The sequence below is a fragment of the Fistularia commersonii genome, chromosome 1 (genome assembly GCF_037954325.1).
Source record: "Fistularia commersonii isolate RoL2024-O1a breed Wild chromosome 1, RoL_Fcom_v1.0, whole genome shotgun sequence".
NCBI lineage: Eukaryota > Metazoa > Chordata > Actinopteri > Syngnathiformes > Fistulariidae > Fistularia > Fistularia commersonii.
In genome coordinates, this window is record NC_141284.1 from 23,272,514 (window position 1) to 23,326,122 (window position 53,609).

Consider the following 53,609-nt stretch of genomic DNA (forward strand, 5'->3'; position numbering starts at 1 on the left):
CTTTTCAAAGATGCCTCGTGGTTATTGAAATGTTGCCACGATTTCCATTTGTTGTGATTTCTGCTCTTATTTGTTCAGAATAAATATAATTTCACTTTTCTTTTAAAAATAGCATTTTATTTTAGAGAAAACTGAAATAATATGCCATACCATTACTGCTAATCTACACATGTGTTGCACCATGTTTGTCCATACTTAGATTCCACCAGACACATTATTCATCAAAACAGTTTAACGACGGTGACGATTGATATCTTTGCTGCTCGATGGGGATCTGATAACTCCACATCATCAAGATAACTAGATTTTTTTTCAATTTTACACTTTCCTGATTCCAAGGGTCAGATTATATACAAAAAGATCGAAGCGTAAACTCGTAAAAACGTTATCAGTCTAAGCATATCTCATCTGATCTCCAAAGCTTGACCTGTTAGATTGCCTGTTGTTAACATATAATTTATATAACCAGGTGAAATGTATGAAATGCAAGGATGTTACCTCTCTCATTGCAAGATAAAAACTAAAGCAAGAAGTTGGGTTAAAGAGCAGGAAACAAAAACATTGAATTTCATGTCACACATTTTATCGTATTGATTTGCAATGTTCACACATTCTTAAACAATGCACTACGGAAAAAAGTGCATCGAAAAGCAATAGTTGGTCTTTCCTAGAGAAGCACGGGGAAGATGAACTATCATTCATTTGCACCCTAATGACTTCCATTATGCCCCAAGAAATGTATTAGTTCATTCATCCTTATAAAATCCCTTAGGTTACTATCATTGTGTCCACAAACTCCTACCCATGAATTAAAATGATAAAGCAGCTCTATGGCCAGGCAATATCCTTTTCCCCGCATTATGAGACCAAAACGTCATTACCAAAAAACAAAAAATGAAATCAGACTTTTCTTGTTTTGGATGTGTGGTTGGTTGTGTAAGTGTTCAACTCAATCACACATGACAAATTATGGTTTACAATGTTTTTTAATGTTTGTGCCTTCCTTCCTCTCTTGAAACAAAGCAGCCACTTTTGTGTCAAATGTCATGGGGAAGGCTATAAACATGACTTCACATCTGACCTTCCATAAAATGTCAGGTTGCGAGACAAGGGGATATTTCCCCGACTACCAGAAAAACTGTAGGTGATCTAGCTGAACGCAGTGCAGAGATAAAGGGTAATTTTGCTGATTGTTATCCAGATGATGTGATAACGGAATGATATGACTGAGAATAAAAGCATACATATAAAAGCGCAGGATTTTTTTTTTCTCATCGGAGAAGTGATTTTCTCTGTCTGCTGTGTTAAAGAACTCTGCCTTCCCCACACCCTTCAAGGCTGCATCGCACAACTGCAGTCAGTGAAAGCAGATAGTCTTTTTTTTTTTTTTTCAGATTCTGAGTGCAAAAAAGAGGACAACTCACAGACCCCTCAGTGTGGACGACACTCAGTATCTCAGCCCATCATGACTGGATCTGCACCCCTACTCTTAATGGTTGCTGTTGGATTCCATCTTCTTTTCACAGGTAAAGTATAAACGGCAGTTAAACTGACAATACTGGCTGGATTCATTTAGCAAAGTGAAATCGAGAACCACTAGGTGTATTATTTAGTTGTCAGTCATGTTTTGGTTCTTTGAATAGTTTTCTTTCTACATACCCTGTAAATGGCTTTTGATTTTTGCTTATTGTACTTGGTTAATAATAGCATGGATAAAGTACTGACATTCTTTACTGAGCTGTGGTCCAAAAAGACATTATAAAGAGCCTTGAATTTTAGATCTGATTTAAGCAAAAAGATAGCAATATTACCAGTGCTATTCTTTATGTTTCCTAAACAAGGGGTGCAAAAGTTTAATTATCAAACATAGTGCAATAGCATAGGGCAAAATACACAAGCGAACTCCTACTTTTCATTTTTACAAGTATGTCATCATTTGGGCTTTTTGCATCAACAAATATTGAAGAACTTTTTTTTACTTTGGTAATTTTGTTAACAACTGCCTTACAATGTGTTATTGCATATTATCATGTTTTCCTTGTATGCAAATCTTCATCTTAAAAAGATGAGTAGAGTGTGAAGTGCAATGTTTATCTGAAGGTGAGGAAATTAAGCATACATATATATATATCAAATGAATACATAAATGCATAAAACATAATAGTCTGAGTCAACCACATGTCTATTATATCACATTTAGATGCTGCTTACACTAGTAGCGTGAAGAATGATCCAACACCAGAGAAATCAGACAAGGTACAATATGTCACTTATTACATGCCCCTATGTCACTTATTAAACATCGTCTGTCTGTTTAAAAACAATAACAATTTATGGAACTATTTATCCTGTTACAGTGGAAAAGTGAAATGCCAATGATCTGCCCGCCATTACCTCCTCTCACCTCTTCTTCCTCCTCAGGTTGGTATTTTCATATACATGATCATCCATGCAGTTGTTTGCTGATCTTTATGTGCAGGCCCACGGTATTCAAAAGCACACAAAGCATCAGCTTGTGGGCTAAAGAAAATTTACCATCCAAAATTTCATGATCTGACGAGCTCATCTATGTCACCGCAAACGTTGTACATTCCATTGAGATTATCTCACGCCCAACAAGGGATTCATTCGGTCTTGGTAAAGTTCCCTTCATCTCACAATCCATGAAAAATGGTTCCTGAACAAATGGAAGAGCAACTTCTACCATGAATTCAGGTGTAAAGACATTAGTGCTGGTCTTCAAAATGAACTTAAAAAGGATTTGATGTATGATGCTGCACAAAATGCTGATGTGTGATGCTGCACAAATCAGCTAAACAAATATAATCTGAAAAATATATACGTATTCATATTCATTTTGGGGCAAAATAGAACTGCTACAAGACATTGAAGATGATTTTCAAGAATAGCTTGTGGTGTACTTGCGGTCATTTGTTTAAGACCTTCTCTTGACTTACCGACCATGTTTGAAAGGTCCTTGTTGGGGTTAGAGGCAAATGTGTTAATCCACCACTGGATCCTGACACAATTGACCCTTTTACCCCCAGTTGATGCTCTCACACCTGCGGATATCTCAGCTGTTTATACCCTGGGGATGCCTCTTTCGCACAGGTAGAAAGCTGAGATTGCAATATCATCATTCTGCTGTGTAAATAACAATACCTGCATAATTTATATTTTCCAGGCAAGTTCACAATATGTGACAGAGACGCTGTTAAGTCAATACAGTCAAAGTTTATTTAACTTCTTCTTCTCCTTATTATCAGACATGAAATATCTGGAGTGGTCAGCAGACTGGCTGGTGAGTCTGCAGCCATAAATCTGTAATGACGTTGCATTTTTTTAATCATTCACAATATAGTCAATTTAATATTACCTATATTTTGCTGTATATTGTAGTATAGTGTTAATGAAGATATCTTTCTGAAAATATGTGTTTCATTTTACTGGGTAATCAAGTTCAGACAGACAGGATCACTTCGAGGAAGTACAATGTTTTGTTACCTATTAACTACGTTAGAAACTGTAAAAGAAATGTAGTTTTAAAACAGCTGCAGGTTTTTGCAAAGAGTTCAGTTAAAGGTTAGAGAAACCAATGTCACAGGAAATACTAAAGAAAGGGTTTATGGAACCATATTCGTGTTATATCAATGAATTTATCTTTCACGATAACACAGTGGGCTGTAAAAGCAGGCCATTGACCTTCATTTCAAATAAAATGAGGTAAAATTAGAAATGTGAATCAATTTATTTTCCTTTTCATAACACCAGCTATTACATAGAGGCCATAATCCAGCCTCTGTATTTCATGGGAAATCCACGGGTGGATCATACATTACTCTGGGGTTCAGAAACACAATCAAAATAAGTTACCTGTATATGCATGTGGAACCAGTGTGCAAAAAAAATGCACATTTCCATTTGCATTTGATAGGTTGACTGGTTGAGCACCTGGAGTAGTATTGGTGTATATTGCTTTTTCTGCAAAAGGAATAGTATAATTGACAACATTCATATCCTTTCGTATCTTGCACAGACTTGATTTCTATCTTTAACCCCGAGGTGATCTCCATTAAACAGGTTTCATTGCATCAGAGGTAACACACATTCATGCAAATCTTCACACACACAGACACACTCATCCTCCAAAGCACACCCATAATTGCAGGTGTGCATACAAATACCTGACACGCACATACACACACACACACACACACACACACACACACACACACACACACACACACACACACACACACACACACACACACACTCGAAACTCGAGACTCGAATACCAGATTGCAGTTGTTATGATCGTTGTTTCCCACTTTGTTTCAGGAGTTTGTTTGATGAAGCAGGGGAATTATCCCAGTCTCTTTCACATCAGGTACATGTTCATTCTCAATTTTCCATGTTTGAAGCAAGAAAAACATTTCTATCATGTTTTTGATATCCCATGACAGCCTTACCGTTCTCTCTCTCATTACATTCCTATAAAAAAATCAACTAACTGTTAAGCTTTTTTTACCTCATGCATGTGCCGCCTCATCTTTACATTAGGATTGGCTGCCAAAGCATTTGTGATGTCACATATCATTCATGTTAGTCATGAAATCACATTTTACATCATGACCGGTGATAAAATGTATCACCTTGATTAATAAATGGGAAAAAGACCTGCGAGTGTAAGATTCCTGCAGTTTTGGACTAGAGAGACTCCAAAAAATTGATGCAATGATGCAAGAAAAGAAAGATCAAATGGCAAATAAAAACTTTCTCTTAAACAACTTTAAAATGCAGTATCAGGGACACATTGTTCCAACAAATTTCATCATAAAGAAACGTTTTGCTCATGAGTTGGTTCGAGATCAGCAACATTGGTTTTGAAAAGCTACTGTGATTGTTTGAAGGAACAAAGAGTTATCTGGCATTTGTGTGTGTGTGTGTGTGTGTGTGTGTGTGTGGTGTGTGTGTGTGTGTGTGTGTGTGTGTGGTGTGTGTGTGTGTGTGTGTGTGTGTGTGGTGTGTGTGTGTGTGTGTGTGTGTGTGTGTGTGTGTGTGTGTGTGTGAAGCAGGGTGGCACAGTGATACAATAGTTTGCATAGTCAGCTGACTGCAACAACCAGCTCACAGTTTACATGTGCTCTGTGTGCTGTTGCAGGGCAACATATTGATACCTCAAACCGAGAACATTTACTGTCCATATCAGGGACGCCGGTCACTGTCTGAAAAATGTTTACTTTGTCACTGGAATTTCTGTTGACTAAGGAAGCTTTTCGCTGTAAATCAAGATAGAAATGACGTGAACCCCCCACCCCCAAAAGCCAATTTTTTTTAAATTCCCACAGTCGATACCTGCAAATCAGTACTGTCCTACAAAATCAGTTTAAGAGAATTTTAATTAAAACAATAATGAATAAGAAAATTTGTAAAAATAATAAGCAAACATATAAATAGCTAAATAAATCTAAAGTTATCCTGTGAACACACTCAATGTATCATTGCTGTGTTAGTGGTTTTGTGATCTTGTAACACTATCTGGCAGTCACTGCAGACAGCAAAGAAAGATGTTCAATGTACCGGAAATCATTGTGAATACGACGATAACCGCTGAATCCTCTGGATCACTGAACACAGATATCAAGATGATGGTCCACACCGGAAAAACTCTCCTCTGAAAATTGTGATGAAGATTTCCCACCGTATCAGTCTGTCCTATTTCCATGTCTTTATCCCAGGTGCATTCAAAGTCATGTAGGATGGTGGTGATGCTCCTTCTTGTAACTTTACAGGTTGCAGACTGGAAGTTTTTGCTGATGTTTGTACCAGCAGGTCACATATGTGCCACGTCACCACATGTAAAGCTCTCTCTTTTATCCCCGCAATAAAATGTTGCTTGATTTTTGACTTGCTGTGTGTGTTAGCCTTGTCAAGGATGATCTCTTTGTCCAAAAGGTTGCTTCAGGTATCGACACAGCTGTCAAGGAAGCCGAAGCCGTGTTGGAAATTCTGCATGAACAGGTATAGCTCAATTTTTTAAAATGATTTGTGATGAAAGGGACATATGTAAAAAAAGAAAACTTTTTTTTTTTTATAGTTACATCACACATTAGTTCATGTGGTGGTCTGGGGAGCTAACCATCAGCAGGACAAGTAAGTGTTTTTTTGAACCTTTTTGAAATAACTTCTAAATGAAAAGTAAAAGCAGTGGAAGGATTTACTCATATTCTGGTCTTTATATTTAAAAACACAAAGTGGTGTATTTTTGCAATAAAGCCATGATCCATGGCACCAACCATATTCATGTTGCAGTGTCATATAAAGCAAAAGAACAACAAGAAAACATGACTAGAAAAAGAATAAAGAAAGTTTTGCAAGTTTTACACTTGATTTCTATCCTTTTTCCCATCTTTTTGTAGCTTGTGCAAATGTACGCCAGGTGAATCTACAGATCTGCATCTGCTCGTTGCAAGACTGCAAATGAAACTGCAGGTAATGCACATGCTAATAATCCCGTCCTGTGTGTTCACGCTCCGGCTTATCTGATCTGTCTTTGTCTGTGTTCACCCTCAGGTCTCCCTCAACAGTATCTTGGAAAAGTGGTCAAACAAAAGCGACTTTACCGTCCTGCTGCAGCCTGTTCCTCTTATCTCTGAGCCCATTTCACTTTCAGTAAGTACAAAAAACTATGCTATTACTATGATTGATTAATTGATTAATACATGACATACCTATGAAATTACTCATGTTACAAGAAAAATTATATATTCTTCACAGGAGAACACACTTTCTGACACAAACCGATTAGCTATTCAGTTGTGGAGAAACATGGTAAGCTCTTATCAATCAGATTCCTAAATTTTAATTCAGTGTGTTGTTAGAGTCAAAAAAAAGCACATGCACATGTAAAATATAATTATTAAAGATTTTCTGAACTAGAAGATGACCCCAGTCATAAAATGAGCAAAGAGGTAAGAGCGGCAAAGGAAGTAAGCTGATGACTGTTTGTTGCGCCTAAGAGAGATAAGATAAAATATAGGAAGATTAACCTGATGAGACACGCAGTGGTTTTCTTTATTTTTGCACATTCCATGTATGTAAGCTAAGTATCATGTACTAATCACCATTGGGCTGGATGTTTAATGGCTGCACAGGATGAGCTCACACGACATTACTATCATAACTTATCATGACTGTTTTTGTGGCAGCTTCAGCCATTGACAGGTCAGGAGGAGGTCGGGGACAGAAATGTCAACGCTATTCCTTGCCCCACCCAGGTGAGACGTAAAATGTAACATAAAAAAGCTGAGGAAAAATCATCCCCAGAATGTCATAGCACCACGTTCCACTGCAAAACAATATTAATGCTACACAAAATGACTTATTGCTGCAGAAGTATTCAGTGCCTGCTCAAAGAGTAACTTTCAGGGGAGGCTTTCAACCCAGTGATGTACTTATTTATTTATTTATCATTTTTATTTTCACAAATATATCAATCTAACCTCTTATGGTTAAGATAATAATGATATCACATTCTGGACCTCAATGTCCTGATGACTTACTATAAGTTTTTCATTATTAAGAATAGTTTACAACAGCTTCAGGAGTTCTATCGAGCTTTTCTGGCCTGTCGGGTTCCAGTGGCAACTGACAGGTACTGACAGGCCAAGCATCACGCGGCTGTGGTGGTTGCTGAAGTAAAAACTAGAGTGTGGGAGGGGTATGGTGAGGCCACGGAGAACAACTTTTGGAAAGCGCCAAGGAGATTCTGGTCTGCCATGCAACTGCTAGGGAGGGGGAAGCTGTACGCCGTTAACACTGTCTAAAGTGGAGATGGTGAGCTGCTGATCTCGACCCGGGACATTGCGGGTCGGTGGAAGGAATACTTCCAAGGTGTCCTCAATCCTCAAGACACGCCTTCCAACGAGGAAGCAGAGTCGCGGACTCTGGGGTGGACTCTCCTATCTCCAGGGCTGGGTTTCTTGTGGCTCTGGATGTTTTGGCGCTGTCCTGGTTGACACATCTCTGGAGGATCGCGCGGTAGGCAGGGGCAGTGCCAATGGATTGGCAGACTGGGGTGGTGATCCCTCCTTCCCCCAGAGAGTGTACTATAACTACAGGATGATCACACTCCTCAGCCTCCCTGGAAAAGTATACTCAGGGGTTCTGGAGAGGAGGGTCTAATGGGTCATTGAACCTCGAATCCAGGAGGAGCAATGTGGATTTTGTCCTGGCTTGGAAACAGTGGATCAGCTCCATATCCTCGGCAGGGTCCTTGAGGGCACATGGGTGTTTCCCCATCCACTTCACATGTGTTTAGTGGACCTGGAGAGGCCATTCGACCATGACTCAGGGGGAAATCCTGTGGGGGTGGCTCCGGGAGTATGGGGTACCGAACCCTGTAATTCACACTGTTCGATCCTTGTGTGATTGGTGCGAGAGCACGGTCCATATTGCCAGCTGTAATTCAGACTCGTTTCCGGTTAGAGTTGGACTTTGACACCAATTCTGTTCATAACTGTTATGGACAGAATTTTTAGATGCAGCCAGGTTGTTGAGGGGATCCAGTTTGGTGACCTCAGGATTTGGGTCTTTGCTTTTTGCAAATGATGTGGTTCTGTTCTCATCGGACCATGATTTCCAGCTCTTACTGGAGCGGCCAGCTGAATGTGAAGTGGTCGGGATGACCTCCAAATCCAAGATCATAGTACTCAGCCGGAAACGGGTGGAGGGCCTCGGGGGTCTTGTTTACAAGTGAGGGAAGGAGGGAACAGAAGTTCACCAGGTGGATCGGTACGGCGTCTACAGTGATGCAGACTATGCATCGGTCTATCCTGGTGAAGAAGGAGCTGAGCCAAAAGGCGAAGCTCTCAATTTGCCGGTCAATCTACATTCCTACCCTCACATATGGTCTTGAGCTGTGGATCGTGACCTGAAAGAACAAGGTCATGGATCCAAGTAGTTGAAATGAGCTTTCTCCACAGGGTGTCCGGGCTCTCCCTTGGAGACAGGTTGAGGAGCTTGGCCATCTGGGAGGGGCTCAGAGTAGAGTCACTGCTGCTCCTCGGTGGATAGGAGTCAGACAAGGTGGCTCGGGCACCTGGGGTTCCCCTTGGATGAGCTGGACCAAGTGTCCAGGAAGAAGGAAGTCTGGGCCTCAGGCGGTAGACAGTGGAAGAACAGCTAACATTGACTCCATTGTTTCTGCAGGGTGTTGTTAACTCACTAAATGACAACCTATTTTAAATATTGTTATACATCCTTATATTTGGATATTTGGAGTGTATCAATGATTTTTTTTTACTTTTCTTTTCCGACTAAGCTGTATTTTTCTGTTTGAAATGGAGTCCGACATTATGGTCCTGTTGAGAAAATACATTGAGAACCACAGCAGCAGTTCATTACCCATGATCTGAAAGTCTCGTGCTGAAATTGGCTCCCTTCATTGACATGTACATGCTTTTTAAATAGTAATGAAGTCGGAAATATCAGGATTTAACCATTTCAGTTTCAGAATTTTATGCTCTCGAATATCGGTTAATATTCATATAAAGTTTCAGAAATCCAGAACTGCTCAGCTGCTGGTTTGTGCTATTTCATGGTTTTCTCCAGAAGCGACCTTTCCTCCGGACACACGTGAATTCCCCAATAGACAGAGAGGAGATTTTCAACAGGGAAGCCTTTTCGATGACTGATCCGGTAAGAGCGTTACCATCTATGAAGTAGATTGTACAGAGGACTACAGTAAATGTAATTGGGCTTTGATTCGCATGTTTTTCAGGGAATGGGTACTGAGATACCCTGCACTGAACGTCATCCATCACCTACTACGCCTACTTCGGGTGGGGCAATTTTTTGTGTGCTATTTTCCTTGAATGGATAATGGTGTGAGTTTAAACTTATCCATCTCAACTTGACCTCCATGTGCAGTTCATGAACTCAGACCTGGAGATATCAGGGTGGTGGCTGCAGTTGGTGACTCTCTAACTGTGAGTTTATGGTACTTTTTTATATCCAGTCAAATTCATAAAGTACAAAAATTGCTTTATGGCATGTATTTTGATAGGCATTTAAACACATCCATAATAACACCATGGAAAAAGAGATAGACACATGAAAAATGCTAATTGAAATTGTTAACAGTTTTGCAGTATATTAACACTTACCACGTTAAAAGAGTGTTTTTCCATTTTATCCATGGATGCTCTCCATGTTAACCTTTTTATCCATGGGGTTGCTAAACATAATTAAAGAAAAACTCTGCTGAACAGGGTGAGAGCCCGCACTCTGCATTTGTTTATATAATGTTCTATGTTGCTTTAAAATTCACCTGCCTGAAATAATATCAAACAAAAGGGAAAAGACAAAAGTCACTGTATCAAAGTCTTGCCCCAAAGTAAATAAACTTCACGTGTGCTGATGTGATGTGAGTTTTGTTATTTTCAAAATAACTTTATGTAAAAATGATCATTGCAGCTATCATGTTTCTTTAGGTTAAAGCATGTTTTCACTCTCACAATAATCAGCATATCATCCGTGAATTATTATGTAAAACTGATAGCAATACAATTTGTTCCACCAATTGTAAGGATGGGGATTCAAAGAATATCTCTAGGAGTATGATAAATTACTATGATTACTTTTACTTAAATGTGTGTCACACACAGTTATGAAGAAAACATGCTAATATAAAAAGCACTCTTAGTTTTGCTGATCCTTTTTCAATATGTTATTGATAGCATAAAGATTTTGTGAAACTTCATGCTAAAAGCTCAAAATGCACATACAGGTTTGGGACTATGGATGGTTATTTTTGAAAGGGCCCTGTTTACAATGCCTTGTAAGCCATTTCTTTTCACTAGGTACTTACTGGTTGATCATTACAGGCTGCCAATGGAGTCGGTGCAAGGACAGACAACCTCCTGTTGGTGATTAATGAATACCGTGGACTGTCATGGAGGTAAGACAGCTTCATGCATATTTTGGTACTTTGGTTCTATTTTGAAAGGTCATAGTGATCTTGGGACACTAACAGAGTATTTCTGCCATTTGCAGCATCGGTGGTGATGAAAACATTACCACTGTGACCACTCTGCCGAGTATGTGAATCTTACTCATTCATTCCATTAACGCTAACTGGAGGATATTCATGTGAAAAATGAAGGACTCCACATATTGATTTTTTTCCAGTATTCAAAAACTGGTATGAAAACTGGTAAAACTACCAATCAGCATGTTTCTTCAGTATAATTGGACATAACACTGAGTCTGATAAACAAAGTATCATCCTGGCTCCCAGCGTGATGATTGTGTGAACAGGCATAAAATACAAAGCAAAACAAGACAATTTCAGTGAAATAACAACATATGGTTTCTGCTCAATATTTCATCCCAAAATATTGGTATTATAAGCAAATGAAGATATTTAATTACAAAGCCAGCATCTACCTCTTTCAAGGACGCCAATACTTCTGGGCATTCCTATCAAATACAAGATCATAATGACTTGGCTCTCATATCATTCTGTTTGATAACATCATCAATAACGGCAAGTTCTCACCATCATTCCACACATGACTGTCTATCGTCCATCTAACATTGTAAATCAATTATATAGTTGTAGAATATCGATAGCAGTTATCACTTAGATGTTATCTTGTCTTGTCAGCATATTACAAACTCCAATTCCAATGAAGTTGGGACGCTGTGCAAAACGTAAATAACAACAGAAAACTGTACAATGATTTGCAAAAATTTTTTAAACCAATATTCAGTTTAATATACTACAAAGACTAGATATTTGCTAACTAGATAATGTTTTTTTGCATTTTAAATTTTAAATTTTAAATTTTAAATCATTTTAAATTTGATGCCTGCTTTCCAAAAAAGCTGGGACTGGGGCATTTTTACCACACCTTTGCATCACATTTCCGTTTAACAACACTCGATAAGCATTTTGGAACCGAGGGCACTAATTTTTTAAGATTTGCAAGTGGAATTCTTTCCCATTCTTGCTTTATGTACAACTTCAATTACTCAACAGTCCGGGGTCTCTGTTGTTGTATTTTGGGCTTTGTAAAGTGCCACACATTTTTAATAAGAGACAAGTCTGGACTGCAGGCAGGCAAGTCTAGTACCTGCACTCTTTTACAATGAAGCCTCGCTTTTCTAATTCGTGCAGAATGTGGCCTGGTATTGTCCTGCTGAAATAAGCGGGGGCATCCCTGAAAAAGACGCTTCTTGCATGGCATGGCTTCTTCTGTATGTTTCTTTCAGCATTAATGGTGCCTTCACAGATGTGCAAGTTCCGCATGTTGTGGGCGATAGCACACTGCCATACCATCACAGACGCTGGCTTTTGAACTTTGCACTGATAACAATCTGGAGGGTCCTTTTCCTTTTTGGCCCAGACGACATGATGTCCATTACTTTCCAAAACAATATGAAATGTAGACTCATCAGACCACACTTTTTTTGCACTTTCCCACTTCGCATCAGTCCATTTCAAATGAGCTCGTGGCCAGTGAAACCGGTGGCGTTTCTGGGTGTTGTTGATGTATGGCTTTCGCTTTGCATGGTATAGTTTTATGATCACAGGAATTCAATATTGTTTGTTGACCTTGCTGCTTGTGCACAGAGATTTCTCCAGATTCTCCCAACCTTTTGGTAATATTATAGACCATAGATGATTAAATCCCTAAATTCTTTGAGATTGCACGTTGAGAAATGTTGTTCTTAAACTGTTGAACTATTTGCTCATGCAATTGTTCACAAAGTGGCAAACCTCGCCTTATCCTTGCTTGTGAACAGCTGAGCTTTTGGGGGATGCTCCTTTTATACCCAAATACAACACTCTCTTGTTTCCAAATACCTGGAGAATATTCCAAACAAGTGAGCATTTTTTGAGCATTCCTCAACTTCCCATGTCTCTTTTTGCCTCTGTTCAAGCTTTTTTGAAATGTATTGCCGGCATCATATTCAAAATGAGGGAATTTATGCAAAAAACAATAACTTCTATCAGCTTGAACATTAAATCTATTGTATTTTGAGTGTATTCAACTGAATAAAGGTTGAAAGTGATTTGCAAATCATTGTGTTCTGTTTTTAGTTACATGTTTCACAATATCCCAACTTCATTGGAATTTGGGGTTTGTACAAAATGATAAACAGACTGCACAAATTTCACTGAGGTAGTGAACCGTTTGCTCAGGAAAATATTAGATGAGTATGAGGATGGATGAGAATAACACACTATCAGACATTTCTTGATGACAAACTTTCCTACATCTTAGAATATGGATTGATACATCTTTCATGACTTCAGATTATTGTCAGATATGTAACTTAATTCTTTTAAGCATCATTTAATGTTTTCTGAATCCTGCTGCACAATCCTTGCTGTGGTCTACAGACATCCTAAAGGTGTTTACCCCGTCTTTGACTGGCTACTCTGAGGGAATAGGTAAGGAGGACAGTCCGAAGGCCTTCCTCAACCAGGCTGTGGCAGGAGCCAAGAGTGGGTCAGTTAAACTCTGAACTTCTTATTCTCGATATACATTTCTTACTTTTCAATCTTATTTTTTGATCTGATAATCAGTGCAACCTCGGAGCGCTTAAGTCCGAGAGCAATTAAAGTTCAATGACAGCAGCAAATCAAAATAGTCTTCTGTTTCTAGTGACATGGTAGGCCAAGCTCGCATCCTGGTGGACAAAATGAAAAGCGATACGGTAATGAGCCGTATGATGCAGATGCAACAAGCTTTCGGGTAATCTCAGTTGCAATTTTCTGTTCACAGAACCCAGATTAATGCCATGTTTTCTCCACATGTCTATTGCAGCGCATTGATTTCCACAACGACTGGAAAGTGATCACCGTGTTTGTCGGTGGCAATGATATATGTGACTTCTGTACGGACACTGTGAGCACGCTTTCCAAATACTGACCATTTTTTTATAGCTCATGTTTGTTGTTTTTTTTTTGATTCACAGACAAAAATCTTCATCAGAATCTAATGTATTGTTTTGTCCACATCTGAACTGCTACTTAACCTGATGCTTTGTGGGTTGCAGATTTTATTTTCACCCAGGAACGTGGTCGGTCGTATACGTCAAGCTCTGGACATACTCCATAATGAAGTATATACAATCCTTTTTTTTTTCATTTCATTCAACTCCCTTAATTTACACTGCAAGTTAGCCCTTTCATAATCTCAATGACAAATTTATAACTGATGTTTAACATCCAGGTTCCTCGTGCTTTTGTCAATCTGGTCGAGCTGTTAAATATTGTGCCGTTGCGTGATTTGCACCAAGATGCAAGTTTAGGCTGTCCTTCCTGGTTTGTGAGGTCAGTTAATATTGGATGAGTAAAAAAAAAAGGGGTTCCACGAGAATTAAAAAAGTCTTCATTTAATTGTGTCGTTGTTTACGTCTCAGATTAGTTTGTCCCTGCATCCTGAAGCCCATCGAGGGATCCGCTGAACTCCGAAAGGTCAACCAGTTCAACAGAGCCTATCAGGTATGATGGTTGAGGAAAAGTGGAAGGAATATTCAGCCCACAGAATAATTCATATAATGCCGTGGAAATATTTGTGGGCTATTTGACTTTTAGAGCACAAACATTAATTGAAAAGCTTTATAACTCATTTTTAAAGAAAAAATATAAGTAAGTCTTTGAACACCCATTGCACTGAAATATCCTCCATGTTCTGCAATACGACCGCAAGATCACAGATTGTTCTTCTTTTCCCAGTATGAAATGAGAAAACTGATTGACTCTGGGCGCTACGACTCTCATGACAATTTCACCGTAGTATTACAGCCCTTCTTCAGAGAGATTTTCCTTCCCAGGTTACAGGTAAGAGATGGTGTGCTCATTATATTTTGGCCAAGATTTCAAGGTTACTCATTTAGAGATCAAGGAGAGAATCCAGGGGCACGAATCAGATAATAAGGGGGGCAGAGCGATGAAAACAACAAACGCAACTCAGCTAAAACTCAACAGTGGAACTAACAGCCAGGGCACAAATGAACAAAACGCAAGCCGCCCGGAGACAAATTTGTAAAAAAAATATATATTATTGGTCGAATGAATAAGAAATTGGCCATACAAAATGTAACTTTTCCTTTGTAAAGTTTGTCTGACCTGATTTTAAAGCTCCTTTCAGTCATCAGTTTTCCAAAAATTCAAGTAGTGCTTTGTCTTGTTTGTTTGTTTGTTTTCTGCCTTGCTTTCCCGCCTCTCTGACAGGACGGCCGGCCTGATCGGTCTTACTTTTCACCCGACTGCTTCCATCTCAGCCAGAAGGCTCACACCCTCATGGCTCGTGCACTTTGGAATAACATGGTAGGTCTTTATTGTCCTCCCACAATGTTCTTTGTCAAACACTGCCATATATTTCTGTTCCCAATGACATACTATTAACAATTTTACAGCTGGAACCGGTGGGAAATAAGACTTTCACTCAAGATTTCATGGCTGGGATTGATTTAAAGTGTCCTGCTGAGGTCATTCTTTTTGTACTTCACAGTAAATCATCCAAACCACACACATTCTCAGCTTCTGTAAAAGTCTGTTTTTGTTAATTCTGGTCTTGCCCCTTTCATTATTAGATCAAACCATTTTTCAGGACTGCACTGAACAGCAACTATACCTTCCCAGGCCTTCCCCCCACCCCTGCTCCTGTTACTGTATGTTTTATTCTATGAGTAACATTCATCCTACATCACACCGTTTTGCTATCAGTGCTTAAAACACTTAAAACACTTGATAGCCTTAACTTTAACCTTAACTTTGACACTTTATATTTTATTGTATTTCTTATTCTCCCTCCTTCTTACTATTATCTATTATTGTTATGTTTTGCTTGAAACTCTGGCACAACACTTTCCTTCGGTTGTTCTTATCTTATCTTATCTTATCTTATCTTATCTTATCTTATCTTATCTTATCTTATCTTATCTTATCTTATCTTATCTTATCTTATCTTAAAATATTCTTGCAATCCTCTAGAACTGGGGTAGTGACTTCACCTGCCTTAATACAGCTCCCTCTGTCTCCGTGCCAACATCAGGTAAACATTTAGCCTCAGGGATCTTTTTTTTTTTTTTTTATCAATTTTTTCTTTTTTTGGGGGGGAGGGGGGTGACCATAAAATATGAACATGTGACTCTCTTGTTAGTTCACAAACTACGACCAGCAGACATCCAGGTGGTGGCTGCTTTGGGAGACTCTTTAACAGTAAGATGAGGCAAAAGAAGTCAAAGATAGTTCAAAGTATGTACATATACATATACAATTGTGTGTGTGTGTGTGTGTGTGTGTGTGTGTGTGTGTGTGTGTGTGTGTGTGTGTGTGTGTGTGTGTGTCTGTGTCTGTGTCTGTGTGTGTGTGTGTGTGTGTGTGTGTGTGTGTGTCTGTGTCTGTGTGTGTGTGTGTGTGTGTGTCTGTGTGTGTGTGTGTGTGTTCTTTTTGTAGACTGGTTTCGGTGCCAAGGCAAAGAACCTGCTACAGCTGAGGACTGAGTACAGAGGCGTATCATGGAGGTGGGAGACTGTAAACTTTATATGTAACAAATAGATTCCATTATATTGAGACTACTGTGTTTAATATTACTTTATTTTCCATCAACAAGCATCGGAGGTGATAAAACCCTTGAGACCACCACGACTTTACCCAGTAAGACATAAAATCACGCCTGTGTCCGCACTGCTTTCCTCGCTTGTCTTCTCCTTCCTGCTTTTCCCTTCAGGGGTCACCATAACAAATCAACTTCCATCTAACCCTATTCTCCGTATCCTCCTCTCTCACACCAACAACCTTCATATCCTCACTCACTACGTCCATAAATCTTCTCTTTGGTCTTCCTCGAGACCACCGCTTTCCTGGCTTGTAATACACATTCTTGCCACTAGATGGAATAGTTGGCCTGTAATGAGTGGCTGTAGTGGCAATAGTTTCTGTGTTTTCTGCAGTAATTTCCCCACTTTGTCACAGATATCCTGAAGAAATTTAATCCAAACATCAGAGGAGTGTCCCTGGGTCAAGGGAAAAGAAAGACTGGTTTCAACATGGCTGTATCTGGAGCTAAAATTTCGTGAGTCCTGATTTTTTAATGACGTTTGAATGAGTCTGTATTCCATATCCGTGTTTTTCATATATATGTGTGTTTTGCGTGTGTGTGTGTGTGTGTGTGTGTGTGTGTGTGTGTGTGTGTGTGTGTGTTTGTGTGTGTGTATAGAGGAATCCCAGGACAAGTGAGACGCCTAATTGATGCAATGAAAAATGACTCAGTAAGTTTTCAGTTTCTCATATCAGGCTAAGAAATGCACTGTGATGTGAGAGGAGGCAATGCCTGAATTACATCTTTGTGTGTCCTCTTCCACTCTGATTTTAACTTTTTATTCTAATCGAAATAGTCAGTGGACTTTGAGAAGGACTGGAAGCTGGTGACCCTCTTCATCGGAGGCAATGACCTGTGTCAGTACTGCAATGACCGCGTGAGTCGTCACAGGAAATCTTCCTTTGCTGATCCAATGGATCTTTGAAGCATTTCCCTCAGTAACAGGATAATACGTGTAATAGTCCCTTGCAATCCCTGGGTGTTAGATGAAGCACTGTGTGGAACTGTCTCATGATATCACTCTCCAAATGGGACCATGCACTGGAACAGAATAATCAAGCTTTGTCAACTGGCCTCCCCTAAATGTTTTATTGTGTCAGAGTGAGATGAGAGCAGACATGGCTGCGTTTGAATGAGAACATTCTGTCACTTTACCCCTTCAACACAACACCCCCCCCCTCCTCTATTTCAGCCTCTGTTTGCATCACACAGGGCACACTGACAGACCCTGTTCTCAAAGAGGCATAAACAACACAGAAATCGACCCAGACTCTCTTCACCCTGTTACTCCCGCTTCTCTTCTCTCCTTTTCCCTCCCATTTCTCCATTACTCCTTTCAATATTTACTGAAAGAATGGCCTCCAATTTAATTGGCAAAACATCAAGTGGAAAAAGACACTTCCAGGTAATTTGCCATCTATCCAAAATAAGATACCCTTCACTTCTTCGTGGACAAGTGATGACCTAGACATCCTCCCACTGCTTAACTTACCAGTGAAAGGTCATCAACACAATGGTAAAAACACAATTTGGTCATTTTGTGAGATACGCATCTTGCATGGTGCGAGATAATACTGAAACAAAAATAGATGCCTTTCTGAAAAGGTGCAGGTGATCTGCTGACTTATTTTCTTTTTGGAAAACAGATGTGACAAAGTAGATAGATGCACCATGATATTTTCACCTCTGTCTTTTAATGCAATAGATACTCTGTGGAATTACATTTTACACAAAGGTGAAGGGTGCAATCATTGCACCCGTTGGTTCTGTCAGGAATGTATTCCTAGCTGTGTGTTTGCTTTGAAAATCACGGTGTCTCATGACTTCTTATTATTATTTCAAGACATGGTGAATTAATGAGTATTTCATTGAACGAGTATTTGATGACTTTTGATTAAAGCAGGCTACTGATATCAGAGACTTCCAATTCATTGTGTTGAGGCCAACTAGTTATTACTATAGTCTAAGACAATAGGATCAGCTCTATCCTCTCATCTTACTGAAGAAGTCATTAGCAACAGGCTTTTAAAATGAAAACAGAGACAATCCAGTCAATGAGGAATGTGAGAATTCATCAAAAAACAAAGGATAAGTGAAATAGAAGTGACTTCTGTGTTTTGTTGCCTTTTAGAGTATTAAGTCTTTAAGTGTAACCTGTGTGATGCAGATTAACTCCGAGGCTGTTATCGCAGCAGTTTCAAGATTAGTTATTGCCTGTATTATCCTGTGTCTTACCGTTGCATAGCCCCTGCTGTTGCCCTTAAATGTGCCTCAGTTATTTTGATTTCTATTGGCCAAAGAAAATAGCTCACCTTGAATTAGCTCTTACCCCATTCACTCATTTGTCACAGGCATCTTTATCACCTCAGAACTACAGCGATCATATGATGACAAGCTTGGATATGCTATACAAAGAGGTGAGAGCATGTTATTTATGTAAAACAGCCAATAGCATATTAAAACCAATGGTTTTTTTTTTCTCCTGTTTTATTTTGTTTATTTTCTTTGGCAAAATAAAGTTTTACTTGGTATCCCATCTAAGGTTCCCAGGGCAATCGTCAATGTCTTGGAGATTCTGGAAATTGAAGGCCTTCGCAGGATCAAAAGGGATAGTCTTGGGTGTGGTGTGTTACAAAAGTATGTTCATTAAACCATTAAACCATTAATGCCAAATCAGTTATGCATTAACCATGACCACAGAACCAATGGTAGGAATAAGGCCTTTTGAGATAGCAGCATTTCTCAATAGTGCCTTGTTGTAGTCATTCAAGGTAAAATAAACTGTATCTGGTGGTACCTATAAATAATTGAATTTTTGTCTTCAAAATCTGTGTTAACCTCTCAGTAATCGCGTTAATATTATATTTGGCGATCCAAATATAAAATATAAATTAATATATAACATAAATTTCTCCTCATGCTCAGATATGTCTGCCCTTGCTTCCTGTTACCGGGAGATGATTCTCCAGAATTAGCAGAAGTCAAACGAATCAATCGACAAATGCAGGTAAGTACACTTTATCAATACCCGCAAATGTGTTTTTGACACTTTTCAGCCATTGAGTTATTATGTTACTGGTTATTGGTTATTATGCACCAATGCATGTGGAAATAAGGGAATCTGAGCAGTGAATTAACAGCAAACTGTAATGTCAAACTATAATTTACTAACTATTAACTGAGTACAAGTATAGTTTTGTTCTCTTGGTATAATTTGTTGAAGCTTGACATAAATTATTGAAATAGAAGCTCGTAATGGTGCATCATTAGTCATTAACTAAAACTCCCCTGTTCTGTAATAGTTATTTATGGATCAACTAAGATTAATGTGTCTGTGTGTGTGTGGTTGTGTGTACTGTATATACTGTATATACTGTATGTGTGTATGTATAAAAAGTGTGGTGTTGCTAAGTGTTGTCTCTTTACTTAGGAGTTATCCCAAGGGCAGCCTCAGTAACATGGGCATTTGTGCTCTTTCAGATTGACACGGAAAAGTTGGTGAATGGAGGCCGCTATGATAACAGAGAGGACTTTGCAGTGGTTGTGCAACCTTTTTTCAAGAACACTGTTGTTCCTTTGAATGCTGTAAGTCATCCATGCACCCTCCCACAATTTTATTTACTGCACTAAAATTATATTTAGGTTGTTGTTATTATCCCTTCAGAGCACTTAATTCCTCCAAACACAGCTTTTAATTTACTTTTTTTGCCGCAGGATGGCAGACCTGACACCACCTTTTTCTCTGAAGACTGTTTCCACTTCAGTGAACGGGGACATGCAAACATGGCTGACGCCATATGGAGTAACATGGTGAGTTTGGCAAAGGTGTAAGCTGAAGGATTTTGGATGAAGCATCTCACTGCAGTATGTTCATTCAAGATTCAAAGAGTTTATTGTCATATGTACAGTGTAGAACTGTGTTTCCCTGCACAGTGAAATTCCTACTTTTCAGTCCGCAGTGCATCTGGATATGTGCTGATAGAAGAGTGTAAACATTATTATAAATATGATTACAGATATGAATATGAATATGAATAAGACGTTTGAGTGCAGCTTGGTGTGCAACTCACAAAGAGCAGGTGCAAGGATGAGGGCAATTTAAGAGGCAATAGACTTTACATGTTTATGAACTGAACGCTGTGTTTTTTCCTGTAGCTGGAGCCGGTCGGTAAAAAGCACACATACAATAATTTCAAGAATGGTAGGAAGAGCATCAAGTGCCCCACTGAGGTAAGAAAGATGCAATTCAAGCAATTCTCACAGGGCGCTGCTGACACAGTTGCCAGCCAATTATGAGTGTTCATGGTCCTTGAAAGTGACCTCTTCCTTCTGTGCCCCAGGAGCATCCTTACATCTTCACAAAGGTGAACAGCTTGCCCAGTATGACCACAACCACAGTGTTACCCCTCACCTCCACATCACCCCCAGCACAAAGCACAACCCTGCCTCACACCTTGGAGTGCTCAGAGAACGTGCCAGTGTGGCTCGCTGCTGTGCTCGCTGTGACGGGTCTTCTGATAGGCTGGGGCTCTACCTGGCTCCTCCTCTCCTGCAGAGCTCAGAGAAGCAAGAGAATGATGACAGCTGCAGTGGAGATGAAGGGCACTATGTTTTAAACTGCTATGTACTGCAACTCTGCACTGAACTTCTTAAGAAGGGCTTTGAGACCACAACTACAGAGCCTCATTTCATTATTTAGGAAATAACAAAAAGCATTACTTCCAGTATAAATCTGTATGCTGGCACTCTCATCTTCCACTGTAAAACTTTTGTTTTCACCTTAGCGTGGTGGAAATTGTACATTGGTTCTAATTCAATGCTCAATAGAAGACACGAAACAAATTAAGGATATTTGATTATTCTGAATTTTAAAATATTAACATCATTGCATTGTATTCCCCGTGAACGTGGATTAAATCACATGGTTGTCTTTAAAACTCTAAAGACACATATTCAAAGTTGTAAAGCTGTTGCCGGTCTAAACGGTTAATATACCCTGTCCCACTCTACAATGAACCAGTCACACCAAAAAGAAACACAAATTGTGATTTTGTGTACTAAAACATGTCATCGAGGGAGTTATGTCACATCTTGGAACAACAGTTTGGGGACTTTTTGGATGAATCACAGATACTAAATGAAGCAAAAATGTGCATTTTTGTTGTTTATGAAGGTACAAATGACATGTTTTTGTGTTTGTAAATATGTTTAATTATGAAATTATTAACATTTTGGGAAGATTTCTGGAATAAATGTACATAGAAAAAAGATATCCAAACAAACAGATCAGTCATGTTGTACTCTAGTCTGGTGCCAAGGAACTCATCTCCACGTCATCTGAGATTTATTTAAGATATAACTGAACCACCATACTCTGTCAAAGGCCATCATAAATCATTCAAAACACCTCTGAATGGCTAATCAGACTTTATTATTACCATCCGTGATGATAAAACATTAAATAGTGAATTTATGATCACAGGTTGATAAAGAGAATGGTTGCCTCTTTATTATGACACCAACCAGCAAAAGATCATAAATCCACCTGCAAAAGCACTGAATACAGTACATTTGAGCTGCTTAAGGGGCAAAACATATCAAATTCTTTGATTCCAATTATACAGGAGACGACCCGTGGTGGTTAATCATTTTTAATTCTACATCTATCAATTAAGAATTTGAAATATATTTTTCTCATACGTATCATACACTCACACAGGTGACATATATCACTCACACGTATGTTTAGCATGTATTTTATATATGTTTTGGATTGGATGGAACTAGCTGACATGGTCTAAAGTTGTTGAAAACAATTAGTTGTAGTTTCCGTGTAATTCCCCAGCTACTGTTTAGGTGACAATAGCACCCCCTGGTGTTTGTCGGGAGAATCAGTCCAACCTACCAACACTCCAACATCAGTTTGAAGATGGCGGAGGGTGAATTGAACGTGGATAGCCTCATCTCCCGGCTCTTGGAAGGTGAATATTTTAAACGCAGGCACAAATGTCACGCAACTGCTTTCGCTAGCCTGAATGTTGTGCTTAATCTGTGACCGCCGTGGTTGCCTAACAAAACCCTCGGAAACGCTATCCACCGTTAGCTGTCGGGCTAACGGCAGCCAATCGTAACGATGTACCACCGCTGTTAGCTCTAGCAAACGTAACCGTTAGTCGACCGTGTTTATAAACACTGCCAGCAGTGAACGCCTACATTTTCATTCTTACAGCAATTTCCCTGCACATTACGGGTTATATTCACACATCGCCCAACTTTTCTATCTTGTGCTTGTGCTGGATTTGCTTATTTGCAGAAAATACGGACAGTGGAAATACACCGAGAAGGAGTGGCAGGGACGTTTGGCTCGGGCGACCGACTATCTTTGCAAAGCGCCAATGTGAACGCAGCCGGTATAACTTAATATACCGAAGCAGGGGCGCCATTTGACGTCGTGGTTATGATGTAGCACGGTTCGGTGACATTTTCTATCGGTAACCCCATTCAAACGCCTTAAATCAAGTAACCCCAAGTCCGGAGGCAGTGTGGATTTCAGGACGGAAAACAAAACTGCCGTTTTAACTGACTTTTCTCAACTCACGTGTTATGAGCGTTGGAGTGATTGACTGCCGTAAGCCTGCGCCCTCGTACATCCCAGATGAGCTCATATGTGTTTGAATTTCACAGCTGTATGAGCCACTTAACACAGAGCCTAAGAGACTAATGTCTTTCAAAATTACATCAGGGATTGACTGGCTAAATTGTTTAACGGTAATATATATGCTGGGCGTTTTAAATATCGAAAATGTGTGTCTGTGTCTATAGGATTTCAACTTTTTTCTTCACCTGCGCTCAAAACATGGGAAAATATTGTGATTGAACTGTTTGTTTTTGTTTTGTTTTTAAAATTCGGCTTTAAAAATCATAGTTTTGCCCTGAAATGATCAGAATCAAAAAATGAAAGATTTAATGATAAGACATCGGTGATGAGACACGAGGTTTGTGTCATTAATTTCACTGTACTGTGGTAAACTCAGCATATGTGTGTTGTGTATCTGTCAAGGGTTTTCCATTTTATATAATGAAAAAAGGGGCTTTGTCAAAAAACACTAGTATTTTAGAGGGTGGTAGTGTTTGCTGTTGGGCTTCGTGGCATCGATTACTTTCAGTGATTAATTTCTTTTTGATGTGAGAACAATGTTCTTGTCTTGGCTTGGAGGGGGATGAGCAAAAGGAAAGAAAGTTGACATCTGTTTAAGAGAAGGCAGTTTTCTTTTCCCCTGTGAAATTTCCTTTGCGCAGACCAGGCCACTCAGGCAAATCATCTGTCCTTGGAGCACTTTCCCACAGTATGTGACAGTGTCGGCGGGATGAGCCACTGCCACATGATGAAATGCTCTGATTTTGTAAAGAATTTAAAATCTATGCTGTTTGTCTTTTGAAGATTAAATGCATCGATCAACAGATAATAAATATTTACTCGTTATGTCCTGATAAAATATTGACTGTTGCTGGGATATAGGCAACAAACAAGATTATGTTTTATATATAGAACAAAATAAAATCTGAACTAGGAGCAGTTAATTGACAGCTAGTGCTTGCTTTTATAAGGTTTAAAGTAAGGCTTAATTGTAGTACAGCAAAAAAGTTTCCATTCAAGATCAAATTTGGCACAACAAATCATAAGAATCTTTATGAATCATACCGGTGCTATAGATACACAGACTCCTTTGTCTGTGCAGTTTACTCTCCAGTTTTAAGGGATCATGCTTTTTAGGACAGCGGTTTTTAATTATTTTTAACTGTTAATTATTTGATTAGTATATTCCTTGTCATTAATTGGAAACAGTGCCATTCCACTTGATATTAGATGCCACACCTTCATCTCTGATCAAAATATATATCATGCCTAGTCTGTTCTGTCACAGGCCTGTCAAAAAGTGGTTCAGCCAGTCAGCATTGGCCTTATGTCAAGACAAGTGTCTGTATGACAAGTGTCTGATACTGCCATAGAATTAGTCATTTCAAAACCAGAGGAATTTTGAAGTCAAATCTAAGTGAAGAATGATGCTGAAAAAGTGTCTTGTTTGTAAAAGATGTCTCTGCTTATATTTCATTTCATGTTATTTCCTGCTATTTTGGAAGCTTCCATTCCTCTCCTATTAAGTGTTAACATCTGTCTGGGATGGCTCTGCATAACAAGCCATCAGACATGTCAGGTTACTTGAATTTGCACTTGATACTTTCCTGTTGATAATCAGTGCTACTTTCAGCGCCAACTTGTTGACTGTGTTGCCCAAAGTGTGAATGCAAAGCTCCACTTGGCATGCGTTTGTGTCTCGATCCTCTTCATGCTGATAAAATAAATGACTAATAGATTTGCATGTTGCCGCTCTGTCCTCCCATCAAACAACGCAAGTGTTGCATTGAGAGAGTGAACATTTAAATAAAGTTGATTATTGATGCCAAATTGGTATTCAGTTTCAGCCTTTGGCAGCCTTCACCTACAGAAATTGTTCCCTTGTGACAGATGGTGCCATTTGTTGTTGTAAATGAATCTAAGAGAGGAAAAAAGGCAAGGGAGGAAAAGTTTATGTCTTGCATTTTGTCTGAATATAGCTGAGCTTTTTCCAAAGGGTTCAGCTGAACTTGCAGGAATATAAAATCACATCTTGAAAACAGAGCCGTGTTTTCGATTTGGTTTGTCTCCTTAATTCATTTGAGGAGTTACTCTCTTTGTATTCTGCTTTATATTTGTTGCCTCCCCTAATGAAGACATTCTACTTTTGCTGTTTTTCTGGCTGTTTTTCATTAAATATTACTAGGGGGGCGGGGTTGTGGTCATAAAATAGATGCATTTTTCTGCTGTTGGAGATTGAACATTCTCTATTAAGAAGCTGTTAATTAGACAAAGCCTTTTTAAATTATTAATTTTTAAACCAGATGAGTTTGAAGGGCTGAGCTTTTATGCTGCATTATACATAATAATTTGACTTTGTCTGTGTTTTGCTGACAGAGAACATTTTCTGTCAATAGGAACTCAGTGCCTCTGACTGCTTATTCATTGGGGATTAAGACTTATGGAACATTGCTACTTGCCCCAGATGTTTACATACACACAGACATTTGATTTATGATGGAACTACTTGTCTTTGCCTCATTTTAGCCTTTGCCCCTCAGTGTTCTTAAGAACGTAATCTTTAAAAGTGCCACACTGCATAAGTAGTAATAGTGAAAGGTTCAGTGTTAAAGCTGAGCAGGCCAAGCGTCTGAGCTTAACCTGCTCCACAGGGAGGAATCCTGCCCAGTGAATGAAGAGACCTTTCTCTACAATTTCATGCTCCACACCATTTATATCATGCGATCCATTGCAGTGTGATGATGATAAATATAATTTATTTATCAGACACTGATGGTTTGCGAGGATACACTTTGGTGTAAGAGTAGAAGAGGAGGTCGGTAATCTATTTGATCACTTCTGTCATATTTGGCTGGAGTGCAAGACCTATAATTATATTCACTGAGAGCAGCATGACTATCAAATTTTGCCAGCAACGCTGTCCAAAAAGTGGACGCTCCTCTTCTACATGAAATAGGTGTGTTGCACAAGTGTTATTACCCAAATTTCACAGCTCTTTCCAAACAGTGAAATAGTGTCAACAATGATAATTTTTTGAAGCAGTAAGTATAGCCGTGTTTCATTACAGTCTTATGAGCCATGCTAATAGTCATTGATCCAAAGCCCAATACTTTGTCCTTCAATTTATGAGGCCAAAGGAGGAAAATAAAAATTTGATGCACAGATTAAAATAGACAGAGGATTTATATTCCGAAGCTTGAGCAAAGGAATAGATGTCTTGTAAGATATATTTATGTAAAAGAGCAGCTCAAGTGCCGATTTATAGAGGAGCTAATATAATTGGTAAATTTTCTTTACTTTAGATAAAATTAATTGATTTTGAATAACACATTATATAGACAGTGCTTTATCACAAGCATTATTTACAGTGTGTAGATATAATGATCAGCCATAGCAAAGCCATTGTTTTTAATTTAACTGGTCAGTCTTTCTCTGGCACAGCTCATCATCATAAAGTTGCTTCTACTTGAGCCAATCTGCAATTCACAGAAGTGCTGATCCACGTAGAAATTCATTGACTCTTGTTATTTTGATGCCATCATTGGTTCATTCAACTTCTGCATTGATCATTTCATTTTTCCATGAGACACTTTTCATCTTAATGGGTCCAGTAAAGAATAACAAAATTGCATTGTTGGCTGCTCTATTCACTGGTAGTAATGGACATTTTGAACCATTTTCCTTTGGAAAGTACAGTCGTTTTTTTTTCAAAGTTTTCTTTTTATATTTGATGAGTTCATTTTGAGTTGAATTTTATTTAATTTGTTTTTCAGTTATAAAATCTGTCCAATAACCGCTTTAATCAGACAATGCCCACTCCTCCTTTTTTGATGAGTTTTTAAGAAGCTGTAACCTTTTTTATGTAGGAAAAGTTTGCAACATGAAAACCTAAAATCAGAATTAACACATTAGGAGAATCAAGCTTGATATGCCACAAAGATTGTAATTTGTTTATCTTAAATAAATGTTCAGCCTTTCTATAAAAAGGAGCAATGTGGGAAAGCCTTGAAGAAATCTGGCTCTTTAGTCCCACGCAATTGTTTCTCCCTCTTCAACTGTCCATTATTGGAATCTGAGGGTGTCAAGCTCTAAGGCAAAACCAAAAATGGCTAGTTATTACATAAGTCCTCCGTGAAGGATTTATTCATTCCTGCCTTTCTCTCAAAGGCTGAATTTTGATGTTCATGTATTTGCCTTTTGTGACATTAAATAGGGATTTAATTTGTTATAGAGACAATAATAATACTACAATACACACTATGTGATCACTGTATTGTAATCATAATAATCTTTTCTGTTTGTTTGTTTTGCTTTTATGTACATGTTTTGACAATTATATTATGCTGCCACTGTGCATGCAAAGCTGTCCAAAGGTGAATCACCAACTACATATGTTGCAACTTTTCAAGTTCATATGGAACTCGTCTTTGCAGAAGTAAAACATGCAAATATGTTAAATATATAATTCAACTCTCCATATCTTCTGGCTGGGGACTGTTGCAAACCCTCCAAATTCTCACACTTCTTTTCATTGTTACAAGATAAATGTGCACTCAGGGCTGTGGCAGAATGCCAGCAAGTAGGCTTAAACTAACAGTGCAGCTAAACAGCCAATAAACCCACACGACTGCTGAAAAAGCGAGCTGTTCTCATATTCTAAATACCAGGATTCTGTGTTTTTTTTTTTTATTCTTCTCTGTTAAATGAATATGCCTTCAAAGCCTGGCTCAATAAACACTGGTGTTAAAGCTTTTGCATGTGACTTTGTGTAAAGCACTGTTGATGATTCTGATAGCTGTTGATGTTCATGACACTGTCTTGTTTTGCTCTCCTAGTGCGGGGATGTCGCCCTGGAAAGATCGTCCAGATGACTGAGGCAGAGGTGCGGGGTCTCTGCATCAAATCTAGGGAGATTTTCCTCAGCCAGCCTATCTTGCTGGAGCTGGAGGCCCCACTTAAGATCTGTGGTCAGTATGATAATATATGATATCTGTAATAGATTAAAATAATCACATATCGTAATGCCCAGTCGCGACACTAATTTTTTGTATTTACGCAAGCATTAGCTTCCTCATTCAGGTTTAACATCATGAAGTTGACGCACTACACAATAGATACATAAATAAATAATATGCGAATGCCAATGACAGACTAGCATTTAGATAAAATTGCATTTGCTTGAAGCAATGACTCCAAAGCTTCCACTGAAAACCAAAGCAAATTTTATGGTCCAGTAATTGATTTCCTCACACTACATGGCTTTAGAACTTGCCTGAAGCTACTCACAAATGTTAAAATAACAAAATGTAACTCTTAAACTGTTGCTCAAGCACAGAGCTACATTCTTACTCTGAGGGATGCACTACCTAACTCTCTACACACAGCACAGCAGCAATCTATTTTTCTTTGCTGCAGCTCAGAGTTAACTTATGTAACCAGGCTGGACAGGAGTGCCTCTGCCCGGGTCATATATCAAGTCACTCTTGCTGTGGAGCTTTGCTGCTCCTGCCCAGTGGTTATCATAGGGAAATGTAGGGAAATTGCATACTTTTATAGAGACCGAATGACTCTCAGGCTTATATCCTTGACGATACATCTATCTATATATGGTTAACATAAAGAAACATCAAATATCATCTAACTCAGATTTTTTTTGCTGTTTTTTTTTTGCTTCTTTTTGTTAAAAGTAACATCACTGTCAGCATTCAGACATGCATAATTTTCTGATTAAAAATAATCTAGTTTTTTGTTCCATTTGCAAATTTTTGAAAAAAAATTTCTCTTGTCAAAAATATAATGAAAACATTACCTGACAACAAGCAAGATACCATTTTTTAGAATCATCCAGAAGTTATTTGAAAATGCTCAACAAACTACCTAGAAATCAGCCAGAAATTCCAAGACAATTTACAGGAAAATATGTGACTCTTTTCCTCTCGGCTACAAATAATTTTAATTATCCGTCTTCTGCTGCTTATCCTGCACTCAGGGTCGCGGGTGATGGTGGAGCCTATTCAAAATTTCATCGGGCGAGAGGCGGGGTACACTCTGGATTGTCAATCGAAGGGCCACATATATAGACAGACAACCATTCACTCACTCACTCATACAGGGCAATTTTCCCATTTTTTCCAATTAACCTGCTTCTGTGTGGGAAGAAACCAGACTCCCTGGAGGAAACGCGCATAGAATAAGGTCCCTTTGTCAGAAACAAACCAGGGTCCTTTTTACTGTGAGGCCAAATTTTACTTTAATGTCCAAAAGAAATTACTGTGCACCTTTCCGGGTAAATGAACAAGAAAGTATCACAACATTTGAAAAAAAAACCTTAATTAATGTTTTAAAAATGTTTTCAAACTTCAAACAAGTTTTACACTATTCACGTCTTCAAACAAAACAACTTTTGATGGCAAAATTAAACAGAACTTGTCCTCTCAATGCCGAGGACACAGTCTTTACCTGCCGTCGGTTATTAAATAACGTTTTCCTCACTTAATCAGATAATGATGATGTATATCTATACAAAAAGGAGTCTCGGAATATCAGGCTTTTGTTCTATTTTTCATATCACACATCGTGAATGGGTTAACAATTTGACTTTTTTTCCAGTAATTAAAATTGCAACGGCTATTTTTATCTCCACTTGCTGCTGCACATCTTAGTGTACATGGTTTATCTCTTCACTCCAGGGTGCTTTGTAGCAGATGTAGTATGTGGCCCTCTTTGAAAACAAAGTACACAAGCTTACCTACAGAGTCAGAGCGGTAGAAAATTCATTCGTGGCTCTTTTCAAATGAAATTTATTCCCACCACAAACATACTGTGCACTTTTAAAGGTAGACCGAGGCATAGTGGTAATTTATGATAATACATCTTTTAAATTGCTTGTAATGCCAAGTGCTCTCTTCCATCTGGAACAAACTCTGGTTTGTGACTCTAAAATATGCAAGTAGAAGCGAGTGTTATTGGTGACTGTGTCAGGTGTCATTTTGTCTATGTCTATATCTGAGCCTCTATCTCTTGCCTTTCTCCCCTGACTGCCCCCTGACTGTGAAGGATCACAGAGTATCAGTGCTAACTAAACAAATGCTTTTGATTATTTACTGAAGCCATGTGGATCAGGATCTGTACCCACTCAGTCTCACTTTCAGCATTTAATGTCACTTGCACAATTCAAGCAATCGATTGATCCATTGGCATTGTAATTTTTGGAAAACCTAAGTGATTTCTGAATAATTTTCAAAGCATGATTTGGTAATCCTATTTTTTTTTTTTTTTTGCAGTGAACACTCACTATCAAGATGGATTGTTTTTAAAATAATCCCAACGTATTATGTAATTACACCACCATAATAGCTCTTTGTTGAAGTGAAAAACAGTTAATTATATATGATTATTTTGTTATTCTGTGAAAGTGTACCATGAGTCAGTTTGCCCCGTCTGTGCTTGAACTGACCTGAATAAAGTCTACTTAGTCTGCCTTTATTTTATTATCATATAATAGTGATTACATTTAAAAATAGTTTCAGCACATTTGAGCCGCCAAGATCAACTACATACTGCTCAAACATGTACCGGTATATATATACAGAATAGGGCTAGTAAGGTTTATTCTAATTCATGTATTTATTCATGGTTTTTAGGCTTACATGAGATAAGACTATATGAATTTGCTTTTTGTGTAATTTATGTAGTATATGTGTGAGCTTAAACAAGTTGACTATTTGGCTATGTTATGCGTCCACTAGCAGCGGTTTTACCTTTTTTGTATAGCTCTTCTTTTATTGTATTATTTCATTATTATCCACCTCATTTGTCTTTTATTGTTTCTGTTTTAGTGATATGAAACATAGTTATTGACCATATTTTATTCATAGGTATTCATTGACTGCACATTTTTGTCATAATAGTCACTGTTATCAGTGACTGTTTAGGCCTTTTAGTTTGATATGGGGTTATCCTCTGAAATAAATCCGCCTTAGCGATCAACATCTCCCATTTATGCTTATTTCTAAAGCTCGAATCTCTGTGTTTTGACTCTGCAGAGACAGGCTGAGTAAATAATTCATTGTCATCCTACAACTTGTTATGAGAGTGTTAGCAGGTAAGGGTTTTTCAACAAAAGGACAGTCTGGATGAAGCTCACTCATCACACCGTCAACAGTAAATCTAGATGTGAAATTGAAGGTACATGCTGTAAAAGTAATCCCTAATTTTTGTAAGTAATCTGCATTTCAGTTTGAGACAGTCAAAGAGTGACTAGTAAATCATTACAGTTTTACAGTCCCAGCTTGAATTTTCAATCAAACTCAGGACAGTCAATGTCACAGGTTTGACAAGGAGCAAAAACAATGGACTTAGGGAAAACATCAATAACTCCATAAATATATGATTATTTTATAATCCATTTTATTCAGGCTTGTCACAGAGTAACAGCCAGGACCTGATCTTACAAAGCTTCCTCACCCCTGATAGCCTCAACAGATTACAGCCCTGTATGTCAGGTTTATATCCATATTTCACTGAAATGCAACTTTTTTTGAAATGAGTATTGCTTATAAACTGCCACAAATTAATTTCTGTAGCTCTGTTTAATTAGTTCTTAGTTAGTTCTTAGTTAGTTCTATGTGCTCTGTTGTCCTGTATGCCCCCTTCTCTGACTGCCAAGATGACAACAAAATATCTGTTTGTGAAAGTCAGATTTTTCATGTTTTTGTTTGTTTGCAGTATTCTTTACATCCGCATGATGTAAATGAAATATGATACATCTTATCAGGCCACGTTCCTTATTTATCCAGTGGTCCAGTATCGATACTCAATTTTGGCCGGAGAATGCTTCCCAGACCCATCAACACACCCCCCTGCAGTGTGTGCTCGGACACCGTTGTCTCAAAGCCAGCTGTACCTTTTTCAAAAGCAGTCGTGTATCTATTAAATTGGATCACACAGGCCAACCTTCACTCCCAATTGCATAAAGTGTGCATTGACCACCCACAAACTTCCTAGTAGTTTACAAGTTTTATCTCCTGTGGCCTCTTTTTGTACGCACTGACTATTGACTATTGGAAACTTGGAGAGGACTACAGTCAAGGAGGTGCTCTGACCTCATCATAATTTGTTCCTGGTGAAAGTCATTAACATCCTTAAACTTTCCCCTCTTGCCTGGTTTCAGCACATCCACTTTAAGGACAAATTGTCCAGTTGCTTAACAGCCAAACGGCAAAAATCTCACCCACTGAACTTATTTTGTCTCTCCACCTCTTTTTTTCTTGTTGCATGTTCCTCTTGGTCAAAGCTGAAGGATTTTGTAAGTTCGTGATATATTTTATCCATAACTGTTAATGGATAATGATAAGCATTACACAAATATCTAATATATTACACAAATAACACAAATATCTAAATATCATTACACAAATATCTAAATATCATTTGATGACACTGTATGTCTTAAAGGTTTATGTCATAGTAATTTGTTGTTGGCTTTTCTTCAACAGTGTACCTGGGGACCGAATTTTGCAACATTTTTTACCTGATCACGTGTCTGTCCTTTGGCCTGCAGGGTTAAAGTCTGTTGGAAGAGCCGCATTTGAAGATTCAAAGCACTATAATGGCTAGCTTGCCAAACTGCTCTGAACTGATTGCACTCATAAAATTCTGTCTGTTTAAGATGGCCAAAGTGACCCTATCACTTCCTCCATCCTTAGATGATTTAATTACATTGTAAGATGGTCCTCTTTGGTATTCTGTGAATGTGATGATGTTCTTCATGGTTAGAATCTCAGGGCAATAATTCTAGTTAATCAACGTTTAATTATTGTGGGGGATGTTAGAGCGGTTACCGTTTCTAATTGTTGCATCAAAATATAGAAAGCTGATGCAAATGAAAATGATAGATGGTGAAACACAAATAAAATAGCTAAGTGCAACAAGAGCTTGAAACAGACTTCAAAAACTCTTAAAGTATTCATTAAATTGTTCATGCACCATCCACAAACACAAAAAAGCAAGTAACAGCCTATATCTTTATTGCTTTGTTGCCAGCAGTGCTTTCTGTTCTTGTGTGCAGATCAATGACAAGCATCATGAAAAAAAAAGAGTAGAAACATGCCAGCCACCAGTATTTCAGTTTAAAGTTACAATTAGAGCTGGTCAATTTAAGCTGAATGCCCGACAGTTGCACAGTTCAACAAGGCCTGTTATTGCCTTGATTTGTACTTGATGGCATCTTGTAATGAAACATTGCCATAAAAAGAGTGTGGGACATACATTTGCTTTCTGCTTTGGTCGTAATAGAGCCTGTTATTACTGCCCTCGCCTTCTGCATGAGACTGCAGTCTTCTAGGTCTGCAGCACTTAACCCAAATTAGAGCATCTCTTAAGTTGGTGTAAGAGGATATAAAAGGAAGCAGGTCTTGGCTAGGTGATGGAGTGACACTCCTCTACAGATATCCCATGCTTCGGAAACAGTGCCTCTGGCTCTCAGCTGCCTGCCTGATGTCAAAAGTGTGTGGGGGCGGCTAGGAATCCTGGGAGAGTTCTTATAATTAGTTTTGTGTGTGTATATGCATCTATTTTTGTCATTAACCTTGATTGTTAGTGTTCATTCCCTCTGTAACTCATTTCCCACTGGCCCCAATATTGATCTGGTGGCAGTTATGATGACTCATTTTGTGTATTTAGGGCGCAGGAGTATTAGTGGCGCAGGAGGTAGAGCAATTTGTCTTTGGAACCGATCATTCCTGGTTTGATTCCCGCTCCTCCTAGTGCGTCGAAGTGTTGTTGAGCAGGAACTGCTTCCGTTGCACTGGTGGATGGCAACCTACTGCTCATGGTTCATCTATGATGTGCCAGTTGCAGAGAACGAATTTCCCCACGCGGATTAATAAAGGTTAAATTATTATAGATTATTATTATCATAACCTCTAGACTGCTGCTTTTCCCATAGAACAAAGCCAGTGTCACAAATCTACACAGCTGGTGCTGTTCATAATGTGTAAATTCACTCTGGCCTACCTCTTTAACAGTTCACCCTATGCCTCTTTACATTTTCTGTGCTAATTTGATTCTTAACACTCCATCTGGATGAGTGCTCTTTTTGCAAATAAACAAATGGATACTGTGTCTCCCACCCTCATCTTTCCCCCAGGTGATATTCATGGGCAGTACACAGATCTACTGAGGCTGTTTGAATATGGTGGCTTCCCTCCAGAGGCAAACTACCTTTTCCTCGGTGACTACGTGGACAGAGGAAAACAGTCCCTGGAAACCATCTGCCTTCTGTTGGCATACAAGATCAAATACCCAGAGAATTTTTTCCTGCTCAGGGGCAACCATGAGTGTGCATCCATCAACCGCATCTACGGGTTCTATGATGAGTGTATGTAAAAATGAAACCCTCCTGCACAAAGCATACTGTAAGTTCATATTAACTGGAGGTATAATCATGTGCTAATGTGCTGTTATCAGGTAAGCGCAGGTTTAACATTAAGTTGTGGAAGACCTTTACGGACTGCTTTAACTGCCTCCCCATTGCTGCTATTATTGATGAGAAGATCTTCTGCTGCCATGGAGGTCAGACGCCTCTTCAACTTTACCCTACTGCCCTCGCCTCCATCAAACTTTTATGTACACTCAGGTTGGTGATTGTTCAGTGACATGTAAACTTCATTTGCCGTTTCAGGGCTATCGCCTGATTTGCAGTCAATGGAGCAGATCCGCAGGATCATGAGGCCGACGGATGTCCCTGATACAGGTAGTGTTTGTGTGTGTAATTATTTGGAGGCCCACAGTTTATTCCGAATTGTTTTTCTTCCTCTCGATTTGTCTTGAGTGAATCAGTATCAAACCAGTTGATCCTCCATGTTAGATCGGAGAGGTTGTTTTTTACATCTTCTCCGTTACCTGCTGATCCTCTCCTTTCCTCTCTATCTTAATTCCCTGATTTATGCACACAAGGGAAAAGTTTGTCTAAAAGTCTATACCAGAAGGCTTTGTGGCAAAAAGCCCTCTTCTCTGTGAGAGATTGACTTTGTAAGCTGGGTGACAAAGTATAGTAAGCATCAAAGCTTATCAGTTAGGGAATGGTTTGTAGTGATGAGGAGACAAAGCTGTCATGTGACTTTAATTAGTAAGAGTTAACCTGTATGTAATTTGTGACTTCAGTTATTGATTTTTAAAACTCTGTCTTGTTTCCAGACAACAAACTCAGTCATAGCATTTGGGAAATGTGCAAGTGTAGATACAACACGTCACAAACCCCATCCTGAGAAAAGTCTGCAGGCTGCCTCTCATTCTTCTCATCCCGGGTGTGATTTAATTGTCCCTTGTCTCTTTCTTCTTGTTTGACCTGCTCGCTCCTTGTGTGTCTTGTAGGTCTTCTGTGTGACCTGTTGTGGTCAGACCCGGACAAGGATGTTCAAGGGTGGGGAGAGAATGACCGCGGTGTCTCTTTCACCTTCGGGGCTGATGTGGTCAGCAAGTTTCTCAACCGGCATGACCTGGATCTGATCTGCAGAGCCCACCAGGTAATGAGTAAGACAATAAAAGTGTAGATTCAGGATAAGCAAATCGTTTTTCTGAATTGTGTTTTTATTTTGATATTTTGTAGTATTTGTAGACAACAAATGTACATTAATCTCCGAGGTATATATTTTTAGCACAAAAATTTAGGAAAGGGTGGCATCTTATGCTTCGTGAACTACAGTGTGGAACCCTTGAGTTTGGAAGTTCAGTTCATGTTCTGCACTCTTATGTAACTAAACTATGTATTTCTACTACCCCGTATAATTTATAAAATGAAATACATTAAGTAAAATTGCAAAACTAGCAATTAAAACCATAAAGTCATTTAGTCAAAAGCATGGTCTTTTTGTCATAGGCTTACAATAAATTGTTACCTGCTAGAAGTCAAAATGTGTCTCAGTCTCAAGATCTGCTTCATTTGTTTCTCTTTTCAGACCTGAATGGTCTGTTTTCTCGATGATTGGGATCTCAAAACTTTGACGCGGGTCCTCTGACTATATTGCTCTGCATGGACTGGACACCGCAGAATTCCATTAATATAAAGAGGCACAACATTTCAGAATATCTGGATTGAAAGGTTGAAAGCTCTGCCTGGCCATGTGGGCACTGTTAAACTTATATTTATTTTGTTCTGTTTTTTTACCCAGTGAAGTAACTCTGGTGATGTTAAAATTGTTGCTTTTGTTTTACACCATGATGAAATGAGACGAAATGATTCAGCTCCGTTGCGGTGACAGTTAAATGAACCACAGCTAGTTGAACTCTCCGTGTTGACTCTCGGGGTTTCATATTGATGCAACTGTAGGTGGGTTGCATACTTAACCTTGAAGGCAGAAGAAGCTGGATTCTTAAAGTTGGAGATGATCTGTTTCTTGATATTGATCGCTGTAGGCGTTGAAATCATGTTGTGTGTCCTCTAACAGGTTGTGGAGGATGGATATGAGTTCTTCGCCAAACGCCAACTGGTCACTCTTTTTTCCGCTCCTAACTACTGCGGGGAATTCGATAATGCAGGCGGCATGATGAGTGTTGATGAATCCCTCATGTGCTCTTTCCAGGTAAATGCGTGCATCCGTTCATAGTTAAAATTATTAAATTGAATAGAGAATTGAATTAGATTTGACTCAGCATCAAAAATCAGACCTTTAAATATATAATTTCAAAAATGTGATTTCAACAGCCAGCATTTTAATCTTTGTGATCATTTAGTTATCTCACTTTTTTTAGGTAATATCAAGTTCATTGAAGTAAGTAATTGAGGATTTGATGAGAAGCAATCAAGTCAATTTAACTGAAAAACATTGTCAGTGCGTTGTCACGTAAATTATTAATTAAGCAAAACAGAATATTTACATCAAAACGCATTAACCTAGATTTCAAACAAACAATGACCTTTGGTGGGATTAAGACAGTAAAATTGTTAATTTCAATATTAGGAAATAGAAATGACATTGCCTTGTCAGAGATAGGTTTTAATAGTCCTAAACTTCATTAATGGCACACAATTTGATGTGTTGCATCTGTCTGTGTTTGTTTCCACCATTTTAAGATCTTAAAGCCCTCAGAGAAGAAAGCCAAGTACCAATATGGCGGTGTAACTTCTGGTCGACCCGTCACCCCTCCCCGGACCACTCAAGCCCCGAAGAAGAGGTGAACGTACAGCCGCGGCTTGTTTCCCCTCCCTCTCATCCAGTCCAACCCTGGTCTGCCATCAAGGCGACCCTCGTAACTCCCCTGTATGGTGAAGATACAGGGCTTATCTAATTGCCCAAATCTTTTCCCTCTTTTTTTCCCCCCGCTCACCCCCCCCCCCCCCCCCCAACTCCACTGACAGCTCTTTTCTTAATGTGTAAGTGTACATACAATTGCTGTGACCAATCTTTTTTTTGCCTGTCTGTTGGTATTTTTGATATTATTAACTAGTTTTTGTGGTTTTACTTCCAATGTCATTTGAGGTTCAGTGTTGCATAATTAAATGCCTTCTCTTTGTAGAGGCAAAGTGACTGACTTAGATGAATAACTTTTTAATTTCTTTAAGAACAACAGATGATACATACAAACTTGTTTTGCCTTGATCTCTCAAAAAGCAGTGAACCATTTTAGTGTATTTCAAGGGCACTGAGAAATCAACCCAGTGCTAAATGCATACAAATATTTCTTACATTCCATTTTAACCATATAAACACATAATTTAACCTGTGGTGCAACTGCAGGTGTTGTGCACGTGTTATGTATTTAACCAGTGAAAACATGCATCACCCCATGAATAGCAAAGAATGTGAACAGACCGGCTTGAATGAGATAAAGAGGCTTAATCGTATGCTGCTGGCAGTGGACACACTTTACCCCCAACACAGCACCCTTTGGACATTGATGTTACGCCTCCCTGTGCCTCAAGTCCACAACCACATAAACAATATGCCACTTCTTAAACTGAGCTGGCATTGGCATGTTCCTCAGTCCAGTTATTACAGGTTCTCATCAAAAAAGTATGCCCATTGTATTCTTGATTGTGGTAAAAGATGCTGATTATTTTTTTGGGGGGGGCCAAAGAAAGTTCACTTATAGGCTTGTAGAAATTGAATGATCTAGTTTAATAAAGATCAGTATTGTAATTGCAGACATTCTGTTTAAATATTATATAAGCACTTGTAAAATTCTGCTCTGCTCACTCCACCCTTTGTATGACAATAGAAGTAGAAATAGGAAATGTGTAACAGTACTGGCTGTGAATATGAGAGTCTGCTGTATTTAAGTAAGCCCTTGCAGTATTCCTTCTGAGAAAAGGACCAAATGTTGAAAAAATATAGAGCAAGTTTCACCACATCCCCTCATGGTGTGTTAAATATTCAGTGCTTTGAGCATAAAGGAAACAGCGAGCAAACTAAATGTAGGCATTCGCTTTTGTAAGGCGTTATCTTTGCCATCCTCCTCCTAATTTGGGTGTTTTGGTACAGAATATAAAAATCGGTTGAATTTGGGAGTGGGCAGCAAATCTGTCAGAATTGGTGTTGCTGTGTGATGGTGATGCCCCCTGGTGCATAGATGCAGTAGCACGCTACAAAGAAGGCCAAATCAGACGCGACGTTCAAACCACTCTGTGTGGCCTTTTAATCGCACAGCCAGTGCAAAACATGTCATTTACCATAAGGACGTTGTTCTATTCTGACCGACCGACCGACCCATTTGGCAATTCTCTTCTGTGGCTTGTATTTATATGGCGCTTTCCCACCTTAACGGAACTCAAAAGTGAACTCAGCTTCAGTCTATTGCAGATGTAATGTATAGGCTACAGCTGACTGTAGAGAACAGATGCCTCCTTTCTTTACTTTCTTCGCTGTTGGTGGAATTCTACTTTCAGTTGTATTTCTATGTTCTCTATTCACATTGTTTACTTTTTATTCACTTAATTTGTTCCTGATAGTTCTCATTAGAAATCAATGAGGTGTTACCAAAAGCAGTTTTGCAATTTGTACAAGTTTGTTTGAAAGTCAGTAAATTCAATAAAACTGATGGAAACCAAAATTGTTGTTACTTTCTTCTTCTTTTCAATGCTACATTAAATTGTTGCATTTGCCAAATTCCTGCTCATGTATTTGTTTTTTCTGTCTTCATGTAGAATGTCCAAATGTTATCCTTCTGATGCCTGACATTTGTCAACATAGGGGCCAAATTGTTTTTTTATCCTTTGCCATGGTGTCCGTGTCCATTTCTGTGACTTGGCCCAGCAAACAGCTCTAAGTCAATTTTCTAACTGCAATTGTTCTGAAATAAACCAGAGGACCTGAATAGGATAATATAAGTATAAAATGATGTTATAAACTTCTGCACTCCAATGCAAAAAGAAAAAAAAACTATAAAGAGCTTTCATATTCAGCAGCTTTTTCCTTTATAGCATAAACACACACAACTATGCCATGTCTTTTAAATCTGAGGTTATCAGTGGTGAGGACAAACACTTTGACATTGGTTGTAGGATTCCGTTCCAGTACTTTAGAGAGATTCCTGGCAAGGAGAATCATTCTATAGTTATCCATGCTATTTTGTTCACCAGCCTTGTCCTTAATGACAGGCATCTGGAAGGAGGAGGATACAATCATGGACAAGTGTTCTTAAAATGTTCTTTAACAACAGGATTCATATGACCCTATTTGCCCTCAAGAATTGAGGTTGAAGAAAATATTTATGATATTGATATTTATATGAAAGTCACAATACTGACATCTGTTAATTTGAAAGTAAGGGGGGATGTTGGAAGAATGTTGGAAAATTTGCAACAGTCTTTGGATATGGGCCCGTGATGTCATGAAAAGCACAAGTGGAATAAGAACATTACTGACATCATCTTTCACACACACTAACTTCCTAACGCGCTGACATTTTGTTCCATGAGCCTTACGGTGACAGAAGTTTCCGCATCTCCTGCCCCATCGATCCAGATTGAAGTGAGAAATGGATTTTTAAAGAAACTAAATACTATCCTCAAACTAAAGATTCATTTTCATCAATGTATACAGCAGAGCTCCCTGTATCTAATGATATAAATCCGAAGGAGTATAGTTGGGCACTGATAAGCTGGAGTTTGTGAAGTGTTTCTAAGTTAAATTCTTGTCACAGTCAGTGGAAATGCATCACCATGGAAACCTCGAAGTACAATCGAAGCCTCCATGCTGATTCAGATGCTGTGATTAAATGCTTCTTCAAAGGCAACATTTTTGTCAACCTCACCTGCTCTTTTACTTGTAGGGTTTAAGGATTGTCCACACATATGTATAAAGAACAGGCATAATATCAGAATTATTTTTAAATATCTTTATCAGGAAAATATGATTGCCACATTACCATTTCCCTGTTTCAGTGCCAAGATCACACAATGGTACGCTACACATTGTGTCAGGATTGGCTTCAGAGTATGTATGATGTTATATATGATAGCCAGATTATATCCTGCACAACAGGAAGGAATGAAGGTGATCAGAGCCTTGCAGTGTCAGAATTGACTGGAGGGGCTTTAATTAAAAATGAGCATTTTGATATAGATTTTTTGAGTTTGATGCCATCGTCTCAGTCTCATAGTCTCGTAGTTAAGACAATGCTGATAAAATTGTACCCATCAAAGAGATCACGCGTTAACTCTTGCAACGAGACTTTTTCTTCTGTTTATATTCTGTATCTTGTTTACATTTGTAATGTGTAATTCACCTCCCAAACAAACGAGGGCAGCATCGTCATTTCACCATGGTTGCCATGACACCGACTCAACCGGAAGTAGCCCCCCAAACTGTACGGATGGGTCACAGCCGGGGAGCGTTTAGTCTTGTGGCGTTTATAGATCTGCAGTGTTTTGAGGCGATTCTGTCGAGGCAGAAGCGCAGGCGTTACACCGTCCGCTCCTTCCCATATGGTAAATGTTAATTAGGGAAATGTCGTTATGGTCGTCAAAGTGGCTGTATTCGGTAATATATCGCCATAATCCCGGGTTTAATATAGACGTTACAAAGTTTCAGACGGCTGTTCTTGTTGCCCGTTCCAAAGTTCACCAATGCAGGTATAGTTGAAGTATCCGTTAGCTTGTTATCGTTATTAGCTGCCACTGTCTGTCCCGGATATGATGTACCCGTGTTTCCCGATAATATTATCGTATATTGTTTTTTATTTCGTTCTTTTTTAAGGGTTCCTCTGTAATGACAGCAACTACTGGCTTTCCCAACAATGAACTGTGAGAAGCCTGGTGCTCTAACCGGAGAATGGCGAGGTTCAGGCGGAAGTCCTGCGTGACTTTACTCGCCCTGGTCTTGCTTGTGCTCATCGTGACGGTGGTGCTGAAGTCGCTGTCCCTGGAAGACTCCCCGTTCAGCGGCCCTGGTGGTAGCGAGATGTTCCCGGACGGGAGACGTGAGGACCAGATTAAGAGGGACCACAACGCTATCAGCAAGCCTGACCAGGCAAAGATGAGTGAATCTAGCCAGTCTGACAAAGCTGCCAAACTGGAGGCTTCGCTGAGGAGGTTCCCTCCTCCAAACTACTATGTCCATGCCTTTTACTACACTTGGTACGGGAACCCCACGTTTGATGGCAAATACATCCACTGGGACCATCCACAGCTGCCTCACTGGGACTTCAAGGTGGCTCAGGGGTATCCACAGGGACGACACAGCCCGCCCGATGACATTGGGGCCAACTTCTACCCAGCTTTAGGGGCTTACAGCTCCAGAGACCCCTCAGTCATAGAGGCTCATATGCAGCAGTTGCGTACAGCAGCCATTGGTAAGGCAGACACTGAGCTGAAATTCACCTCAGGGCAGCATTAAGGCATGAGGTCATGTTACACTGATATTATTACTCATCTGGTTGACGGGGTTGAAAATCCTGGGATGCATTACTGACCCGGGTGATCTGAGAGGGGATCTGTAAGATGATCTTCTAATTCTGCTCCTGTAAGATTAGTGCAAAAGCACTCAAACGCAAGAGCCCTCTTTTTTGATGTTCTTACTCAATTCTTTTATTAAAAACATATATTGTAATGCAATAAAAGAAAATAGATTACTTCGGATTACTTTGCATAAAAAATCGTCTGCCAAATCACTGTATTCTTCAAAGCTTCATGTTTCAGCTACTACTGTTAATATTAATCATAATCAAGACAAAAGATGCAGAACCACCTTATTGTTAACTGAAATTTTAGAAATGCATTGGAGCATACTCTTTTCCATAATTTTTATTTGAAATTGATTTAACACAAAGCACGTCATGTCTCGACACACTCCGTTTTTATCGTTATATTTGTAGTCCATGAAAATGCAGTTGATTTGCAACTGCAGGTTTTACCTTAGACAGAAATATATGTGTGTCACAGAAATATCTGTGTTGAAAATTACAATCATTTAAATGAAGGAAGTATCTGTAATGTACGAATCTCAGTTGAAATATCACTGTAGTCATCATTCATAGGTCGCTGTCTACAACAATAATGTCGAAGTGGTGTTTCCCTGCAATGTTTCTGAGCACATCACAATTGTAACTTTAAACCTTTTGTACTCCCTTTGTCTGAGCCGGACATCGGCATGAATCCCAGTCGGGCAGCGAGTGGATTGGACATTGATGTTTAGTTGAATGTAGGTTGTGACGTCACCTGACCAACATTCAATATCAGTGTATTGACATCCAGTCCAGAGGAAAGCTGGCATTGACCTGCTGATGGCTGTCAAATCCAATATTGGATTTCAAAGTCAATCTGAGCTTCCCTTTTCACTTGAAAAAAAAAACAGTCTGTTCTATAGTTCATTGCCTTTCTGCCACTACATTGAAATGCAATGGAACCATTATTAGACTGCAGTTTGATCTGGACTAACACTTGGTGTCAAAAGATGTTCGTTTCAGAAAAAGTTTTCGATGTTGAACAGTGATTATTTTATTTACATACGATTATCAGTCTAAATGATCATCACTGTTGATGAGTTTGATAATAATAATGACCATATAATTCATTATTTGACTTAACTAATTGCCACAATCACAGATATATCGAACATTGTTTTTAGTATTTGGCAAGGGATTTTAATTTTAAACCTTAATGATATCATGATGACTGTAAATGTCCCCCAATCACTTTTACCCACGTTTTAAAAATGTCCTTGTTTTCAAATACATGGTAAACATACATTTATATATACATAAATACATTTATTGACAATGATCCAGTTACCAATGAATCAACAGAACAACTTTTTTTTGGTTACAAATTATTATCAAATGACATCTTAAAAGTCAGATCAGTGACGCTGAGATTATCATCATTTAAATAGTGAAAAATTACACAATTCTAATTAAGGATTTAGTCTTTTCATCTTTTTAACCAACCCTGGGAACCGATGCTGGTGCAAAGAGTGACAGAAACTCATGGTTTGGCCATTTTGAGTTGTTGCCGCACTAAAAATTGTTTAATGTGTTTAGGAAGAAAAATGAATTTGGCATTCATAGGAAACGTGCAGAGGGGTTGGACATCATGGTTTGTTGCTGTTGTTTTGCCTTGAAGTGACTGTCAGAAAAGATCGAATGCATTAATAAACTCGGTCTTTTCAGATGGATTGAACCATTTAGAACTGACCCCAGTTCTCATCCCGCCTTTGTCCTCCCAATACACATCTAGAATCACCTCAATATATTCACTGCCATTATTCACATTACACACACTACAGTATTTGAATGTACAATTATTATAGTGCTTCAACTGCATGATTTGTCATCAGTGTCTAAAGCATTCATTTCTTTGCTCCCAGGTGTCATTGCTGTTTCCTGGTATCCTCCTAATATGAAAGATGACAATGGGGACCCGACAGATGACATTGTGCCTTTGCTGCTGGAGGTGGCACATAAATACCAAATTAAGGTCTGGGATGACAGCATTTTGTCTTCACTGAGCTCCATTTGTTCTGTAATCAGTAGCACATGAAATGAAAAATGCTTTCCTGGAAAAAAACGATCTTTTTAAGTTTCTCTTGTTTGACTGCAGGTAGCATTTCACATTGAACCGTACAAGGGAAGGGATGAACTGAATATGTACACAAATGTCAGATACATCATTGAAAAGTAAGTAATTTTTTTGTTTTTTTCTATTTTTGTCTGTCACAAGTCAGTTCAGTGATCTCATTCTGTCATTGTCAGTGTTCTCACACGCCCTGGAGAAACCTGGAAAACAGTTTGGCTGTCACTGAAAAAACAGGAGAATATGAGAGAGAGAAAAAAAAATAACAAAATCCTGTCTAAAAGTTGATAACCCAACCATCTATGAAGACTGAACAATGTCCTGTATCATATTGACGTCTGAGTTTAAGAGTACACAAAAGGTTGTTCTAAATTCACCGAACACCAGGAAGCTAGGGTTGACACAATTCATTCAGGATTTACAAATGCAAAACTGCAAAGAGCTTGGCTTATTACCCAAAGGGTTAAGATAAGATAAGAATATTGATAACTCTTTTGATCCCCATAGGGGAATTTCCTTTGTCACAGCAGCGTAACAGTTATGTCAAAAAAGAAAAAGTAAAATAAATATGAATATAAATAGAGAGATAGAAGTTAGCAAGACATCGAGAAAATAGACAGCAACAACAACATCGGGAATAACAATGGACAACATAAAGGAACAGTGAGGTCAAAAAATACACAGCCAGAACTAAACAACAATACAGATAGTGACAATAGCATTGAATAGAGTAAATAAACAAAAATAGGCAGGATGTATGTGAGCTGGGACAAACAAGGATAGGAAAGACAGCAGAGTTGAGGCATGACATGTGAATGGGTTAGGTAGTGAATGGGGTATGGTTATGAGATAGTGAAAGCAGCACAGGTGCACTCAGATCGGTCAGAGTTGTGTGCCGTCCAGACTGCTGTTGTACAGTCTGATGGCCGTGGGCACAAAGGAGCGCCTGAAGTGTTCGGTTCTACACCGGGTTGGGATGAACCGTTGGCTGAAGGAGCTGCATGTCAGCAACAGCTCATCATGTAGGGGGTGGGAAGGATTGTCCAGGATAGCTCCCAGTGTGTCCTTCACCCTCCCCACTGTCACCGATTAAAGATGGTCCAGGTTCAGTCCCATCATCGAACGGACTTCCCTCGCTATCTTATTGAGCCTATTGACCTCACCAGTTCTGGCACCGCCCCACCAGCACACTATACTGAAGACTAGAGCGCTGGCTACCATAGACTGGTAGAAGGTCTTGAGGAGCCCGCTACGGGTGCGGAAGGACCTCAGTCTCCTCAGGAAGAACATCTTGCTCTGACCCTTCCTGTAGAGTGTATCAGTGTTGTGTGACCAGTTCAGTTTGTTGATGATGCGGACCCCAAGGTACTTGTGGGAGTCCACTATCTCCACCTCTACACCCTTGATGGTGATTGGTACCTGTCGCCTCTGATCTTCCGGAAGTCCACAACCACCTCCTTGGTCTTGGAGTAAGAGGTGTTTCTGGTTGCTCCACTCAACAAAACTCGTGATCAGACCTCTGTACTCCTCCTCGTTGTCATTGTTCATGCATCCTATGATGAAAGAGTCATTAGAGAACTTCAAGAGGTGGCAGGAACTGGAGTTGTACCCGAAGTCAGAGGTAGAGAGCGTGACAAGGAATAGAGACAGGACAGTAACTTGGGGCATTCCACAGCCATCCACCCAAACATACTGCGGCCGTCCTGGAGTACAAGCCTCTTGAATGACTTCATGACATGTGACGTTGGTGCCACCAGCCTTTAGTCACTGAGAGTTCTTGGACGTTCCTTATTGGGTACTGCGACAATGCAGGAGGTCTTCCAGAGGTCAGGCACCTTCAGCAACCTCAGAGAGAGGTTGAAGAGGTGCTGGAAGAACCCAGCAAAACACCTTGAGGACCCTGGGGCTGATGTTGTCCGGCCCACTGGTTTTGCTCTGCCTCAAACTGGAGAACTCCCTCTGCACCTGGCTGGAAGTGAGGGTGAGGCCATGGTTGGGAAAAGGGTGGAGGGGAGTGCCTGTATTAGAAGCTGATGCTGTTTGGCAGCAAGGGGCGCTGTGTGTGGAAGTTCCTGGTGGGGATTGGGAGGCGGGACTGGTAGTGGCCATGTCTGTGCTCCGTGCCAGTTGCAGATGGGCGGGGGAAGGAGGGGCAGATCGTGGTTGCGTTCGGGTTTGAGGAGATGAGATGGGTTGAGTGGAGGCTGTACTTGGAAGCTGCTGGTGGGCAGCTGCCGCTTCACCACCGATGTGTAGACAGTGTCCAGGAGTACCAGGTTATGGTCCGAGTTGCCCAGAGGGGGTAGAAGGGAAGAGTTGTATGCATCCCTCACGTTGGCATACAGGAGGTCCAGGGTTTTAATCCCTCTCATTGCAGTCTACGTATTGAGTGAAGGTGGAGACAACGGGAGGTAGTGGGGTGAAAAAAATTGATGGAATAGTCAGCTGACTATTTTATTATAAGATAACTGATACCAGCAGCCCTGAGGACTCACCTTCTCTCTGCTTTTCCACCAAGAGGGACGTGCTAGTCTCTTACAAATCAGCTACATGGAGGATTATTGTTTGCTGTTTCTCTTCTCCCTCAGATACGGGGAACACCCTGCCTTCTTCAAGTACCAGACCAACACCGGCAAGCTCCTACCACTCTTCTATGTTTATGACTCGTACCTGATGAACTCAGAGCAGTGGGCCAAACTGCTGAAGCACACGCAGAGCGGCAGTATCAGGGACACCCCTTACGATGCTATTTTCATTGCCTTGCTGGTTGAGGAGAAGCAGAAGAGGGAAATCCTGACAGCGGGGTTCGACGGCATCTACACGTACTTTGCTACCAATGGATTTTCCTACGGGTCCACGCAACGCAACTGGGACTCCATCAAGGCATTCTGTGAAGATAACAACCTGATGTTCATACCGAGCGTCGGCCCGGGGTACATCGACACGAGCATTCGCCCGTGGAACTTCCAAAACACCAGGAACCGCATCAATGGGAAATATTATGAGACCTCTCTGAGTGCAGCGTTGGAAGCCAGGCCTGATTTTATCTCAATTACATCTTTTAATGAATGGCATGAGGGGACTCAGATTGAGACGGCAGTTCCCAAAACAAGCCAGACGGTTTATCTGGACTATCTGCCCAACAAACCGACCATCTATCTGGAGATTACCCGCAAATGGGCCGCCATATTTGGCGGGGAGCGCAGGCGGTGGCAAGAATGATCTGAATAGAGCAACAGGGAGAGCTAATACTTTCACCAGTGTTGTCATAATAACTTGTTCTGAAAATTCAACTTAATGATGTTTTAGCTGCAGTAGGCTAAAACGGGCTATCAAAACACTGAAGGAAAATAATGTGATTCTTTTTTTTTTTTTTAACTCAATCTTTGTTTAATTTTTCATCAATATGACAGGTACATGTGCAATATATAATGAGATGACATGGTAATAGATAAATAAGTAGGAAATAGTAACAGAAATATCCACATACAGTTAGGCCCAGAAATATTTGGACAGTGATACAATCTTCATGAGTTGGGCTCTGCATGTCACCACATTGGATTTGAAATTAAACAGTCACAACGGCATTGAAGTGTAGACTTTAAGGTTTAATTCAAGGGGTTGAACAAAAATGTATGATTAAATGTATAGGAATTGTAGCTATTTTTATGCAAACGCTCATTTAAGGGGCTCAAAAGTAATTGGACAAATAAACATAACCCTAAGTAAAATGTTACTTTCAATATTTTGTCGAGAATCTTTTGCAGGCAATGGCTGTCAGAAGTCTGGAACCCATGTGCAACTGTCTGCAGTTGTTGCTTGTCTGTGGGTCTTTCTGCTTTAAGTTTTGTCTCGAGCAAGTGAAATGCATGCTCAACTGGGTTGAGCTCTGGTGATCCACTCGGCCATTGCAGAATGTTCCACTTCTTTGCTTTAAAAAAACTCCTTGGTTGCTTTTGCAATATGTTTTGGATCATTGTCCATCTGTATTGACTTTGCTACATTTGGCCGAATCTGAGCAGAAAGTATGTCTTCATACATTTGAAAATTCATCTGGTTGCTTCTATCTTTTGTCACATCGTCAATAAACACAAGTGACCCAGTGCCTTTGGAAGCCATGCATGCCCATGACATCACACTGCCTCCACTGCGTTTTACAGAAGATGTCATGCACTTTGTTCCAGAACTGGGCAGGCTTCTTGTGTTTCTTTTGGCCAAGTCAATTCTGGCCATTCTATTTTTGAGACTGATTAATGGTTTGCACCTTATTGTGAATTATTTGTATTTACTCTCATGAAGTCTTTTTGTGGTAGACTTAGATACTGCTAAACCCACTTTTTTTTCTCAGAATGTACCAAAAGTATTGTTTTGGCCCCTCCTAACATTTCTGCTATCTCTCTGATTGATTTCTTCTTTTTTTTTCAGCCTCAGGATGGTCTGTTTCACCTCCATTGAGATCTCCTTTGACCACATGTGTTCACAGCAACAGCTTCCAAATGCAAACGCCACACATAGAATCAACTCCAGGTCTTTTAACAGCTTAATTGATGATAGGTTACTGATCGAAAAGGTCAAGTAGCCGTGTTATTTTTTTGCAGCCTTCTGAGTCAATTGTCCAATTACTTTTGGTCCCTTGAAAAAGAGGCAGCTACATATTATAGAGCTGTAATTCCTAAACCCTTGCTATAATTTGGATCTCAATACTCTTGTATTACAGCTGAGATTCTGCACTTTAAGAACATATTGATTATATAATTGTGTCCTGGATATGTTTTCATAAACAACTAAAATAACAAAACTTGTGTCACTGTCCAAATATTTCTGGGCCTCAGTGTAGGTACTCTAAAAGGATATGATGCATATGTCTGGTGCCAGCCCAAATCTCCTTGACTACAACCTCATTGTATTAGTAAAGACATGACAGGTGCCAATTGTTTAGTAAAAATAGGCTTCTGAAGTCTTAATAAATATGTAATTTCCTCCATGTGGTATATGTCCCATACTTTTTGGATCCACATTTTATACGGAGGGGTATCCGGTTTTAACCACCTGATAGTTATGCATTTTAATGCATAACTATGCTGTGTGCAATACGTTTAGGAGGTATTTTTCATCCTTCCTGTTTTCCCCATAGGGATTGCTCCTAATAATGCAGTTGTGGAGCTTTGTGGAATGCCCCATTTGAAAACCACGTTGAGAACGTCAAAGACCTCCTTCCAAAATAGACTTAGTTTAGGACAAGGCCAGAATATCTTTACCACTTTTCCTCCAGCAACGACTAAAACATGTTGGCCCCATCTTAGCTGTTTTTGCTGGTGTTCTGAAAAACCTAGTAATTACTTTCTACTTGAATTCCCTCCAGGAGTTTGAGTTTTTGGTCCGGTGTGCCTCAATGCATATCTCTTCCCAGGTGTCCACTGATATCATATGTCAATGTTCATTTCTGCCTCCTATCTCTGTTTTATCCGTTGGGAGTTATGTACATTCATAGATAGAATATATTACATAGCTTCCCAATTGTTTTCTTTTCCCAATTACTTTTTAGTGGTATTGGAACCTGTCTATAGCGGTAGGTCTTCTAAGTTTTTCCCACTCCTTGTGCTTTGTCAGGAAAGATCTCGACTGTAGGTATCTAAAAAAAAAATCTGTCTCCGGAAGATCAAATTAATTTGTCAGTGATGAGAGTATTTTTGATTTTGTCCAGGCCGCCATTTCTGTTACAGGAACGTCAAGAAAGGGTAAGATATCCCGGGGCTCTTTGCACCTGCTTTTCTCAATGTCAGGCAATTGTGTGGACGTATCATTGCGGATCCATGCAATTACTGTCAGTTGCGCAGCCCAGAAATAATTATTTAGGTTTTGAACTTTTAAGATCTCCATCAAATGTGTGAGGCTGTAAAGTTTCCAGTCTCATGCCAGGGCACTCATTTTGACAGATACATTTTGATAATTTATTAAGGTGATCAAAGGTTGGTTAAGGCATTTCCATAGGTAACATCTGGAATAAACAAAGCAATCTGGGCAGGACATTCATATGGATACTTTCTACTTGATTCAGTAGGGAGAGCGGGAGCGAGGGCCATCTTTTCTAGGTCACTATTAATATGCTTATTGTAGTTTACATTAAAGAGGTTGTGTAGAGGTGGCAAGATATTTAATGCCTTCTTTGGGCAATCGGAATCTACTGTGTCGCTTATCTGTTTCTGAAACCAGATCATTTACATCCATAGCAAGGGTCTCAGACTCGGGGCCCGCGGGCCAATTGTGGCCCTCGGAACAATATCTTGTGGCCCCCTGCCTTAAATCAAATCTTTGTACTAGTGAGACCCATGCATTTTTTCTGACATGCATCTGGGGGTTTTATTCAATGGATTTCAAAAAAAACAGACAAGGAAAAAATGAAAAAGGAACTTTGCAATGTATTTTTCTCTTCAAAATTTGAAAACAAAATGACTTTTTGAGGAAATAACATCTAGTGACATTGTTAAAATGATCTTATTTCTATAACAACCACAAAAATGATAGCAAAAAAAAAAAACAGGCAAAATTAATAAGATTGATTTAATAGCCACCATTCGCCTTGTAAACATCATACCTCCTCTTAAACATACTACCAATCAATTGTCTAATAAATCCTAGTCCCAAATTTTCCCACAGTGACAATATTTTTATTCTTTTAACTCAATATTTTTATGGTGTCATTTCGTCAATTCTTTTTTAATATTAATTCGTCATGTATTTTTTAGAGGAACAGTTCATGACATCTTCAGATTTTTGTAATTTACCTGTTTACCTCCTTTACACTGAAACAAGGAAAAATTTGGACGGGGTGTCACTTCTAGGTAATGATTTTACTAGTCCGGCCCCCTTGACATCAAATTAGACTCCTATGTGGCCCCCGGACCAAAATGAGTTTGACACCCCTGATCTATAGCCTCCGTTCTGTCTAAATTTACCTTAAATCCAGAATAATAACCATAACTGGATATGAGTTCCTTAGATATGGGATTGTTGAGCTGGGTTCTGTTAAATGTAATAGGACATCATCTGCGTACAATGAAGTTTTGTGTTCTTCATAATATTATTATATTATAATTCCTCTTATGTTACTGTTGTCTACCGAGTTGGGCCAGCAGCTCAATGCTAAAAGCTAACTCTCTGATTTGCATCCATTAACCTTAACAACTGCTCATGGGGATGAATAAAGTGTTTGAATCCAATTTATGAAATTAGGACCAAATCTAAATTGTTTTAATATTTGAGGCAGACGTCGCCATCATACCCGATCATGAGATCAACTTCAATGATCCTCATAGGGGAAATTCTTTTGTTCCTTTTGTCACAGCAGCATAACAGTTATCATTGTCAATAGATATAAATAGACAATTAGAAAATTAGCTATGATTATTGACTACTGTAATTTCATCTCTTTTTGATGAGAAATTATATTTAATGGGCGTCATACATAAGTGACAAAGCCTGTTTGGTCAGGGTGTATAATTTAGGTAATTATCTTATTTATCCTTCTCGCTAGAATTGCTGTTAGTATCCTCATGTCTCTGTTCAGTAATTGTATTTACCTATAAGACTGGCATTCAGTCGGGTCTTTACCCATTTTATGAATCACGACTATCTTTGCCTCAGTCCAGGATGGTGCCGTAGTATTAGAATCTAGGACTTATCTGTATGCATTTCGTAACAGGGGTGCTAGCAGGTCTTTAAAGGTTTTATCAAATCCATTGACATGTACATCTGGATCTGGAATTTTGTTCTTCAGTGATTAGATCACTTGCTTAATTTCCAATTCCCCAATCTGCATACCTAATTCCTTAGCTGTTGAGCCCGTCATGCTTTTTAAGAACCCTGCAAGTTCTGCATCAACACTTCTTGAGAAACCGGAGTCTTCGTGTTTGTTATTTTGTAGTTGTACGCAGTATAGGCAACTTTCACAAACCCTTGGTTATATTATCCCGCCGTTGCCACCAATGTAACGGAAGGTTTGTAAAAATTCTCACAGGTAATCTTTCCAACTTGTTTTTTTTTTTCCTTCTGTTTTCATGTCATCACCACCCAGCGACCCCCTCATACCACACTTCCGTTCTCTCTCTACTGTGGTCACAACTTGTAACAGGAACAAGTCCAGAAAGATATGTTACAGAAGCAGCAAAAATGCACAGCATAGATTGAAGTTAAGAAATTAAATTAAAAGAAAGTAGTCATCATTCTGACTCTCCCAGAACCAATTTATAAAGTTTCTATCAAATCAAATAGCTCTATACAGTCACGTAGCTTCTAATATGTTCACAAAACTTAACTTTCAAAGACTATTATATCTTCTCATAATATTTACTATAGAAATGAGCGTAACAAACAATAGGGCTAGGAACCATAAAATTTTGCAAGTTATCTGGCTCGGGACGTTATCAGATTAGTTTATGTTCATAGTGAAAAATAGTTTTTCTCCCTAGTGTCTCCCACCATGTGGTTTCAACTATAAGCCGGGATTGATACATAACAAGAACACAATGGAGATAACTTGTAATACAAAAGTCTACAGTCATAATCATTACCAATTCTTTTTATTTTGTTACATATGGGTAAGGATACACGGAGCTCTTAAGCTATGTCTCTTTGGGTCTTCATGGAGAAAGGTATGGACATATTCCATGGCTTTTTGGGGGGCCAGAAATTCCTTATCTTCACCCTGATATGAGACCCGGAGTCTGGCGGGGGAGAGCAAACCATGGCGGATTTCTGTCCGACCTCGTAGTGCTTCTCGTACGTATGTAAATGCAGCTCTCGCCTTAACTACACTGGCACTATGGTCAGGGAATATGGCAATCTTTGTAGGTCAGTCCGTTGTAGGTCAGTTGGGCTCTGTCCCGGGCTTTCCGCAGAGTTTCCGCAGCGTCTCCGTCGTAATGCAATTTCGCGATGATCACCTGCAGGTTCTCCCCATCTCCTGTGTTCCTGGTGGCAAACACGGGCCGTGATCGTTCCAGCTTTCCATCCAGGGCCTGCTGTAGGACGTCCCTGATAACTTCGGTGACCTTTTAGGGAGAGCCGGCGTTCAGTTGGCCACGACGGCCGCTGTCATAACTGATGTTGTTCCGTCTCATCCTCTCCTCCGTGTCGTCGCAGCGCTCTTTGAGGGTTGACACCTTTTTTTGAAGGCTGGTAACCGCGGCCCGTAGCGAGATCACTTCGTCGGACCACTATGACAATCCGCCTTCCCGGATAGCTTTCGCGTTACTAGCAACTTGAAATGTCATTCCTTGCACTTGCGTCCTCCGACAGTGCACTTTTAAGTTTATCTCTTATGATTTTAGAGCCCCCCCCC

The 53,609-nt window shown here is 39.4% G+C and overlaps 3 protein-coding genes across 5 annotated transcripts; all 3 read left to right on the plus strand.

The window, feature by feature from the left end:
- Positions 1-1,447: 1,447 nt before the first annotated feature.
- On the plus strand, positions 1,448-22,091 carry plb1 (phospholipase B1). Of its 2 annotated transcripts, XM_086159645.1 has the most exons (43): positions 1,448-1,526; positions 2,201-2,256; positions 2,358-2,421; positions 3,048-3,111; positions 3,267-3,301; positions 4,037-4,097; positions 4,339-4,387; positions 5,793-5,858; positions 5,956-6,021; positions 6,098-6,153; positions 6,420-6,492; positions 6,574-6,672; positions 6,778-6,831; positions 7,209-7,277; positions 9,613-9,699; positions 9,782-9,842; positions 9,931-9,989; positions 10,887-10,960; positions 11,056-11,099; positions 13,412-13,520; positions 13,677-13,728; positions 13,839-13,919; positions 14,071-14,136; positions 14,247-14,347; positions 14,437-14,518; positions 14,753-14,857; positions 15,251-15,346; positions 15,436-15,507; positions 15,613-15,690; positions 16,013-16,073; positions 16,182-16,240; positions 16,478-16,545; positions 16,635-16,678; positions 16,997-17,096; positions 17,241-17,292; positions 17,419-17,499; positions 18,974-19,039; positions 19,165-19,259; positions 19,548-19,629; positions 20,103-20,207; positions 20,337-20,432; positions 20,778-20,852; positions 20,963-22,091. In XM_086159645.1, the coding sequence occupies exons 1-43, from the start codon at positions 1,466-1,468 to the stop codon at positions 21,236-21,238; spliced, it is 3,300 nt and encodes a 1,099-aa protein (XP_086015771.1). In that variant the 5' UTR covers positions 1,448-1,465; the 3' UTR covers positions 21,239-22,091. The 2 variants fall into 2 exon arrangements, with proteins under 2 accessions (XP_086015771.1, XP_086015852.1); XM_086159726.1 differs by lacking the exons at positions 1,448-1,526; positions 2,201-2,256; positions 2,358-2,421; positions 4,037-4,097 and having other exon boundaries at positions 3,091-3,111.
- Positions 22,092-22,533: 442 nt separating this feature from the next.
- On the plus strand, positions 22,534-39,309 carry LOC147237869 (serine/threonine-protein phosphatase PP1-beta catalytic subunit-like). The gene is made up of 8 exons (XM_086155272.1): positions 22,534-22,603; positions 28,095-28,226; positions 34,409-34,639; positions 34,729-34,833; positions 34,943-35,014; positions 35,635-35,786; positions 36,708-36,842; positions 37,334-39,309. The coding sequence occupies exons 1-8, from the start codon at positions 22,552-22,554 to the stop codon at positions 37,436-37,438; spliced, it is 984 nt and encodes a 327-aa protein (XP_086011398.1). The 5' UTR covers positions 22,534-22,551; the 3' UTR covers positions 37,439-39,309.
- Positions 39,310-41,112: 1,803 nt separating this feature from the next.
- manea (mannosidase, endo-alpha) lies at positions 41,113-48,000 on the plus strand. Of its 2 annotated transcripts, none has more exons than XM_086155294.1 (5): positions 41,113-41,188; positions 41,457-42,051; positions 44,064-44,173; positions 44,297-44,373; positions 46,858-48,000. In XM_086155294.1, the coding sequence occupies exons 2-5, from the start codon at positions 41,532-41,534 to the stop codon at positions 47,489-47,491; spliced, it is 1,341 nt and encodes a 446-aa protein (XP_086011420.1). In that variant the 5' UTR covers positions 41,113-41,188; positions 41,457-41,531; the 3' UTR covers positions 47,492-48,000. The 2 variants fall into 2 exon arrangements, with proteins under 2 accessions (XP_086011420.1, XP_086011429.1); XM_086155303.1 differs by having other exon boundaries at positions 41,131-41,332.
- Positions 48,001-53,609: the final 5,609 nt, after the last annotated feature.

Bases quoted from the DNA above. Each gene is read 5' to 3' on its own strand.
- manea (XM_086155294.1), top strand. From the start codon at position 41,532: ATGGCGAGGTTCAGGCGGAAGTCCTGCGTGACTTTACTCGCCCTGGTC. The intron at 44,174-44,296 runs GTCTGGGATGAC...GTTTGACTGCAG, and splicing joins CACATAAATACCAAATTAAG to GTAGCATTTCACATTGAACC. The intron at 44,374-46,857 runs GTAAGTAATTTT...CTTCTCCCTCAG, and splicing joins GTCAGATACATCATTGAAAA to ATACGGGGAACACCCTGCCT.
- LOC147237869 (XM_086155272.1), top strand. From the start codon at position 22,552: ATGGCGGAGGGTGAATTGAACGTGGATAGCCTCATCTCCCGGCTCTTG. The intron at 28,227-34,408 runs GTCAGTATGATA...TCTTTCCCCCAG, and splicing joins GGCCCCACTTAAGATCTGTG to GTGATATTCATGGGCAGTAC. The intron at 35,015-35,634 runs GTAGTGTTTGTG...TGTGTCTTGTAG, and splicing joins GACGGATGTCCCTGATACAG to GTCTTCTGTGTGACCTGTTG.
- plb1 (XM_086159645.1), top strand. From the start codon at position 1,466: ATGACTGGATCTGCACCCCTACTCTTAATGGTTGCTGTTGGATTCCAT. The intron at 6,154-6,419 runs GTAAGTGTTTTT...ATCTTTTTGTAG, and splicing joins GCTAACCATCAGCAGGACAA to CTTGTGCAAATGTACGCCAG. The intron at 10,961-11,055 runs GTAAGACAGCTT...TGCCATTTGCAG, and splicing joins TACCGTGGACTGTCATGGAG to CATCGGTGGTGATGAAAACA.